The sequence below is a fragment of the Elaeis guineensis genome, chromosome 6 (assembly GCF_000442705.2).
Source record: "Elaeis guineensis isolate ETL-2024a chromosome 6, EG11, whole genome shotgun sequence".
NCBI lineage: Eukaryota > Viridiplantae > Streptophyta > Magnoliopsida > Arecales > Arecaceae > Elaeis > Elaeis guineensis.
The window spans coordinates 913,536-985,624 of NC_025998.2; the positions used below are offsets into that span (position 1 = coordinate 913,536).

The 72,089-nt window shown below is 40.1% G+C and overlaps 3 protein-coding genes and 1 long non-coding RNA gene across 4 annotated transcripts; 1 reads left to right on the plus strand and 3 right to left on the minus strand.

Annotated features, from left to right (window-relative positions):
* Window positions 1-20,495: 20,495 nt before the first annotated feature.
* Window positions 20,496-21,704, minus strand: LOC140858636 (putative pentatricopeptide repeat-containing protein At3g05240). The gene is made up of 5 exons (XM_073259943.1): window positions 21,601-21,704; window positions 21,449-21,542; window positions 21,060-21,148; window positions 20,830-20,959; window positions 20,496-20,606 (listed from the first exon to the last, which is right to left on the minus strand). The coding sequence occupies exons 1-5, from the start codon at window positions 21,702-21,704 to the stop codon at window positions 20,496-20,498; spliced, it is 528 nt and encodes a 175-aa protein (XP_073116044.1).
* Window positions 21,705-21,905: 201 nt separating this feature from the next.
* LOC105047757 (molybdate transporter 2) lies at window positions 21,906-23,505 on the minus strand. Its single transcript, XM_010926823.4, has one exon. The coding sequence runs from the start codon at window positions 23,121-23,123 to the stop codon at window positions 21,963-21,965; it is 1,161 nt and encodes a 386-aa protein (XP_010925125.2). The 5' UTR covers window positions 23,124-23,505; the 3' UTR covers window positions 21,906-21,962.
* Window positions 23,506-39,444: 15,939 nt separating this feature from the next.
* LOC105047755 (ABC transporter G family member 36-like) lies at window positions 39,445-47,645 on the plus strand. The gene is made up of 24 exons (XM_073258814.1): window positions 39,445-40,059; window positions 40,135-40,255; window positions 40,361-40,449; window positions 41,350-41,434; window positions 41,554-41,713; window positions 41,816-41,892; window positions 42,034-42,087; window positions 42,180-42,270; window positions 42,399-42,700; window positions 42,837-43,118; window positions 43,196-43,512; window positions 43,618-43,778; window positions 43,908-44,011; window positions 44,096-44,249; window positions 44,363-44,488; window positions 44,572-44,723; window positions 44,957-45,289; window positions 45,376-45,666; window positions 45,758-45,841; window positions 45,927-46,060; window positions 46,142-46,369; window positions 46,460-46,631; window positions 46,801-47,055; window positions 47,140-47,645. Exons 1-24 carry the CDS (start codon window positions 39,734-39,736, stop codon window positions 47,395-47,397), a joined length of 4,356 nt encoding a protein of 1,451 aa, XP_073114915.1. The 5' UTR covers window positions 39,445-39,733; the 3' UTR covers window positions 47,398-47,645.
* A 697-nt stretch (window positions 47,646-48,342) lies between these two features.
* On the minus strand, window positions 48,343-49,517 carry LOC105047756 (uncharacterized). The gene is made up of 2 exons (XR_832503.4): window positions 48,767-49,517; window positions 48,343-48,679 (listed from the first exon to the last, which is right to left on the minus strand). It is a non-coding gene; the product is annotated as an uncharacterized lncRNA (long non-coding RNA).
* Window positions 49,518-72,089: the final 22,572 nt, after the last annotated feature.

Genomic DNA, 72,089 nt, shown 5'->3' on the forward strand with positions numbered 1-72,089 from the left:
TAATGACGCCCCCATCAAACAACCCTATCCTAGTCGATTAATTGCGTTTGGTCGTCAAAAGCAGTAAGAAGAAGTCACCTGCTGCATTGGGGTGGAGGTGTCAATGGTAAGATAAGGGCGTGGAGCCGATTGGGATTAGCAAAGACTTAGATAGGTTTTAGGCTGGTGAAGATTAGGATTTGGCGGCGGTGGTGCCCTAGGATGGTGATGGGGTCATGGATGAAGGAATGGAGATGTTGTTGGGTTTAGACTAGGCTCGGACTTGAATGCGGATTGGACTTGGGCTTGAATACAGGTTGAGCTCAGATCTATTTTTTTTAATTTTTTCAAACTTAAGTTTGATCTAAAATCTAAAAAAAATATCTTAGATCAAATTTAGATCGGAGTATGATCCGATCCAGTTTGATCTATTTTAGTCTCACATCAAAGCAGATTTTGGAGGGTGTGAGTGTGGACGGCCTTCTGATGCCCATGAGGCGGTCGGAGGGCGTACGATTAGGAGCGCGGGGCCTATGCCCCACCGGAAAAGGGCGGCAGAGCATCGGTACCGCAACTTTCACGTGCTGCAGTTCCCGTGACAGGTGGGATGGGTCACATGCGCAAGGGGACCAGCAATCTCACGTGCAGTCCATGCAATCCTTCCTTCGTTCCCCGGATGAGTCGATCGGATGCCATTTTATTCAGATAAACAGTAAATATTAAGGCTCACTGATTAAGAAATTATACCATTAGCCAACTGTATATATTAACATTTTATTCAGATAAACGGTAAAAATATCAAATACTAGCTGCTTACTTTCATCCAAAAAATAAGGGGGTGGGGCGCAAAGAAGAAGAAAAGTTATTATAACTGTTATTTAAAACCTTGGGGGGGGGGGGGGGGGGGGGCGGGGTGGCGCATTTCTCTTTCCGTCGGAGATGGAACGAGAAACAAACAGGTGGTGAGAGGATCTGGAGAATTTACAAGGCATAGGGATGACTTGAAGAAACATCACCATGCTAATTTTATGCTAGTGATGGTGAAGTACTCCAAAAATTCAAATGAGGGGATGATGACCATGGAATGGTGGATGGAGTCATACCGATCACAATCCTGAGCCTTCCGTGGGCCTTACTTCATTAAAATCAGGAGAACCATCCTGGATCACGTGGAGACATATAATTAATGGCCTCCATCTTCCCTGTCGCCTCCCTTCGGACCCATTTCAAAGACAGTTTGACAGAGTTGCTATTGTCATGTTTTGTTTTATGGAGCATGAACGGGAACAAGTTTGCTGGTTGGAAACAATTCGACTGCATGAAATGATCTGGAATTCAAGAAAAACCTAATAATTCATCAAAACATCACAAAGATCTCAGATAAAAAAATGAAAAATAAAAAATTATAAACTTTCTAAAATATTTCTGAAGTTATTTATTTGAAAATAAATATAAGAGAGATAAAATTCACAAAATGGCAGTTAAAAAAAAAAAAAAAAAACCCATTGATAGCAACGACACATGGTATCATTAATTTGTAACTCTTAAACTAGTTTATTTTTGGAGAATAATTTGTAATTCATGAGTAAGTATAATTCAAGAATGATCGAACAGTTCTCATTTATTTTTGGAGAACAATTCTAAAAATTATTTTTTCAAGAGAAAAACTAAGAATAATTCAAGATTTTTTTTAATAATTTGAAGAATATTATAACTATTTTTAAAATAAAGCCTACAAAAGCACAGAATGGGGCCCACACGCCAGCAAAATTTGGTGGAGACAGCACGTGGCCTTAAAGAGACACAGCACAGCAGATAAGAATTTCTGTTTTACCAAACATTTGAAATGTAAGAATAAAGTGTCGTAATGGAAGAAAGAGAGGATTTTTTTTCAATATATATATATATATATAAAGTACTCGATCTGATATGAGACTTATTTTCCATGTCATACTTGGACATTGACAAATTGAAGGGCTAGGAGTAGCTTGAATGCTTTGGAGCAGTGCACAGAAAAAAAAAAAATAGAACAATTGACTGGCCGACCAGACAAGCTGGAAGCAGAAGTGACATGAACTGGACGGACGAATGTTTTGGTCCCTAGGGTCAAATAATGGAGGTTTCTGTTCCTTGGGCTCGGACTACGGGTTGGGCCGAATCCTTGCCTGAAGTAGGCCCAAAGATCAATCAAACATTCAAGCCAAGCCTGTATTGAACCTTTTCCGGCCGGACCCCAAGCCCGTTCTGAAGTTGGCCCGCTCCGACGGGCCTCAAACAAGGCGACACTTCCAGCCCTAGTTGCAAATGCATCCTCCTAATTCCAAATCCTCCACGGTCTCAAACGAAGCATCTTTTCTTTCTTAGAGAAACTTCCAAGAACTATTTCTGACACGAGGTTTAAGCTATATGAAGTCAAAACCAGCAGAAATGCAGCAACAGAATCCTAGTTTGGTGAACTTGAAGAACAAATATGTTAGATGTACTAAACTGAATAGCAATGCCTCATTTTGTGCTGCATGATCCTAATTAAGAAAACCTCCGTGGACCAAATAAAAAGCATACAACACCGTTAAGGATATCATGAACGTCAAAAGACGGGCACGATGCACAATTGAGACAAGAAAGAATAACGGTGCTTTACATTCAAAGTTGTGACAGCAGAACAATCATTTGGAATAAAAATAAATTTGCAAAAGAGCACGAGGAATAATTGTGCTAGTGTTTCCCCGAGTACGGATGCATGTCAAACAATTTGCATACTAGGTAGCATTCTGCAGACAAGAAAAGGCGGGCTAAATAACAAGTTCAAGGAGAGAACGTTCTGTAAAGTTTTAAACCTGTCGCCAATGCAATGAATGTATTACTTATGAAATTAAATGCCCATGGAGATGAACAATCATAAAAAAAAGCGTCAACATACTAAATGTTAAACGAATGTCTTAAAAGTCAATTATTGACTGATATATTATTCTTTCTGTGACACTAATTTATATTTAAATTATTAATTTAATCAATAAATAATAATTTTTTTATTCAAATATTATATATTTTTGAATCACCCTTGAAATTGATGTTACGATACATATTCTCAACTGTTGAGAATTAAAAGCATGTATGATTGATTTCTAAATTACTCCCGATCATAAAATAGTCATGGGCATGGGGATGGTGATCCATCCAAATAGATCGATACACGGTTCGCTTCTTTCAAGATAGATGAGCTCTAATCTATGGTATAGAGATACTAGCGACAAATGCGGATAGTTGTTAGAAAACAACTAGTACTGAGCGTGACTATATGAAAGATCACATGAATTTCTATCCAATCATCAGTGATCATCTCAATGCTGTAGTTATGTGACTGGTCCTTTGACCTGCAGTATCATAATTGCTCACAGTAAGACTGCGATAGTTTGACTATACATAAGCATTCACTCAATTATGAGTTTTTATAGTGAATGTTAGCTGTAGTTGGTTGAACTGTGGGAGCAAGGTATGCATCTAGATGGGATCTATCGACCTTGATAGAGAGGAATAGTCCTATAAGATTTGAAAAGCTGAGTTCACAGGTCTATGGCTATAGTAGTGTGATTAATGAAAAAATTTTCATTTGAAATCACTATTGAACTTGAGCTGATCGAATCTATCATATGACTGATGATGAGGTTTGACGATTTATCCATAATCTGCCGTCTAATCGGGACTCACAATAGAGGGACTGTATTACATATTAATTATACCTAGAGGTTCTATTTCGGTTCTGCTGGGTTGTCACTATATATTGCTAGATGTCACTGGTGGATTGTGAGAGCTCAATAGGATCATTTTAAATCAATGATCATTGTCGAATTAGAGTGAAACTATTTTGACTCACTGAAAAGAATTTCACTGATACCTATGATAGAGATCATGGTATGTCTCACTACCAGACAGAATTGAACCTATGAGATCACATATTAAAGGGAAAAGACTTGGATTGGTTAAAATTGGACTTATGAAGTATCAATTTATATGGATTTAGAGAAATCTTATTGGGTTTATGTTAATTTTGCTAGCACCTGGATAAACCCAATTCCTCTTGTGGTTGATTTGCTTATATAATAAGCTTTAGCCAATTTCTACACTTGATTTGAACCTAATTGAATTGGATTTAATAGTCTCCAATGGTTGGATGCTTAATTTATGACTTAGATTAAATCAAGAAAATTTTTTTTGATTTTATTCATCTTGATTTGATCAAAAATCCTTGAAGTGAATTTATGAAATTATGTGGGCTGATTTGAAAGTATTTAATTGAGTCCCATATGATGGGATGCCTAGCATTGGTGTAGGTATGGGTCAAGGATGGGTGGCGTCCCTTTTACTTGGTCTAAGAGATTTTAAGTTAGGACTTCTAATATAATCAGGAGGAGAGATCTTAATTTGATTAGAACACCCTTATGTTGTCTATTTAAAGGACCCTAGCCCTACCTCTCAAAAGATCACATATTTTCTCATCCTTGCAGCCACCCTTACTGTGCCCAATGCCTCCCCTCCTATTCCTCTCTCTAGCCCATGCCCTCTCTCTCTCTAAGCATCCTCTCTTGAATCTAGGAGAGAGGTGGGCGGCATCATTTTCCTTGGTGTTAAGGGTTGGCGCTAAGGTTCTTGATTTCTTTTTCTTCTTCTCAAGTTTGTTGGGAGTTTTTTACAACCACTTTTGATAACAGTTCTTCTTGATTAGTTAAGGAATCAAGAAAGATTCTTGACTTCTTCAAGAATCAAAAAAGAAAGATCAAAAAAGATTTAAGGGTTGATCTCTATCCAAGCTTGATTCAAGCCTCTTCAAACTTTGAGTTCAAGTGAATTGTATCAAGAAGAGCCTATCCAGATCGGCCCTGTAGATATCCATAGAAGCAGGACACTTGTGCTACTGATTCAAACTGATTCAAAACCTGCTCAATATCAGATCTAGGGATTGAATTGGATTCAGTCCCTATTAAGGTTTGAAGCAAATAGAAAGCGATTCAGGTATGTGAATTGATATAAGTTTTTCTTTATTCATCCTAAAATCAGTTTATATTAATTTCAATATATGAACTAGATCCATAAGTATTTTCATATGATGAATGCATGGTTAGATTAAAATATTTTTAATCTAATTTTTCACTGCCTTTTAGATTTAGAAAAAAATTTGAAATCCACATGCACTAGCACCTACAGAAATCTAACAGTGGTATCAGAGCTACATGTTCATATGAAAATAGCATAAAAATTTTGAAAATTATTTTTAAAATTTTGATTTTGGTTTATGCATACGATGTATGTATTTATGTTCAGATCTGAAAAGTATTTTAGTTCTAATTTTTATTGATGTATGCGATATATGAAAGCATGCGTAGGTTAGAAATTAAATTTCTGTGATCTGAATTTTTTATGTATGCGATATATGATGTCATGTTTGGATTTGAAATTAATTTTTAAAAAATTTAAAATTTTTTATATATATGATATATGATTGCATGCATGTTCTGAAAGTATTTTGAGAATCAAAATCTTATTTTTTATATAATGAATTTAGATCTAAAAATTATTTTATGATCTGAAATTAGTGTGTGCATGAATCATTGGGCATGAATAGTTTTACATTAAGATTGTATCTTAACTTATGATTAGATCATATTGGGTCGAATTCGATATAGCTATTGATCAAACCGATTCAAATGTTGATTTGGATTAGATCAATTGAACTAGCGATTTTACAAGTGTTTAGATTGAGTCGATCAAACCTCATATGTAGAATCGAGTCAACCTAAGGACCTAATTCGGCTTTATGGCTTGAATTCGATTCATCTAAGTTGACTAATTGAAACTAATAAGTCATTTGGTATCTAAAACAAGTCTCGATCGATGGTTTTTAATTTGGAGGCTACTAACGTAGATAATTTAGCCTACGACGAATTAATGGCACATCCTTCCACTGATCTCACTTACCTGATCAATTGAATGATTGGATTCAATAGTTGTCAAGGCATTTTGGTTTAGCCTATGCCAATTAGATCAATCATGTGATGACTGATTCGATGAGACCTGACCTAAACCTTCCTAATCAATATTAAGTCGTATGGTCTTCCACCATTGTAGAAGTATGGGTGTGATACTGGCGTTGACTGTTCTCGGTTGATCACAGTGGTTCAGTTGCATCGAAAATATGCAACTACTCTACTAGCAAAGAGTTGCTCCAGGATGAAGATGGGGTTGGGCCCAATATGTGTTATCTGAGGAACTCAATGACGGCTCACATCTACTTATGAATGGTGGGTCTGGCTTAACTAAGGAGTGGAGCAATATATGTTATCTGAGCTCACATGACTTAGAGATTAAATCACTGCAATATATTTAGAGAAGTATCTGGATAAAGAGTTACCTATGCATCGATGTGCGTATCATCAATAACTGTTAGATGGGTGTACGACATCAATGGGACCACAGCATCCACTAGAAACTTTGCATTGGTCGCAACGGATTTTCATTTTTCATCCGAAGGATATCGAAATTTGAAAAAATAGTGGGAGTCTATTTGCATCTAAAAATCTCTAGAGCAAATATAAATTTAAATATAAATATTTAACTAGAATCTCTATTCTCACAGATAAATCATGTTGGTCTCTAACCCACTAGTCCGCATCCTTGAGACTAATCATTTGACCGACATAAATTTTAAGGATTGGCACAGAAATCTTAGAATAGTCCTGACATCTGAGAAGATTGAGTATGTACTCAATCAGGATGCTCCAGCTTTACCAACCCGTCCTACGGCAGAGCAAAGAGCTGCTTTGGAAGTGGACGGATGATGACCTTAGGGTAAAGTGCTATGTACTGGCTTTCATATCAAACAAGTTGTAGAGCCAGCAAGAGCACATGCCCATTGCCCATGCTATGATCACTCATCTACAAGAGTTATACAGTGAGTAGAGTCGGACTGTGTGCTTCGAATTATCCAAATAGTTGTTCAATATGAAGATGTACGAGGGGCAATCAGTCCACGATCATTGTATGATAATAATTAAGGATGTTGAGGAGCTTGAGAAGCTTGGACTTACTATGCAGAGGGAGTTAAAGGTAGATTTGATCCTCTAATCCCTGATCAATTCATTTGGATAGTTTATTGTAAACTACATATGAATAAATCGAACTGTAATTTATCTGAGTTGGTCAATATGCTAGTCACTGCTGAGAGAACCTTGAAGGATTCAAGGCACTCCATGCTAGAGAGCCTACGAAAAAAAGGTGAAACACCTTGTGAATGTATGTTTATAATAGAATCTAACCTAATGGTTACTTCTACTTCTAGTTAGGTATTGGACTCTGATTCGAGTACATATATATGTACTTCAATACATGATCTAATAGGAAGTAGAGGTTGAGGTAAGATGACATGATCCTATGGATCGACAATGGAGTAAAAGTTACTGCAGAAGTCGTTGAAACTTACTCTTTTCGATTACCATCAGACTTTGATTAGATTTAAAAGACTTATTTTATTCCTGTAACTAGTCAAAATTTGATTTCGATCTCAGTACTAGCACGGGATGGATTTATTTTTTAATTTAATAAAGACTATTGTTCTATTTATTTATGAAATAAATTGGTTACATCTAATTTTTTGATTAGCAATCTTTATCATTCGCATGTTGATGGTAATATGAATCTAAACGAACAAGTAGTGAGTGTCGTAGGTCAAAAGAGATCCAGATATGAGTTTAACCATAAGTACTTGTGGCATCATAGGCTTGACCATATTGGAGAGGACAGGATAAACAGACTGAAAAAGGAAGGGATCTTAGACTTGGTTAAATCTGAGTCAATTTCGGTCTGTGAATTATATCTTCAAAAAAAAAGACTAGATTACCCATCGTGGGACAAGAGGAAGGGCCACTGAGTTACTAACCCTAATATACACCGATATATATGGCTCATTTGATGTGCAAGCCAGGGATGATTATAGTTACTTCATTATCTTTACTGATGATCTATCACGGTACGGATATGTATTTCTCATAAAACACAAGTCTGAAATCTTTAAAAAATTCAGAGGATTCAGGTATGAGGTAGAAAAGCAAACAGATAAATCCATCAAAATTTTTTGATCTGATCAAGGAGAAGAATACTTAAGTGCTGAATTTTGAAAATATATTAAAAAGAACAGCATATATAATCTCTCAATGGACTCCTCCCGATACATCTCAACTCAATGGGGTATCTGAAAGTAGAAATTCGATCCTATTGGATATAGTCCGATCCATGATGAGCTTCACTAATTTATCCTTCTTTGGGGACATACCTCATGTACCATGATATATTTTTTAAATAGAATTTTTTTTAAATCCGTTCCTACCACATCATATGAGATATGACATGGTAAGAAGCCGAGTCTGACTTATCTTAAGACTTGAGAATGTCCAACCTATGTCAAGAGATAGCAAACTGACAAGTTAGAGGATAGATCCGTTATAGCTTGATTTATAAGGTTTCCCAAGCAATCTATAGGGTCCTACTTTTACTTTCTATATGATCACAATATGATTGTGAGTCACAATGCTACATTTCTAGAAAAATAGTTTATCCAGAATGATGGTAGTGAGAGGTTAGTTGAGCTCGACGAGAATATCTCTGAAGAGCAACGAGCTATAGATCCTCAGAAATCCATCTGTTGCTGCTTAAATCGGTCGAGATCGGATGACGGACACCTGATCTTCGTGTAGGGATGCTGGCACTGGAGTGACCTGCAAAATAAATTCCAAATCAGAGATTGTGGCTCCGATGAGGATCCTCCGACACTCAAGTCAGAAAAGCAGAGAACAAAGAAGCAGCAATGAATTCTCTAAGAGAGATTTGATTTGACTTACTTTGGATCTCCAGGGCTCTGATTATTTATATAGAAAGATGTTCGACAGTTGGATTGTTAGCTGCGAGATCGCACGATCTCGAGATTGTCGGATCATTGAAATTGTCAACAGTGGGTGAGATAATTTAGCCCTTAATCATTTTCGCGAGATCAAGAGAGACCGTTACGCCAAATTTTATCTATTTGGGATAGATAGCTATTGTATACAATGAAGGGATAAGTCGGCTGAGCCAGCTCATGCACAGATTGGACTTCGCGGACATCTCAGCTCAGCAGGAAGACATACTTCTTGGCTTATACGACGGTTAGCGGTCGTGTTGATGATCCGAGAGCTTAAAATTTTTTATGATGTAGTGCTGATCCGAGATACTCACGCTAACCACCGTAACACTATTTCCTACTCCGAGTCTGAGAATCAGACAAAGAGAGTACTCCAAAAATGCCTCGAATCCAATGCCATGCATTCCTGACCTCACACCTATTTTCTGCATTTAATGTTCGTGACATTAGCCTGATACGACCGACACAGACAGGCGTAATTGATGGGACCACTCAAATGATGGTCTTCTCGAGATTTTAATTATTTTGCGATGGCTTTTCATTTTCTGCCTCCTTTAAATTCATGCTTTGAAGGCACGGATACCCACAGGTCTTCTTTTGTGCTAGTTTCTCATCATGATTTTTTGGGATAGGATGGATTCGCAATGCGTGAAGAGACTTGAGCAGATTCTAGCTCGTAGGAGACAGGTTGTGGTTCCAGGTAGCTTAGTTATAGCATAACTGAGGTATCATAATAATCATCTCAACACTATCCCCTATTCCTGAGTCTGCGACACTGCTTCTGGCAGAAGGAATGTTTGTTGAAATGCCTCTGGCTATATGTTGTCTGTCTTTTTGCTCTTCTTCTGAAGAGGCAGAGTGTGCTGGCAGTGATCTTATGCCTATGGCATCTATGACTCTTCAGGGGCGTTCTGAGGGTCTGATTAGTTAGTGCTCCGGAGGTTCCCTAAGGGTCTCCCTCCGCTTCTCGAACGACTCGAGCTCTGCAAAGGTCTTGTAAGTTAGCCCCGTCTCAGAGTCATCGAGCTCTTCTTCGAGGGTCTAGTAAATTAGTCCTCACGAGTAGCATTGTATGCCCGCGGTGATCTTATGCCTGCAACATTTAGCATTTCTCATCTTCTCGAATGACTCAAGCTCTGCAGAGGTCTTATAAGTTAGCCCCACCTCGGAGTCATCGAGATCTTCTTTAAGGGTCTAATAAGTTAGCCCTCACGAGTAGCATTGTGTGCCTGCGGCATCTATCACTTCTCATTTTCTCGAATGACTCGGACTCTGTAGGGGTCTTGTAAGTTAGCCCTATCTCGGAGTCGTCAAGGTCTTCTTCGAGAGTTTAGTAAGTTAGCCCTCACGAGTGGTATTGTGTGCCTGCGATGATTTTGTGCGTATAGAATCTAGCACTTCTCATCTTCTCAAACGACTCGAACTCTGCAGGGGTCTTGTAAGTTAGCCCTACCTCAGAGTCGTCGAGGTCTTCTTCAAGGATCTGGTAGTTAGCTCTCATAAGTAGTGTTGTGTGCCTGTGACGATCTTGTGCCTACGGCATCTAGCACTTCTTGTCTTCTCGAACAACTCGGGCTCTGCAGAGGTCTTGTAAGTTAGCCCCACCTCGGAGTCATCGAGATCTTCTTTGAGGGTCTGGTAAGTTAGCCCTCATGAGTGACATTGTGTGCCTGTGGCGATCTTATGCCTACGACATCTAGCACTTCTCATCTTCTTAAACGGCTGAGGCTCTGCAGGAGTCTTACAAGTTAGTTCTGCCTCGGAGTCGTCGAGGTCTTCTTCGAGAATCTGGTAAGTTAGCCCTCACAAGTGATATTGTGTGCCTGCGGTGATTTTGTGCCTGCAGTATCTAGCACTTCTCGTCTTCTTGAATGACTCAGGCTCTATAGAGATCTTATAATTAGTCCCACTTCGGAGTCGTCGAGGTCTTCTTCGAGGGTCTGACAAGTTAACCCTCACGAGTAACGTTGTGTGCCTGCAACGATCTTGTGCCTGTGGCATCTAGTACTTCTTATTTTCTCGAATGATTTGAGCTCTACAAGAGTCTTATAAGTTAGCCCCACCTCGAAATCATCAAGTTCTTCTTCGAAGATCTGATAAGTTAGCCCTCACGAGTGGTGTTGTGTGCTTGCGGTGATATTGTGCCTGCAGCATCTAGTACTTCTCATGTTCTCGAACGACTCGAGCTCTGCATGGATCTTGTAAGTTAACCTCGCCTCGGAGTCGTTGAGGTCTTCTTTGAAGGTCTGGTAAGTTAGCCCTCACAAGTGGTGTTGTGTGCTGCAGCGATCTTGTGCCCACAGCATCTAGCACTTCTTGTCTTCTCGAAAGACTCGGGCTCTGCAAGGGTCTTGTAAATTAGCCCCACCTCGGAGTCATCGAGGTCTTCTTCGAGGGTCTAGTAAGTTAGCCCTCATGAGTGACGTTATGTGCCAGTGATGATCTTGTACCTGCGGCATCTAGCACTTCTCATCTTCTCGAACGACTCGGGCTCAGTAGAGGTCTTATAAGTTAGCTCCGCCTCAGAGTCGTCGAGGTCTTCTTCGAGGATCTAGTAAGTTAGCCCTCATGAGTAGCATTATGTGCCTGCGACATCTAGCACTTCTTATCTTCTTGAATGATGCAGGCTCTGTAGGAATCTTATAAGTTAGTCCTGCTTCAGAGTCATCAAGGTCTTCTTCGAGGGTCTGATAAATTAGCCCTCACAAGTGACGTTGTGTGCCTGCGGCATCAAGCACTTCTGTCTTCTCAAATGATGCGGGCTCTGCAGAAATCTTGTAAATTAGCCCTGTCTCAGAGTCGTCGAAGTCTTCTTCAAGGGTCTGATAAGTTAACCCTCATGAGTGACGTTGTGGGCCTGTAGCGATTTTGTGCTTGCGGCATCTAGCACTTCTCATCTTCTCGAACGACTCGAGCACCGCAGGGGTCTTGTAAGTTAGCCCCGCTTCGAAATCATCGAGATCTTCTCGAGGGTCTGATAAATTAGCCTTCACGAGCGACGTTGTGTGTCTGCGGTGATCTTGTGCCTATGGCATCTAGCACTTCTCGTCTTCACGTGAGAAGCAATGTGTGCCAGCGGCGAGCTTGTACTTATGACATCTTGCACTCTCGATGGCCTTTTGAGGGTCTGATTAGTCATCCCTTCGGAGATTTTCTAAGAATCTCCTCTGTTTCTTGAACGACTCGAGCTCTGTAGGAGTCTTGTAAGTTAGTCCCACTTCAGAGTCATCGAGGTCTTCTCGATGGTTTGATAAGTTATCCCTCACGAGTGACATTGTGTGTCTGTGGTGATCTTATACCTGCGACATCTAGTACTTCTCATCTTCGCACGAGAGGCAATGTGTGCCAGTGGCGAGCTTGTGCCTGCGGCGTCTTGCACTCTCGGTGGCCTTTTAAGAGTCTGATTAGTTATCGCTCCAGAGATTTCCTAAGGGTCTCCCTCCACTTCTCGAGCGACTCGGGCTCTGCAGGGATCTTGTGAGTTAGCCCCAACTCGAAGTCGTTGAGATCTTCTCAAAGGTCTGGTAAGTTAGCCCTCATGAGTGACGTTATGTGCTTGTAGCGATCTTGTGCCTATGGCATCTAGCACTTCTCGTCTTTGCGCGAGAGGCAGTGTGTGCCAGTGGCGAGCTTGTGCTTGCGGCATCTTACGCTCTCGACGGTCTTCTGAGGATCTGATTAGTTATTCCTCCAGAGATTTTCTAAGGGTCTCCCTCTGCTTCTCGAACGACTCGGACTCTACAGGGGTCTTATAAGTTAGCCCCACCTCAGAGTTGTCGAGGTCTTCTCGAGAGTCTGGTAAGTTAGCCCTTACAAGTGGCATTGTGTACCTACGGTGATCTTGTGTCTACAGCATCTAGCATTTTCATCTTATCGTGAGAGACAGTGTGTGCTAGCAGCGAGCTTGTGCCTGCGGCATCTTATGCTCTCGACAGCCTTCTGAGGGTCTAATTAGTTATCCCTCAGAGGTTCTCTAAGGGTCTCCCTCCGCTTCTCGAATGACTCGGGCTCTACAGGGGTCTTGTAAATTAGCCCCACTTCAGAGTCGTCAAAATCTTCTCAAGGGTCTGGTAAGTTAGCCCTCACGAGTGACGTTGTATGCCTACAGCGATATTGTGCCTACGGCATCTAGCACTTCTCGTCTTTACATGAGAGACATTGTGTACCAGCAGCGAGCTTGTGCCTGCGACATCTTGTGCTCTCGACAGCCTTCTGAAGGTCTGATTAGTTATCCCTCCAAAAATTTCTTAAAGATCTTCCTCCGCTTCTCGAACGACTCGGACTCTACAGGGGTCTGGTAAGTTAGCCCCGCCTCGGAGTCATCTTGGTCTTGAGTTGTAGATCTGCACACAAAAGATGAGAAAACTTGCCAAACCAGCTCTAATTGGGCCTTTAGATTTGTTAGTCAGATCATACTTTTGGAGGTAAATAGACTGTTGTTACCCATTTGAGCTAGTTTGCTTCTCTTTGGTTTGCTCAGATTTACCTTCTGGTGATGTTAACTTTTGAGGTTAGTTTTTTGAAGATCGTCTCATAGGTCTCACCTTATTTTTATGGTTTTAGTTTGATCTTCACTTTAATTTAAATGCTTAAAGATCTGTTGTTTAAAAGGAATGACAAAGAATAATAGATAAGGTTCAAAAGCTTTTTACCATGATAATTGTGAGCACTGTTTGGAAACTTTTTGGATTTTGCTTGACTTCTATTGTTTACCTCAGTTTGGGCTTGTTTTTAACTTCGGATTAGCCTGATTTTTACCTCAGATCTGCATACTTAGATCTTGAATTTGCATATTTTACCTCGAATCTACATGCTTTTACCTCAAATTTAAAGGATTTATCTCAGATTCGAAGGATTTATCTCGGATTTGCATGCTTTTACCTCGGATTTAAAGGATTTACCTCGAATTTGAAAGATTTTACCTTGGAGTTAAAGAATTTATCTCGGATTTGAAGGATTTTACCTCAGATTTGAAGGATTTACCTCAAATTTGAAAGATTTTATCTTGGATTTGTATGCTTTTACCTCGAATTTGAAAAATTTATCTCAAATTTAAAGAATTTTATCTCAAATTTGAAGGATTTACTTCAGATTTGAAGGATTTTACCACGAATTTGAAGGATTTACCTCGAATTTGAAAGATTTTATCTCAGTTTTGAAGGATTTTATCTCGAATCTAAAGAATTTATCTCGAATTTGAAGGATTTTATCTCGGATTTGAAAGATTTTATCTCGAATTTGAAGAATTTTTTTAGCTCGGATTGGTTGGATCAGTCTTGACCTGAGCATCAAACCCATTTGATACTGATCCGACCTTGGATGGCCATGTTCCACCATCTCCATGCATTCCTATGCTTCCCTTTTGACTTAGAATGTTATGGGTTCACGTTCGGTATGTGCTCCACTACTTTTTCCTGCAGGTTGTCCACCTAGGCCATAATAAATGAACATAACGTACCTTGGAGCCCCTCATGTGTAGCCATGGCACAATCGTAGGTCAGACCTCGGTTGTGGATAATTTTCATGCCAAAGCGTGTGAGCAGAGGGCGTCACACGTAAATAACTTTGGATCTACCACCCCCTTAAGCCTCGAATCCGACCAATTTTACCTCAAAGGAACCCTTTACGGCCTTGAATGTTTAGGACGATAAAATCCTCGAAGCTCGATAGGGTCCATAAGAGGAGCAGTCAGAAAATTCGAATGGAGGTTGGGAGCTCGGACAGGAACCAAAAGCTCGGACCGAGGGAGCCGGAGCTTGGATGGAGGCCAAGAGCTCGGAGGGAGCCAGAGATCGAATGGAGGCTAGGGAGCATAGAGCCGAGCTTGCAGATGGCTGACGAGTATGAGGGGATGAATCTGTAGGAAGAGCAGAACAAGAAAGCTCACCTTGAAATTCGATTAGAGATCGGGAGCTTGGATGCTTGGAGAAAGCTCGAAGCGGTGCGAGCTCGAAGGAAGAAGCTCGAAGCGACGCAAGCTCTGAGGAAGAGCACTTGTGGCCAGCCTAGGGTGTGATGGTGGCCAAGAAGCCAGATTCGGTGAGTGTGCCACCGCAGGAGATGCTAGAGGCACTGTCAAGAGAGGTACCGGTTGTGCCGCTGAAAGGAGTGCGGGAATAGTTTGGACTGTCTGAATGGTGGCCATCAAAATCTGGACCTGCTGGAAGAGCAGGTCAAAATGATCTGCCATGACCTGTGCTAGTTGGGTTGGTGGAGGGCCTCCATCGCTGGTGGGTGCGTCCTTGGTGCATAGCTTTCTTCAGCATCGATGATGATTCGAGAGACGGTAGATCATCTCGATCGTTTGGTGGTGATTTTTATTGATTGCATGTTGCGAAAAGTAGCCCTTCCTTTATCTATTGCTGCTTAAATCGATCAAGATCGGATAACAGACACCTGATCTTCATGCAGGGATGCTGGCACTGGAGTGACCTGCAAAATAAGCCTCAAATCGGAGGTTGTGGCTCCGACGGAGACTCTCCAATACTCAAGTTAAAAAAATAAAGAACAAAGAAGCAGCAACGAATTCTCTGAGAGAAATTTGATTTGACTTACTTGGGCTTGCAGAGCTCTAATTATTTATATAGAATGATGTTGGACAGTTGGATTGTTAGCTGCGAGATCGCATGATCTCGAGATTGTCGGACTGTTGAAATTACCATAGTGGGTGAGATAATTTAGCCCTTAATTACTCTCGTGAGATAAGGAGAAACTGTTACACCAAATCTTATCTATTTAGAATGGACAGCTATTGTACACAATGAAGGAATAAGTCGGTTGAGGCAGCTCATGCACAAATTGGACTTCACGGACACCTCAGCTCAGTAGGAAGATGGACTCATCGACTCATACGGCAGTCAGCGATCATGTTGACGATCCGAGAGCCTAAAATTTTTTGTGATGTAGTGCCGATCCGAGGTGCCCACGGTAACCACTGTAACACCATCCATGATGAGCCGATAGTTAATATTTCATCTTCACCTGTAGATCAGGTAAAATCTTCCATTCTCCTGAAAGATACATGGGTATGCTGAAAGAGACTGTAGAGAAAACGTTTCTTGTGGGAGATGGAGGTCATAGTGATGATCTTAGTACTTTTGACTAGACGATGTCTGATATCGATTTCGAAAAATGGTTAGATGCAATGAAATCAGAAATTGATTCAATGCACTTGAATCAGGTATGGATCTTAATGGATCCACCTGAGAAAATTATTTTCATTGGATGTAAATGGATCTACAAAAGAAAAATAGATGCCGATGGTAAGATAGAGACCTATAAAGCAAGACTGGTGGCGAAAGGTTATAGTTAACGCGAAGGCATTGACTATTATGATACTTTTTCACCTATAGCTATGCTAAAATCCATTCATACATTGCTTGCTGTTGCAGCTTATTATGATTACGAAATCTGACAGATAGATGTGAAAACTGCTTTCCTGAATGGATATCTTAAGGAAGATATCTATATAGAACAGCTTTTGGATTTCACATCTGGTGATGTGATCATCGAGTCTGCAAGCTGTAAAAATTCATCTATGGACTAAAGCAGGCTTCTCAGAGCTGGAATATTCATTTTGATGATGCGATCAAATCGTTTGGTTTCATAAAAAATGAAGAGGAATCTTATGTTTATAAAAGGATCAGTGGGAGCGCGCTTATTTTTCTCATACTGTACATGGATGATATCCTCCTTATTGTGAATGATATTTTCATGCTGACCTCGATCAAAACTTGATTGTTTAAGAAATTCTCCATGAAAAATCTAGGAGAAACGTCCTATATCCTTGGGATAAAGAACTATAGAAATAGATCTAGAAAGATGCTTGGTCTCTCACAAAAGCTGTATATAAAGAAAATGCTGAAGCGATTCAGCATGAAAAACTTCAAAAGAGATTTACTGCCCCTTAGGTATGGTATTCGACTATTCAAGATGATATATCCTACCACTTCTGAAGAGATCGAGCGCATGAGTAGAATCTCTTATGTTTCGATAATAGGGAGCCTCATGTATGTCTACTATGTATTCGATCCGATATTGTCTTTGCTGCGAGTGTCACAAGTAGATATCAATTGAATCCAGATGAGGAGCACTGGATAGCTATGAAAAATATCCTTAAGTACTTACGAAGGACTAAGAATTTGTTCATGATTTTTAGAGGAACACCTGAATTGCAGATTGTAAATTATACAGATTCAAACTTTATATCAGATCCTGATGATAGAAAGTCTACATCGGGGTATATATTCGTTTGCAATGATGGTGCAGTCAGCTGAAAGTATTCCAAGCAGAGCATCATCGCAGATTTGACCACAGAGGCTGAGTCTGTTACCGCTTCAGATGCTGCAAAAGAAGGCTTTCGATTCAAAAAATTTATCGCGAAACTCGATATAATGACATCAGATGCCATACCACTGTATTACGACAACAATGAAACCATCACACTTGCTAAGGAGCCCCGATCTCATAAAAAATTCAAATACATTAAGAGATGATTTTATATCATACGCGACTGCCTTGAGAAGCAATATATCGAGATATAAAGATTAGACTTCACGGATAACGTAATAGATCCACTGACAAAGTAGTTGAACCAATCCAAAATGAAAGCTCACCTTGAGAAGATGGAGCTTAGATTAGTGACTACTTGGTTTTAGTCTAAATGGAAGATTGTTAGATGTATGTCCTAAAAGCTAATTGTTGGCTGACACATTGTTCTTTCTATGATATAAATTTATACTTAAACTATTGATTTAATCAATAAAAGATAAGTTTTCTTTTTTCATTCAAGTGTTATGTATCCTTGAATCGTCCTTGAAATTGATGTTACGATATATGTTTTCAACTGTTGAGAATTAGAAGCATGTATGATCGATTTCTAAATTATTTTCGATCATAGGATAATCATAGGGATGATGATCCATCCAGATAGACCGACGCATACTTCACTTTCTTCAAAGTAGATGAGTCTCTAGTCTATGGTATAGAAATACTGAGCGACAAATGTGGATAGTTGTTAGAGAACAACTAGTAAAGAGCGTGACCATACGAGAGATCACATAGATTTCTATCCAATCGTCAGTAATCATCTCAATACTGTAGGTGTGATTAGTCCTTTAACCTGTAATGTCACAGTTGTTCACAGTAAGACTGCGGTAGTTTGACTACACATAAGTATTCACTCAATTATGAGTTTTTTTTTTATGAATGTTGACTGCAGTTGGTTGAGCTGTGGGACCAAGGTGTGCATCTAAATAGGATTTATCGATCTTGATAGAGATGAGCAGTCCTATGAGATTTTAGAAGCCGAGTCCACAAGTCTATGGCCATAGCAGTGTGATTAATGAAAAAGAATTTTTATTTGAAATCACTATTGGACTTGAGCTGTTCGAATCTATCATATGACTACTGATGAGATTTAATGATTTATCTATGACTTGCTATCTAATCGAAACTCACGATAGAGAGACTGTATTACACATTAACTACACTCATAGGTTCTATTTCGATTCTACAGAGTTGCTACTAAATATTGCTACACGTCACTGGTGGATTGTGAGAGCTCAATATGTTATGCCTCACTATTAGACAGAATTGAGCCTATGGGGTCACTATTAAAGAGAAAAAAATTGAATTAATTAAAATTAAACTTATGAAGTACTAATTTATATGGATTTAGAGAAATCCTATTTGATTCATGTTAATCTTGGTAGCACATAGGTAAATCCAATTCTTCTTATGGTTGGTTTGCTTATATGATAAGCTTTAGCCAATTCATACACTTGATTTGAACCTACTTGAATTTGATTTAATGACCTCCAATAATTGGATGCTTAATTTATGGCTCGAATTAAATCAAGAAAGAATTTCTTGATTTTATTCATCTTGATTTGATCAAGAACCCTTGAAGTGAATTTATGAAACTATATGGGCTGATCTGAGAGCATTTAATCAGATCCCATATGATGGGATGCGTAGCATTGGGTGTGGGCGTGGGTCAAAGATGGCTGGCGCTCCTTTTACTTGGTCCAAGAGGTTTTAAGTTAGGACTTGTAATATAATTAGGAAAAGGGACCCTAATTTGATTAGGATACCCTTATGTTGTCTATTTAAAAGATCCTAACCCTACCTCTCAAAAGATCACATATTTTCTTATCCTTGCCACCACCCTTACTGTGCCCAACACATCCTCTCCTCTTCCTCTCTCTAGCCCATGCCCTCTCTCTCTAGGCATCCTCTCTTGGATCTAGGAGAGAGGTGGGCAGCATCCTTTTCCTTGGTCAAGGGTTGGTGCCCAATTTTTTGATTTCTTCTCCTTCCTCTCAAGTTTGTTGGGAGTTTGTTACAACTACTTCTTGATAGTAGTTCTTCTTGATTAGTTGAGAGATCAAGAAAGGATCTTGACTTTTTCAAGAATCAAGAAAGTAAGATAAAAAAGGGTTCAAAGGTTAATACCTATCCAGGCTTGATTCAAGCCTATTCAGACTTTGAGTTCTAGTGAATTGTATCAAGAAGAGCTATCCAGATCGGCTCTGTGATACCATAGAAGCAGAACACTTGTGCTGCTGATTCAGAACCTGCTCAATACCAGATCTAGGGATTGAATTGAATTCAACCTCTATTACAGGTTTAAAGCAGAGGAAAACGATTCAGATATGTGAATTGATCACAGATTTTTGTTTATTCATCCTAAAATCAGTTTATGTTAATTTTAGATATGAAATAGATCCATAGATACTTTCATACAATGAATGGATTTTAGATTAAAATTATTTTAATCTGATTTTTTACTGCGTTTTAGATTTAGAAAAAAATTTGAAATCTACATGTACTAGCATCTGCAGAAATCCAACACTAAAGACAAATTGTAACACTAGGTTGGGTTTTTATTTGCTTCATCTAATGAAGAAGTTTCCTTTGTAGTAAACTGTGTTTAATAACAAGGAAAATGCCATATATGCGAACATATACTGAACATACCTTGATCCAGACCAGGTTTACAAAGCTGATGGATGATGCTTTACAAAGCATAGCATGATTCACAAACGGTCTGCTACATCTGATGTGTAAGGCTATCAAGCACCAAATAAATCAAATCATATTGGAGTAATTTATCTCCATGACAAAGAACTCGTGGACAACACCATTCACTTCAATCAAAGTGCATCCAGGGGTCTTCTCCATTCTCATACTTCGTCTCACGTCATTCCATCTAGCTGCTTCAACATATAAATTAGAAACGAGCACATGTGCTCCCTCATCATTGGATGCTACCTTGATTATGGCTGTGTGCAATTTTTCACTCCAAGCTTTATCTCATTACGGCCCCAGCACGAAGCAAGAAGCGATCCCCAGATATCACAGAGTCAGTGAGTCACGTGCTATATTGATGTATTCTTGGCAAAATCACTTGCTTCATCCAGGTCCGCTTCATAGGTCTTTAGTACATCCATAGTGTTCCACTTCAGGCGCAATACCATATAAGCTACACATGGAATATAATTAAAATATCCTTCGTGAACCATGCCTGAATGGTTACATGCATAAAGAACACCCAGAAGATAAGGTATCAGGCTTTTGTCCCTATCTTCTGCATTTGATCAAAGGGATATATTGCTTCTCTTCCATGTCCGTGAGTTGCAAAACCACCAACTGTTGCATTCCAAGAAAAGGCATCTTTCTGAGGCATTCCATGAAAATTTGTGATGTAATTTCAATGGAACCACATTCAGGCAAACATCTTTTCTCCCATTATTTTCTTCTATATAAACATGAACCTAACTGCCTTGATTCCAAGCCCCAAGCTGGAAACAAGCAGACAATACGCTAAGCAAGGTAGCTTCATTTGGTTCAACATTTGCGATTGAGCATTGTCTCTTCAAAGAGGCTCAAGGTTTTCTTACAGCGAGTCTCTTGAACATAGCCAGATATTCTAGCTGTCCACGAGAAAGCATTCCTTTCAGGCATTTTCCTAGAGATGGCTTCTGCTTTGCAAGATCTCGACATTCAGCATCCATGTTATCGAAAGCATGTCTAACAGAAACGTTGCAAGAATCATGCAATCCTCAATCTAAGTATGGAGAAGCTTAATTCCCTTGCTAAAGATCGATCACCCAACTGAGTATATGCTGACAAAGCACTTACAATTGTTATCTCATCTGGCTTCACTTCAGAGCATGCCTTTTCTTGGAACATAGTTAAGGCGTCTTTGTAGCGTCCGTTCTGATCCAAGCCACCAACCAAGCATTCCAGGTTACAGTATTTTTCACAGGCACCCTCTTAAAAGACCTCAGCAGCATTTAGCATACTTCCGCACTCTGCATACAGGTTTATTATAGAGACCGACATCCAAATCGCTTCTCTCCCAGTTTTTCAGCAATCTGAGATTGGAGCAAAACGTCCTCGATCCATCAAGAGCGGGCAACCGCCCGTACGCTGAAAGCAGGCTCATGATCGTGACCTGATTTGGCCCAACGCGCTCACTTCATCAAAGAAGAGAAAAGACCCGTCCCACCGATTTACTTGAGCATTGCCAGACAATATCGACGTCCAAGAGACCACATCTCTTCGCGGCATTCCATCAAAAGCCTCTCCTGCAATTGTGATCTTTCCACAGCTGTCTCACGGATTTATAAGCGCAGTCATGACAAACACGCAAAATTCTACCATCAAACCATATATGAACCGTTTCACCTGTTTCCACAGCATTGAGGTGAGCCCAAGCTCTCGTTACAAGAGCAAATGCGCAAACGTCAGGAGAAAACCCCCTTCGAGGCATCAAGATGGCGCGTCTCTGGAAGCATGGTGACGGGTGTAGCCTCTGATTATGGAGCTTCCCGAAAAAGAGGTTCGGCTAATGAATTTGATCGAATATACGACCGTCCGCAATACATGCGCTAATTACAGATGTCCCACCCAGGTCCAGTGGACCAGGTGGGATAGAATAGAATAGAATGGAAATAAGATGGTATGGACATAATGATAGAAAGACCAAGCCTTTTCTTTTATTCTTCCTGACGCAATATTAAAAAACAGACTAGACCCCAGCTTGCTCCCCGATCGGAGCACCACGATTTGCGAGAAGGAGAGAGTAGCAGTCGAGCTCCCTCAGCCTGAGGAGAAGGTAGAGCACAATCCCGCAGCCGAACCCGAGCGCGGCGCTGGACCCCGTCAGGGAGACGGCCGCGCAGACGAGCATGACGAAGGACTCCTCCTTGGTGCCCATGTCCCTCGACGCCATGGCCAGCTCGATCCCGGAGAAGAGCAGCAGCACCCCGAGGATCCCGATGGGGAACTGGCCCAGGATCCTGACGAAGGAGCTCCCGAATGCCAGCCCCAGCGCCAGCTTCCCCACCGCCAGGAACAGGACCGACGCCCCGCTCCGCCCGCCGAACCGGTACTGCCCGGCCAGCCCGCCGGCGCCGTGGCAGACGGGCATCGCCCCGAACCAGCAACCCACCAGATTCATCAGCCCCACGCTCACCGACACCGCCGCCGCCGACACCTGCCGGTCCGGGAAGAGGTCGGCGGAGAGCTTGCACACGGCGATCACCGAGTTGAGCACCGAGAGGGGGATCTGCGGGATCGCCGCCCGCAAGAATCCCACCTTCCAGTCGTCCCACGTCATCCTCACGATCTGGAGCTTCGAAGGCCCGAATCTGAGGTCTCCGATGATGGATGGGTCTCGAACGAAGCAGAGGACCAGCCCTAACAAGAATAGCAATAGCGCGGCGGGGATCCTCGAGGAAGGGATGCATGACCTCCTCCGGCAGCGGCCATGAGGGCGATGGGAGGAGCCGTGAGGAGGGGATTCGAATTGCCCTTGTCGATGCCGGTCCTCGTCGTTCTCGCCGGAGCCGGTGACGAGGATGACGAAGAGGAGGGTGGAGAGGGCAAGGACGAGGCCGTCGAGTCCGAGCCAGGGGCGGGGGCCGCCGGACTTGGCGGCGGCGAAGTCCTGGTCGTAGCGGATGTATTTGATGGCGGAGAAGGCGAAGGAGAGGCCCTGGGAGAGCTGGACCCCGCGGACGACGGGGACGGGGATGAAGCGGTAGAGAAAGGACATGAGGCCAGTGGCGCCGAGGAGGAAGAGGACGGCGGCGGTGGAGAGACCGGCGGCCATGATCTCCGGGATGGAGAGGGGTGTGGATTCGGAGATGGCGACGGCGGCGATGGACTTCATTGGCTGGACGGGCATGGGGATGCCGAAGAGGAGGCCGGTGGTGGCGTTGTAGAGGGCGGTGAAGACGAGCGTGGTGCCGAGGTCGAGGCCGTTGACGAGGCAGAGGGCGAGCACGATGGGTATGTAGGTGCCGAGGTCCCCCACGGAGCCGCCGAGCTCCGCCCACACCGTCGTTTTCAGCCGGAAGCTGGAGGCAAGGGCGGAGGGGAAGGAGAGGGATCGATCGCCGCCGCTGTGTCTGAGGAGTAGAGGAGTACCTGCTGCGTTGCTCTTGCTCTTCCGCTGTGCAGGCCATCGATGGACGGGGTGGGGGCAGATGAGCCGATAGGTGTACCGATTGGAGAGAGAGAGAGAATGAACTCATTGGTATCCTGATTGGGGAGAGAGAGTGAGAAGTCGGGTTCGGATCCTCGCCGTTCATCATCTATTTTTTTAATCGGACGGTTTCTAAAGCCGCATAAGCTGAAGGTGAAGAAAAAAATTTTTTTTCTTTTAAATTTCCTGCCTCCTCATCTATATTCCCTCTTCATATCCGCGTCTGGGTCCTAATAGCTTGGAGAGGAATGTGTTAGATACTCGCGATGAGTGTTGCTGCAAGCCTTCGGATTGAAACTTCGATGATCAGCTCCCGATCGTGAAGTGCGGTGGACTGCTAGAGTTTTTCCTTTTTAAAGGATCTGTAAATATAATTCATTCTCATCAAAGATTTTTCAACAGAAATCTTTTGATATCTAAATCAATCAAAATTTAGAACAGTAGAAGAGAGGAGAGTGAGAGAGAGATTTTGCTTCCTTTTTTTTTCCTTACCCGAGAGCTCTTTTCTTCTCCCTTTTATAGAGGGGTAGTAGTGTGACGTCATTTGCAAATTCAGTAATAGGGCTGGAAAGTCAGATCTCACTGGTGGAAAGATTGTAGGTGTCTATTTTGCTAATAATTACAGGCACATGATTTATAGTATCAGTTGCATACGTTATATGCATGCATTAGGTGCGATAAATCAGCCAACATATGTGATGTCACGCCTCCGATCCGAAATTGTGAATCAAGGATCATGGCTACCGCGCATACTCATAGAAAACTCTTTCCATAAGCATGTAAGGCATCTTATCATGCTATCTTAAAACAACAGCAGAATAATTAGTCAATAATTCAAATCTAAAATATAACGACCTAAATTTCTTCTTTAATATCTCAATAAATTCAACAATGATTCATAGACCTTACATCAAATTTAATAAGACTTTCAACCTAAATTAAAAATATGAAGATTCTGCTTCTGATCACTCTTCCATTCATATCTTGTATCATCTTAATTCCTCAACATCTGTAAAAACAGTAAAATAGGAGGTAATGAGCTAGACAGCCCAGTAATCAATGATCACTTTTCAACAGATTTCATCAGGTATTTAAGTAAATAATCATTTATAGAAAATAAGCATATAGAGTTCATCAATTCGAAATCAATTTCAATTATGCAACATAATTCATGCTAAATTTATTTTTTTTTCAAAAATTCAAGTTTCTTTTCAATTTCAATTTCTTTCGTTCTTAAATTCTTTTCGTCAACCATGAGCTATGACCATATTTTTCCTGTGGTAGGGTCATAACACCGCGTATCTTCTTGCGGTGAGCTGCGAATCATCTGGCAGCAAAGTCCTTCGAACCGTTGGCCTCTCTGACAGTTTGTCGCTGGTCTCTCTGGCGATATGAACCTCAGGACAAATCAATTGCCAACGTATATGCCCCTATTGGCAGGTCCTTTACATAGTCAGGTTGTCAATTCATATTGTTTTATATCAGAATTCTTCATAAATCATATTTTATATTCTAATTTCAATAATAAAATATATAATCATGTAGTATCGAAATCAATCAATATAATGCATCATGAAATCAATATGTTCAATCATGCTTCATCATAACATTTCAAATAAGATATTTTCATAACAAAATACCATTCATCCAATTCATGCGTCATTTCACAAATCATGTCAGAAAAATATATATAATTTGCCGATAAATCTAAAAAAAGTGAAACATTACTTACCTGAACGCATTCCAATAAATCCATATAATTCTATAATTTTTTTCCAAAAATTCTGTTCGTAGATCATATCGTGATATCCCATGATCAAACATCCACAATCCTATACAGAATCAATTTTAATAATTAGAAAGAATACGAATACATATTTCAACGGTTTAGATTGGGTCCGATCATCTAATTTCATCTAATCAAAATCTAATTAGGACCTAAACGATCCAAAGTTTGACTATCAGATCAAATCGGATTCGAAGTGATAGGATCGAGGTTTCTTCATCGATTTCATAAAATCAAGTAGAGAGAGACAATTAGAGGAGAGAGAATTCATTAGGTACAATTCGAATTGATCAGGTGACACAATCCAACATTACGATTGGTCCAATATCTCGATTGGTGAAATCAACATGATCAAATCAAGTCATGGCTAGATCGAAATCATGGATGATCAAATCTAAAGATTCATGGTCTGATTAAGATGGGTGCCAGTACGTTGTCTGACAATCATGGATCAGGTTCTTCATTAGAATCAAATCAGACTATTAAAAAAAATTTCTTCATTCACTAACCTTTTTAGAGAGAGAATCAATCAAGAGAGAGAATATTTTAGAGAAAAAAATTTTAGAGAGAGAAAATACTAGTTCAGGCTGAAAAAAGCGAGGGAAGAGAGAGAAACTCTCTTTCTCATATTTTATTATTTATATCATTATTTATTAATTAATTCATTTTATTTTTCTTTCTTCTTTTCTTTTTTTTTTTTCTTTTTCTTCATGGAAGAGAGAGGCGACAAAATCCTATTTATTATTATTATATTATTATTATATTATTTTTTTTTTTTTTTTTTTTCTTTTTCCTTTTTCTTTTCTTTTTCTTTTTCTTTTCTTTTCCTTCTTTTTCTTTTCTTTTTCTTTTCTTTTCCTTCTTCTTTTCTTTTTCTTTTCCTTCCTTCTTCCCATGGGTTCCTTTGGGCCGAAACAGGGGATCTCATAATCTCCTGTTGGCTGGCCGGCCGGCGGTGCAACCGGCGTGGGACGGCTGTCGGCAGGAGGGGGGACGACTCGACGATAAGAGGAGGGCCAAACCGGTGGTCGGCGATGACCACCGGCATCGGAAATCAAAGAAAAATGGGCAAAAATAAAGGTTCTTCCGCAAAAAATCCGGTGACTCCGATCGTCGGCGAGCGTGCACACCGGCACGGAAAGGAAAAGAGAGAAGAGAGGAAGGGGAGGAGGCTTACCTCCGACACCGGCAGGCTTTTTCGACGAGCAATTGGACGGGCACAGGGACGGATCTCCGTGAGAATTTTTCGGCGATCTCTGTCGTTTTGCCCCAGATTTCTCGATGAGAGGGAGAGAGGAGGGTTCTCCTCCTTAAATAAAGCCGGAGGGAGTTCTTTTCCGACTCCGATTGGGAGCCGGCGAGAGGAGGAAGAAGACTCCCTTCGGGAGTCTTCTCCTCTATTTTTCTTCTTTTTTTTTTTTAATTTGGGCTTTGGTGGGCTGAGTTTGTTACATGGACTGGGCCATCACATTCTTCCCCTCTAAAAGAAATTTCATCCTCAAATTTTTCTTGCTTGAGTCTTCATAGTTTCTTACTTGAATCTCATCCATGAATATTTTAATATTCTAATTCTTGATATAAAATTTATTCTTAAATTATTTCATAAGGAAAAAGTCAATACATCAAATATTGATCTGAAACAGAACCATCCATTTTCTTATTTATCAAGATCAACATCTCAAAGATTTTTAATATTTCAAGATTTTGAAATTATGATCTCATTTTCTGTAAAAATTAATGTTCAATATCTCATGACTCAAATTAAAATCAAATCTATCTCCTGTGAATAGAAGAAGTCAATGTCTCTATTCTTGCATAAGAACTTCATTCATCATCATCATTCATTTTTTTTTTAAATATTATCCACTCTTAATTTAACCCATCATAAGATAAGAAAAACATACTTATGTGAATCATATGATGACATCTCAAATCAATCAAAATTTAAAAATATTTTTTTTATTCGTACTTTCAAAGATTGAAGATTTATCATTTCAATCTCATTCTCAAATTTTTGATATTTTAATTCTCGATACAACTTCATCATTAAGTCATTTCATAAAGATCAATATCACCATTGTTGATTGAATCAATATCACTATTTCTAGTCATCGAAATTTTCTTACTCAAATCCTTAAACTCTTAAATATTCTAATTCTTGAAGCAATTTTTATCATTAAGTCATTCCATAATAAAAATCAATAACTCAAAAATTGATCTAAATCAAAACATATTTTTCTTATAATCAAAATCAATATCTCTATTCTAAGTAAGTATATCAATTTTCTTTATCTAAAAATTAACAACTCTTAATTAATCGATTCATTATCAAATTAATTTATAAATAACTTCAATCCATCTTTTGTAGAATAATCGTCAATATCAATAGATAATCTCAATCTTTTTCATTCAGTCAGAAAAATAATAATGATAAAAAAATTCAAACTTCAAATTTTATTATATCCTGGAGATAATATTTGAGTATAAATAATCTAAGATCGAAATCATTATTCGATAAATAATCTCAAATTCTTCCTAATAAATAGAGAATTATAAATTTAATTCTAGGATAGAAAAAATTTATTTCTAAATATTCTAATCAAAAATCAAAGGTCCACTCATCCTAGAATTAGGATGCTAATTATTTTTGTAGCATAGTAGGTGGAAGCACTACTTTTAAAAAAAAAATCACATTAGGATATCTAAAATAATTAAAATTTTAAAATATTATTCTTTCTAATATCAATAAATTTTTTGTATCAAACTATATCATCTATCATAATTTTTTTAACTCAAAAGGTCAACATTCCTGACTTACTCAAAGTAATCCAGATTACCATGCTTCCACTGCGCACTCTGATCTAACAATCAAAATTTCTTAGCTTCACCAAAAAAATTTTGATCAAATTATTTCTTTACCTTATCAATAGAAAAGATCTAAAATTTTAAATTTCAATTGAAGTCAAAGATTAACTTTCGATTCTCATTCATACTTTTACTGGTGTACAATAATCTTGATTAACCCTTGAGTCCAACATCATATTTAAATCATCACATAGATTTACTATAATCAATATAAATCAAATCTTAATTCTCATATCAATTCAATTCGATAATTTTCAAACCAAAAATCTTTATAAGTCAAATTAATGAAAAAAATCCTTTGATGCTCCATCAAATTTGGTCATAATCAGAATATATAAGAATTTCAAATCATTATTTTTTTTTCTAAAATTTCTATCATCAGGATCTTCAATATCTATCAAATATCCTTTCATAACAATCATACAAGCTTCAAAAAATTAAATCTCCATTTAATAGTAGATTCAATTAGGGACCTCGTTACCAAAAGCAAAAGAACTCCATATCAATTTCTAAATCTAAAATTTCTAAATTGTAAATTCATATGGGTCCCTTAATCTGAAATAAATATAAATCAGATCTTTTATCTTAATATGAAGATATCAATTTTTATTAAGAACCTCAACAATAATATCAGAAAATCTCTTGATCAACTTAGATACGAAATCTTTAAATTGAAATTTCATACACATCATGTAGTCTCCAAGAGACATAATAAGATCTATTATCTAGATCTAAGGATGATGATTAAAGATTCCAGTACGATGAATATTCTACAACCTCATAATCGATTTCATCAATAAGAAATAGGTTTCTTTGCAATATCCTCAAATATGCATTCATCCTAATATGCCACTTTATATATAATCCACATACCAAATTTAATTTCGATAAATATTCCAATCAAGCATCATAAAAGATTTTTCTTAATCCATCCTGGAACAACATTTTATCATCAAATATTTATCTTGTCAATAATAGTCAACTTCTCAACTAAAAGTAATATCATAGTGTTATTCTCACATCGAATTTGAACTTACGATTCACTTGAATAACCAATGATCAAATTAATAACCATAATGCATAATAAAATTTTATGTCAATCCTTTTGTGATTACTTTCTGTTGGTATAAAATACCCTCCAGCCGAAGTTCGTGATGGGAGTGACTTTCCAGGGATCCAACTGACTTTCGACCTCCGACAACATTTCTTCAAACCTCCCGGCGGTCGAGCCTCCGCCGCACTCCCAAGTTTTGCCGACGGATCGGACCCCGCCAGCGTCGACCGGATTCTTCACGACGTCCGGACTCCTACGGGAGCTGGACCTCGCCCACGACTTCACCTGCAGACTCCATCCGGACTCCTACGGGAGCTGGACCTCACTCACGACTTCACCTGCAGACTTCGTCCGGACTCCTACGGGAGCCGGACCTCGCCCACGACTTCACCTGCAGACTCCGTCCGGACTCCTACGGGAGCCAGACCTCTCCCACGACTTCATCTGCAGGCTCCGCCCGGACTCCTACGGGAGCCGGACTCCACCGACGACTCCTGCTGCAGGTAAACTTAGTCCGTACTCCTACGGGAGCCGGACTTCGTCCCTAACTCTAATTGAAGGTAAACTTCGTCCGGACTCCTACGGGAGCCGGACTTCACCCCTAACTGTGGCTGCAGGTAGACTTCGCCCGGGCTCCTACCTAAATATGGAGATTCTGCTTCTGATCACTCTTCCATTCATATCTTGTATCATCTTAATTCCTCAACATCTGTAAAAATAGTAAAATAGGAGGTAATGAGCTAGACAGCCCAGTGAGCAATGATCACTTTTCAACAGATTTCATCAGGCATTTAAGTAAATAATCATTTATAGAAAATAAGCATATAGAGTTCATCAATTCGAAATCAATTTCAATTATGCAACATAATTCATGCCAAATTTTTTTTTTCAAAAATTAAATTTCTTTTCAAATTTTAATTTCTTTCGTTCTTAAATTCTTTTCGTCAACCATGAGCTATGACCATATTTTTTCTGTGGCAGGGTTATAACACCGCGTATCTTCTTGTGGTGAGCTGCGAATCATCTGGCAGCAAAGTCTTTCGGAACCACTGGTCTCTCTAACAGTTTGTCGCTGGTCTCTCTGGCGATATGAATCCTCAGGACAAATCAATTGCCAACGTATATGCCCCATTGGCAGGGTCCTTTACATAATCAGGTTGTCAATTCATATTGTTTTTATATCAGAATTCTTCATAAATCATATTTCATATTCTAATTTCAATAATAAAATATATATTCATGTAGTATCGAAATCAATCAATATAATGCATCATGAAATCAATATGTTCAATCATGCTTCATCATAACATTTCAAATAAGATATTTTCATAACAAAATACCATTCATCCAATTCATGCATCGTTTCATAAATCATGTCAGAAAAATATATTATAATTTTTCGATAAATCTAGAAAAATGAAACATTACTTACCTCGAACGCATTCCAATAAATCTACATAATTCTATAAATTTTCTTCCAAAAATTCTGTTCGTAGATCATATCGCGATATCTCATAATCAAACATCCACAATCCTATACAGAATCAATTTCAATAATTAGAAAGAATACGAATACCATATTTCAACGGTTTAGATTGGGTCCGGTCATCTAATTTCATCTAATCAAAATCTAATTAGAACCTAAACGATCCAAAGTTTGACTATCAGATCAAATCGATTCGAAGTGATAGGACCGAGGTTTCTTCATCGATTTCATAAAATCAAGTAGAGAGAGACAATTAGAGGAGAGAGAATTCATGAGGTACAATTTGAATTGATCAGGTGATACAATCTAACATTACGATTGGTCCAATATCTCGATTGGTAAAATCAACATGATCAAATCAAGTCATGGCCAGATCGAAATCATGGATGATCAAATTTAAAGATTCATTGTCTGATTAAGGTGGGTGCCAGTACGCTGTCTGACAATCATAGATCAGGATCTTCATTAGAATTAGATCAGGACTATTAAAAGAAATTTCTTCATTTACTAACCTTTTTAGAGAGAGAATCAATCAAGAGAGAGAATTTTTAGAGAGAGAAAATTCTAGAGAGAAAATACTAGTTCAGGCTGAAAAAAGAGAGGAAGAGAGAGAAACTCTCTTTCTCATATTTTATTATTTATATTATTATTTATTAATTAATTTATTTTATTTTTCTTTCTTCTTTTCTTTCTTTTTTTTTTCTTTTTCTTCACAGAAGAGAGAGGAGAGAAAATCCTATTTATTATTATTATATTATTTTTTCTTCTTTTTTTTTCTTTTTTCTTTTTCTTTTTTTTTCTTTTTCTTTTCTTTTTCTTTTCTTTTCCTTCTTCTTCTTTTCTTTTTCTTTTCCTTCCTTCTTCCCGTGGCTTCCTTTGGGCCGAAACAGGGGATCTCACAATCCCCTGTTGGCTGGCCGACCGACGGTGCAACCGGGTGAGGCGACCGTCGGCAGGAGGGGGCAACTCGACGACAAGAGGAGGGCCAAACCGGTGGTCGGCGGTGACCACCGGCATCGAAAATCAAAGAAAAATGGGCAAAAATAAAGGTTCTTCCGCAACAAAATCCGGCGACTTCGGTCGCCGACGAGCGTGCACACCAGCACGGGAAGGAAAAGGAAGAAGAGAGAAGGGGAGGAGGCTTACTTCCGACGCCGGCGAGGCTTTTCCGGCGAGCAATTGGATGGGCACAGGGACGGGTCTCTGTGAGGATTTTTCGACGATCTCTGCCGTTTTGCCTCGGGATTTCTTGATGAGAGGGAGAGAGGAGGTTCTCCTTCTTAAATAGAGCCGGAGGGAGCTCTTTTCCGACTCTGATTGGGAGCTGGCGAGAGGAGGAACTCCTGTTTTTTTTTTTTTTTTTTTTTTTTTAATTTGGATTTTGATGGGCTGAGTTTGTTACATGGGCTGGGTCATCACATGTGAAGTTGGAGAAAACCATCTCTATATTTTAGGAGATCTCGTCGGCCTAAACCATCAATTGGATAGATCAGTGGTCGATGATATCACGAGGTGTACTTTGGTAACAATCCAAAGCTAGTCTAACATATGTTTGGGCACCATCCCCAAGATCAGGTTACATTAGATCTTATGGTTGATGTGATTCCAATGTTAGATCTTGGTTGAGGTACAATCTAGTTGTTTAGACCTTCACAAACGTCAGGGCGGGTGCTCCAAAACCAATGGAAGATCTTCGAGGACAACATGATCCCAAAATTGAGCTCTCTGGCTTCTTGTGTGATTGGTATGCATGCAGAGGTAGCGAGACACTTCCTCGTTGAGACATAAAATTGTTTTTGATGCTTGAGTCGTTAGCGATGAGCCCAGGCAGGCACTTGACTGTCTTTCGAGGTCAGACACAAACCTCCCTAACATAAAGCTCGATAGTGGGCCAGATGACCGAAAAGAGGTGGAGGACATCTAGACTAGAAGCATCCTGGCATGGGAAAGAAAGCAACAACAAAGAGAAGCCAACTGAGAAAGAGAAAGAGGGCAAGGCAGCCTTCTTAATTCTTCGATTAAAAAAAATACAGATTGTTCCATTTTGCTTGGCTGAATATCCAACTTGGCCTATTTAGATTTAATCTAAACCCGATTTAAAAAAGTATGATCGGATTCTAAATTTAGATATGTTCCACATTTTAGTTTGGATTTGAATTTATTGAGTTCTAACAAGATTCAATCCGATTTAATCCAACTTTTATCTGATCTAATTTGGACATTTTGATCTAGCTATTATCTGACCTCCATTATCTTTTTGATTTCATTACTTTCTCTTCTCCAACAAGAGCAACTTTGTGTACACGTAAGATTTTGTTTTGATGGAAAAGTTGAGATCAAATCCCCTCCCCTTGAGAGGCAAATTTCTGTTTTCGTGAATTCTTTTTGCTTTCGGTCCCTTTCTCAAATGTTTTAGTGTTTCCTTTCCTGATTAAACTATTCAATTATTTTTTTATTTTTTTAAAAAAATATTACTTTATCTCTTTTAGTGCAATCTTAAAATATTTTATTCAAATATTTACTTGCTATCCATAGACCCGATTCTGATTCTTGGTTCAATAATATATGTTAAATTTTTTCTGATTTTATAATTAATAAATTCATAATGATCTGATTGTATTAAATAAAAATTTAAAATTTAATTTATTTTTTTTTAAATTTATATAATTAATTTTTTTTAATAAAATTAGAGCCACTGTTTTTTTTTTTTTTTTGATAAAATAGCTCGAGCCACTACTTTGAAGGGATTGATGGTTACTTTCAGAGACAGTAGCATCAGCATCTCCTTTCTTCCACTTCATTCTCACTCACATGTCCCACTAGGTGGAAATGCTTCCAGGAATTGGATGTCATGATGACATCCATATTAAGAATGGTTGCTGGTGCGTCATTCAAGGGGTAATTGGTCCGGACATCTGTCCGCTTTTACCCCCTCCATGGCCCATAAAAATCTGTACCGCTTGAGAATCGCTCAAGATTTGACATGAAATTGCACTCCTTGACCTTCTTTGACCGCTTTCATCTTGGCCTCTGACTAGTTGGATTGCGCTGGGCCAATTAGATGAACCTCTGTTACCCTCTAGACCTCCACCTTAACGTTCCCGTACATCTCAAACACACTCATCAATTATACAGGCGACCTGAGAATTTCAGACTATCCTGTATACACCAAAAAGAACAATCCATCTTTTCCAAAAGACTAAATGTTGATCCCTCCGGTGCTAATTTTCCATATCTTTTGACTTTATTAGAATTGCTTGTTCGTCTTCTACTTAGATAAGTAATTGAATAGTTTCATAATACGCTTTTAAGGTTTCTGTCCATATAGTATTAATAGCATCATTGTATCTTTCGGGTATGATTTAAGGGCTGGTTGTGGTAACCATAGTGCTCTTTTAATTAATGTTGATTAGTTGTGTCTAGCTTAAGACCAAAATCACATAGCTTTTTTTTCTGATCATTTTGTGTTCCAATTAAACTATTTGTTTTAAGATATCATCAAGTATAGACAGTAGACTATCAACTTTTGCTTCTTGTTTAAGTTTATACAAAGGCTCATATTGTATTAAAGATTTTATTCTATGTTAATCAATTTAAAATATATTATATATCATAATTTATTATATTATTATATGGTATTAGCAACAAAAATATTAATGACTAGAATTTTTCAATAAAGATTTGATTTTTGTGGAGTCCTCCATTCTCCACGTAGATGCTAGTATTAATGATTTTTATATTAATTATTTAATATATAATAAAAAATTAATCAAAAAAATTTATATATTATAATTTATTATATATTTATATTATATTTTAAAATAATTAAGAAAACTGTATGTCATGCAACCAACTGGCTATACACGGGTAATTAGCAATTCATGAGAACACACGCGGAACGTGCGCGCCGAGACCGTCAGACTCGACCGCTTCGTAAGCGTATGTTTACATGGTATCTGCTACTTCGTCATTCTAGAAGGCGGTCTCCACGGCACACCGTCAACGTGCAAATCAAGGAAGCTATCAAATCGTTTTTTAAAGATGGCAGAGGCAGACACTGTTAAATAATTTCGGTAGATCTTTGTATGAAAAAAAAAAAAAAAAACTAACCAGAAATATCACAAATTATCTATAACGTCCCAGTTCTAGGTTATTCAGGAACCTTCGTCATTCAATGTGCCGGAGCTCCTTTAAAAAAAATTTCTTCTTGGACAAGTTACAGTCCTGATCCATGAGGCAAGGCATCCTTGGGGTTTTTTTGAAGATCCGGGTTGGCGACCAGAGTCGGGGGCAATAGAATAAATTAATAAGGCGCATACAATCGTCCAGGTGTTTGTTCAAATACGCATGCTATTCTTTTCGAAACAAAGTGCCCAAAGAAACTGTTGTTTATCCATGACCAGTTTTCTTTTTTTTTTTTGGTAAAGATCCATGACCAGTTAATTGATTCCAAGGATTAGGCTCTGTAATCGAGCAGAGAGACTTAAGTCTCTAATTTTAATCGGCAAATAAAATTCCTTTTCTCTCTAATTTTTTTCCATCCTTCTTATTTTATATTATTTTTTGGTGCCGTTCTTGATGTTCGGCCTAGATATCTTGCCTACACGTAATGTTCTACACAATAGACAAACCTGTTGGGATATACCGACCGACCGACCGGCCGACCGACCGATCGACTGACCGACCGACCGACCGACCACCGACCGACCGATCGACCGACCGACCGACGACCGACCGACCGATCGACCGACCGACGATCGACCGATCGACCGAACCGACCGACCGACCGATCACCGACCGAAGGTACGTCGGTCGGGCAGACCCTTTCTGCCCTGCCGACCGACTGCACCAGGGGATCCGGTGCCCGACTCCCCCGACGTATCCAACTGACCACAGGAGGAGTCCGAAGCTCTACCCGACGCCCCTCGGCTGGCCACCGACCCAAGGTCGGACGGCTCCTCCAGGCGCCGTACTACCGCCAGAGGCTGTCAGTCCTGACAGCGGCGCTACCGCCTAGCGGCATTATCCCGCCTATGGCATGGTCAACCCTGCTATTTGACGGCCCACGGTGAGTTGACATCTTTACGGCGACTCTGACATCCTACAGTGAATTGACAATTCCTCAATTGTCCGCGTCATTAATGATGGCGCCATACCACGCTCCACTATATATATCGGGGAAGGCAACAATGCTGGGGGGTCCCGAAAATTTCAGGCTTGCCCCTTCTCTTTCTCTCTCTCGATTGAGCTCTCTGTCTTCATTTCACTGTTGCCCAGTCTCCTCTCTGACTTGACCGTCGGAGGGTCCCCACCGGAGCCGCCTCCGGTCAGTGTGGACTTTCTTTTTGCAGGCGCTCGTTCCCGGCGACCAGGCGACAAGGGATTGGCCGCAACAGATTGGCGCGCCAGGAAGGGAGTACAGGACGTTGCGGTACGTTGTCCCCACGAAATTCAAGATGACAAAGATGAGAGCTCAGCGATCGAGGGTCACCGGGTCGGCGAGGCGCTCTTCCCGCCGGGAAGAAACCTCTTCCCCACCCTCCGCGGCGAAACCCAGCTCACCGCACCCCACGGTAACCACGGAGGCGCAGATCGCGGCGATCGTGCGGCAGATGACCATGCTGACGGACGCGGTCAAGAGCCTTCAGCAACAACCGGCCCAGCTGCCGCCATCGCCGGCCGGGCAACCGGCGGCACGTCCGATGCCCTCCAGGAGCAGCCGCCGACGTCCGCATCGATCTCCGTCGCCTCCGCGGGAGCGCCGCAGCCCCGCGGAGAGGAGGAGGGGCAGCCGCGGCGTGACACCCATCGGCCCCGACGGCTTTCTCCCTCCCAACTAGAATGAGCGAGGAAGGAGAAGCGCCCACGAACGCCGTCCGCCTCTCTCTCGGACTCTTCCGGGGATTCTACTCCTGGGGTCTCCCAACACCGATGGATCGGGCGATACCTAGACGGGGGACCAAGCTCAGGCCAGCGTCATAGAGGGCTTGTTCGGTAACAAGCTCCCTCTGCTTCAGGACCGACATGTCCTTGAGTCGGTGGAAGTCCTCCCGGTCGTCCGCCTCCACCCGGCTGTTCTCGTTCGCCTCGGTTCGGGGCACGCCCCAGTGAGAAGGGAAGCCCCAGGGAGAAGAAGATGAAACAAAGAAAAACTGGTTCTTCCACCCGTGGATGGACGATGGAAGGCCAGTGATGAAGGAAAGACCCTTCCGGGGGTGAAGAGCCACCACCCTCGAGCCTTAGGGTGGGGTCGGAGGACAAAAAATGCCCGAAAGAGAGAGATACGAGGGTTGGTCGGCAGAAGCTGACACAACAAGGCGAAGCTGATTATTAGCCGGACAGAGTTCGGCGCCAGTTGCGCCGGACAAAGTCCGTAATAATCCAGCAGGTTCCGGACGAACTCCGGAATCGGAAGCCGAAGACCCGCACGGAGATCCTCGACGTACAGTGCCACCTGGCCCGGCGGAGGGTTGTTGACCCGACCGCCGACCTCGGGGGGGAAAAGTTGAAACTGCTCCGGGATACGATACTGATCCCGAAGCCGATCAACGTTCGGCCCCGAAAGCGAGAAAACCTCAACTTTCGGAGTCGACCGAGGGTCATCGGTCGGGTTTCCCGACCGAGCCCCCTGAGATGAGTTTCCGGCCATCGCACCAGAACCAAGAGAAAGGCAAGACCAAAGAAGAAGGAGAAGAAGAAAGGAGATTTAAAGAAAACTACGGCAAAACGGGAAGGATCACGAACCCCAGGTGGACCCTTGCGAGAGTGGGAGAAGGGGCAGCCGCTGGCGACGACGGAAGAACCACTTGGACAGAGTCTCCGTAGCAAATCGTCAAGAATGGAGCTTCAAGCACAAGTGGCCCTATATATATAGGGCCGTTCGATGGCCGAGATGATGCCGCGCCGATCGAGATCCCTCGGATGGGCGACGCGTGGCGACATCCGGCCCTCCTTTTTCGACCCGGTGGTTCGGCGTGCCCATTCCAGGAAGGCCGCACCGCCTTCATTTAATGCGAAAGACGCCGGCCCAACAACCTTCGAAACGTGGCGAAAGGGCCGCGGTTCAGAATTAAACCGCTCGCACCGATTCGCGTTCCCGATGGGACGCCTGACAGTGCCCCGCGCTCTCAGAACCGGCGCTGGGCGGCGGTTTTCGTTCCCCAAAAGGCACCGGACACCCGATCGCCTGACACCGAATCGTCCGACACCCGATCGCCTGACACCGAATCATCCGACACCCGATCGCCTGACACCGGATTGTTTGACGTCCCATCATCAAACAACGGGACGTCTGACGTCGATCTGACCGGACCATCTGTCAGTGAGATCGGCAAACTCGGTCCAGGACGTGGCAAGGAATCCACTCCTTTCGCCTGCGTGGTGACACGGGGTAATGCGACGTCAGGCTCAGGAGTGAGGGGGGCAACTGTTGGGATATACCGACCGACCGACCGACCGAAGGTACGTCAGTCGGGCAGACCCTTTCTGCCCTGCCGACCGACTGCACCAGGGGATCCGATGCCCGACTCCCCCGACGTATCCGACTGACCACAAGAGGAGTCTGAAGCTCTACCCAGCGCCCCTCGGCTGGCCACCGACCCAAGGTCGGACGGCTCCTCCAGGCGTCGTACTACCGCAGAGGCTGTCAGTCCTGACAGCGGCGCTACCGCCTAGCGGCATTATCCCGCCTATGGCATGGTCAATCCTAGCGATTTGACGGCCCCACGGCGAGTTGACATCTTTACGACGACTCTAACATCCTACAGTGAATTGACAATTCCTCAATTGTCCGCGCCATTAATGACGGCACCATACCACGCTCCACTATATATATCGGGGAAGACAACAGTGCTGGGGGGTCCCGAAAACTTTCAGGCTTGCTCCTTCTTTTCTCTCTCTCGATTGAGCTCTCTGTCTTCATTTCACTGTTGTCCAGTCTCCTCTCTGACTTGACCGTCGGAGGATTCCCGCCGGAGCCGCCTCCGGTCAGTGTGGATTTTTTTTTGCAGGTGCTCGTTCCCGACGACCAGACGACGAGGGGATTGACCGCAACAAAATCTTTAAATGAATTATGCTTACATAAAATAGTTGTAAGATCTGTATACCTGCGTAGTATAGTAATACGTGTAAAGTTGGGGGGCTTAGGCCCAATTTTGTTTTGGACCTCTTACCTTGTTTTTGTTTTTCAGGAGCTTTGCCTCCTCTTATTTGTATTATCAAAAAATAAAAAAAAAAATTGGTCTTAAAATTATTGTGGCAATGAATTCACGCGTAATGGATAGGGTGACGGGAGCCCCAATTTTGTTTTGAACCTTTTACCTGGTTTCTGTTTTTCAGGAGCTTTGCCTCCTCCTGTTTGTATTATTAGAAAAAAAAAAAAAAAGACTTCGGTCCTAAAATTATTGTGGCAATGAATTCAAACGTCACGGATTGGGTCATGGGCTACCAAAATATCCTTCTTCTAGAAGGTCAAGATGGCCTGCTCCATTTTATTTTTTTTTTTTAAAAAAAAAAACGATGGCATGCTCCATTGTCTAACATAATGTCCAAAATAACCCCACAATTATTGAAATCATGTTACACGCGGCTTCTTCGGAAAAAAAAAAGATTTGTGACGAAACTTCTTTCCCGGCGGACCCTCAACGGTCACACAAGAAATACTGCCATGTGCAAGGGGTGTCCAAAAAATGGCAGAAGGGCATTATGGTCAAATAGGAGAGGTAGGTGGGAAATGGTGGTTCACGAAATTCTGGGAACCTACTTGTCAGAGGCAAATGAAATAGCTTGGAGACCGAGAACTCCAATCTCTGACCCAACTCTTAAACAGTTATTCACCGTTCAAATTTCCAACATCTTGAAGTCTCCTCTCTCGCCCGCCGCGTTTGCCAAAATCTATATAAACCATCCCCCTCTCGTCCACTTACAAGCTCAAATCTTTGTTCTCCCTTTAGGTCCTTATAGACCTCATAATCCCTGTCGGCCATAGCTTTCCCAAGTTCTCTTCGAGTTTTCGGGGATTGCTGCCTTGAAAGAAAAGCACAAGGAAGCCATTAAGTTCCCTTGGTTCTGCTCTTCTTCCGGCTGCTGGAAGGAATCGGTCGGTGCTGGTTAATTTTTCGATGGCTTCCATGGAGGCCGGTGATGTATATAGAGTCGGGAGCATGCGGCGGAGCAGTTCGATATGGAGGCGTGGAGATGACATCTTTTCCCGGTCTTCGCGGGATGAGGATGATGAGGAGGCTCTGAAGTGGGCTGCTCTGGAGAAATTGCCGACCTACGATCGAGTGAGGAGGGGCATATTGACTCTAGCTGAGGGAGAGAGTAAAGAAGTCGACATCCAGAAACTCGGGTTGCAAGAGAGGAACGCATTGCTGGAGAGACTGGTCAGAGTTGCAGAGGAGGACAATGAAAGGTTCTTGTTGAAGCTCAGAGATCGCATTGATCGGTGAGAATTTGATCGCCTTACTGTTTTACATCGAATTCATTGACAACGGGTTTCTAATACGCTTTTCGTTTCCAGTGTTGGATTAGATCTCCCCACAATTGAAGTGCGTTACGAGCACCTCAACATCCAAGCAGAAACTTATGTGGGCAACAGAGGACTGCCGACGATCCTGAATTCCATCGTTAATGTACTTGAGGTACTTCACGAATTTCAAATATACCGTCAAAAGAGCGGTTCGGTTTCTCAATTAATACCTCCATGCCCATAACATCCTTCTGATTCTCGTATCCTCCTGAACCAGTCTGCTGCCAATTACTTCCATATATTACCGAGTAGGAAGAGATCTTTGCCAATCCTACATGATGTCAGTGGAATCATCAAGCCTCAAAGGTAAGAGAGTTTTTTTTTTCCATATGAAAGTGAGATGGTTGAAGATTCACTTGGTGATGAGAAGGGGCTGGCATGCACCAACTACTAAGAGCTCTCAGTCTTTGGGACAACTCATAAATATATAGGAAAATCTTTAGATTGCCAGAGGTTGCACTCACCTTTAAACTTGCAGTTCCATCACCTGATTTTATATTGTTATCTTGACAAGTAAACTTCAAAATAAACAAATAAATAAATAAATAATGTAATCTTGACAAGCATCGTTTGGTTTCCTACGACCACAAATATTAATCTCTGTGGCAATGAAAATGCTGCTGACTCTTTCCGGCCTTCTTGTTAATTTTCTGCAAGGGCTATGATTGATTCTCTTCGTGACTGAACATCTACAGAGTTTCTTTTGTTCTGCTAGCATCACTCCTATTTGTTCGGAACTAGCTTCCTCTATCTCTGTTTGTAACTCTTTTTACCTCCACTTGCCCTGCTGAGAGTAGATTATCCCTGCCTCACTACTTATATCCTCTGTTTCTTCATAAAAGTTGGGTGGTCTAATCCTCCGCTTCAGCAAACAAGAAAATAAAGGATAGCCATAGGTTGCTCTCAGCTCTATTGTCCCCATTGGTGTAAATTGCTACAGTCTCGGACTTCTATTGTAACCCACCACCACCGCCCCCTCCTTTCTCTTTCTCATGTAATTCGTTACCGGTAAATAATTTCCTTTCAATAATAAAGTTGGGGGAAGCGTTTCACTTCATCCATAACCCCTCAGGAAAAAAAAAAAAAAAAAAAAAGAAAAAAAAAAAAGTGAGTTGAATTACTCTAGTTTTTTTCCCCCTCCTCTCTAATGATCAATTGCAGCATTTCTATCTGATGCATTATCATTCCTATTCTTCTTAATTTCAGGATGACTTTGCTGTTAGGGCCCCCAGGCTCAGGAAAGACCACATTGTTGTTGGCCTTGGCTGGAAAGCTGGACTCGGATCTGAAGGTCAAGATTATCCATTTTGAATCTATCTTACTTTCAAAATAAGACCCCCACCCTCCTCTTTAATAGGCCAAACTAATATAAAGGAGTAATTTTGCTTTTACATGTACAAAAATAAACAGGTTTCAGGGAGGGTGACTTACAACGGTCATGGAATGGAGGAGTTTGTTCCTCAAAGAACAGCTGCCTACATCAGTCAACATGATCTTCACATAGGGGAGATGACAGTTCGTGAAACCTTAGCTTTCTCTGCAAGGTGCCAAGGAGTAGGATCTCGTTATGGTAAGTTCAGAGGAAAGATCAAAACTATAATACGGTATTAGTTGTACATCTTTGCAAATTTTCAATGAATGCAAATGAATCATCTTTGTCGAAACTATACAGAAATGTTAACTGAGTTATCGAGAAGGGAGAAGGCAGCAAATATCAAGCCCGATCCTGATATTGATGTCTTCATGAAGGTGAGATTCATATTTTCAATTAGAATCCTCTTTTGAAATCTCAATCATGGCAAGCACCAATATAATCTTCTATCTGAATTGGAAGTAAATGGAACAAAGTGGAGGTCGGTAATGAAATTTCCCTGAATTTCACTCATGCAGGCAGCTGCAATGGATGGACAAAAAAGCAGTGTGGTCACAGACTATATATTAAAGGTACATGCTGCAAATTGCATTATAGGATGAACTGAATATTTCAGATGCTCAAGACTCATTATTTCTTCATTTGCTTCTTTAAATTATGGTAGGTCTTAGGATTGGAAATCTGTGCCGACACTATGGTAGGAGATGAAATGCTGAGAGGTATCTCTGGTGGCCAAAGGAAGCGTGTCACAACAGGTAGAGCAACCGATAAGATGAACATCTAAGATTAAAATTCTTCTGAGCAAGGCTTTATACTTGTTCCTATCTTGTATCCACATATTTACCGGGCCTGGCTTCTGGGTGTTTGATTTTGCATGCTATAGGTGAGATGCTTGTCGGACCTGCAAAAGCTCTGTTCATGGATGAGATATCAACCGGTCTAGACAGCTCCACAACATTCCAGATAGTTAATTCACTTAGGCAGTCCATTCATATTCTTGGCGGAACAGCTGTTATTTCCTTGCTCCAGCCTGCTCCGGAGACATATGACCTCTTCGATGACATCATTCTTCTCTCCGATGGACAAGTTGTGTATCAAGGTCCTCGTGAACATGTGCTCGAGTTCTTCGAGTCAATGGGCTTCAAATGCCCAGAAAGGAAGGGTGTTGCAGACTTCTTACAGGAGGTAAGTTAACTACAAAAATGATTTCAGTCAACCACTTGTTCAGCCACAAACTTCTTTATTTCATACCGTTGGACTCTTATTTCATCATCACGAAGATAGTATGCCGAATCTCTTTTTTCTGGTTTAAATCTCAAAGGTGACCTCGAGGAAAGATCAGCAGCAGTATTGGGCACGCCACCATGAAAATTACCGGTATGTGCCTGTCAAGGAATTTGCAGAGGCCTTTCAGTCTTTCCATGTTGGGCAGGATATAGGAAATGAACTTTCCATCCCCTATGACAAGAGCAAGAACCACCCAGCTGCCCTGACAACCTCAAATTATGGTGTCAGCAAGGAGGAGCTTTTGAAAGCTAACCTTGCAAGAGAACTATTACTGATGAAGCGAAATTCATTTGTGTATATCTTCAAGGCAACTCAGGTGAGTCATATCCACAAAAATAATGAAGTGATACGCTCAAACTCAGCAATTAAAATCTTGTAATTTTCAAATTTCAGCTCATAATCATGGCTCTCATCACAATGACAATCTTCCTACGCACCAACATGCACCGTGACTCTGTAACTGATGGGGGAATTTATATGGGGGCACTTTTCTTCGGAATAGTCACAATCATGTTTAATGGGTTCTCAGAGCTTGCGATGACCATTCTGAAGCTTCCTGTCTTCTTCAAACAAAGAGATTTGCTCTTTTATCCGGCATGGTCATATACAATTCCAACATGGATTTTAAAGATTCCAATTTCATTTGCAGAAGTTGGAGTTTGGGTGTTCACAACTTACTATGTTATTGGATTTGATCCAAACGTAGGAAGGTAAGATGGTTGACTTTGATGCTGTCTCAGGTTGCTGGGTCATTGTAGCTGAATCTTTCTGTTCTATGATCTTCAAAATAATGTTGTACTTTTTCTCCTTAACAGGCTATTTAAGCAGTATCTGCTACTCTTAGCAATCAATCAGATGGCATCAGCACTCTTCCGGTTCATTGCTGCACTGGGTAGGAACATGATCGTTGCAAATACCTTTGGATCCTTTGCGCTGCTTATTCTTTTGGTTCTGGGTGGGTTCATCCTGTCGAGAGGTATGCACCTATGCCTTGCTTTCTTCTATATATTAGATGCCATACTACAAGCTGTTAGAGATATCATTCCTGTCTCAGCTGCCTGCAATGATAGTTTGTTGACTATATCTATCTCTATTCTCTCGACAGAGGATGTGAAGAAATGGTGGATATGGGGTTACTGGATCTCACCCTTGATGTACGCACAGAATGCAATCTCAACAAATGAATTTCTAGGAAAAAGTTGGAGCCATGTAAGGGCATCGCCTTCATATTACAAGAAATTGCATTATTTGAGGAAGGAATAGCTGATATCTGTGCTCGATATTGTTTTGCAGTCTCTTGGATCGAATGAGACACTAGGAGTGCTTGTCTTAAAGTCTCGTGGTGTCTTTCCCGAGGCAAAATGGTACTGGATTGGTTTTGGCGCCTTGATTGGATACGTATTGCTATTCAATGCTCTTTTCACCGTGGCTCTCACCTATCTCAAGCGTGAGTCCAGATCTTATGATAACATCTCGTGGGAAAAATGCAAAATCTAACAAATTATGGCTTAAAAATCTAAGATTGAGAACTCTACTCTGAACATTGCCTAATGTTTGCAGCATTTGGGAAAGCTCAGCCAGCTATATCGGAAGAGACATTAAAGGAAAAACATGCAAATTTAACTGGGGAAGCATTAGAATCATCATCCAGAGGGAGGAACTCTGTAGATCATTTCGCATCCGGAAGTAAGTCTAGTCAATATGTTTAACGTAAGCTAATTAACTTCCTCTCAACAGATTTCATCTCATTGTCATTTTCATGTATGCAGATGGTGCTGATGAGATGAGAAGGAGCAATACCTCATCAAATTCCACAAATGAAGTGGTTAATTCAAATCAGAACAAGAAGGGAATGGTCCTTCCATTTGTACCACTTTCCATTACCTTTGATGATATAAGATACTCCGTGGACATGCCACAGGTAATATCACGACAATATATCCTCTCTTTTTTTAAAAAAAGAAAAATTATTTTGGAGCAAACCACCTCCATTTCTTATTTCATTAGCTTAGTGAAATTTGTAGTGGATTTCCACTGTTCACTCAAAAAAAAAAAAAAAAAAAATGATAAGCAGTACTAGACCTTTGTAAAACTAATCAAAGTGACATACCTAAATCCTTGCAAAAAGATTGAAAATTTTTGGTGAACTTTTAGGAAATGAAAGCACAAGGTGTAACAGAAGATCGATTGGAACTCCTTAAGGGGGTGAGTGGGTCTTTCAGGCCAGGAGTGCTAACAGCTCTAATGGGCGTTAGTGGAGCGGGTAAGACGACATTGATGGACGTATTGGCTGGGAGAAAAACAGGTGGATATATAGAGGGAAACATCACCATATCTGGCTACCCAAAGAAGCAAGAAACTTTTGCTCGAGTATCAGGATATTGTGAACAAAATGATATCCACTCTCCGCACGTGACAGTCTACGAGTCTCTTGTATACTCTGCATGGCTTCGATTGCCTTCTGAGGTTGACTCTGCAACAAGAAAGGTTGGTTAATTAAATGACAGCCTAATCCTTGCATTCCTTTTGAGTTCATTAATGCATAGAGTGACTGGTGAAACTATTGATCACAGATGTTCATTGAAGAGGTCATGGAGCTTGTAGAGCTGACATCATTGAGGGATGCACTGGTTGGATTACCTGGAGTGAATGGGCTATCGACCGAGCAGAGAAAGAGGCTGACGATTGCTGTGGAGCTTGTTGCAAACCCCTCGATAATATTCATGGATGAACCAACCTCCGGACTCGATGCACGGGCTGCTGCAATTGTTATGAGGACTGTAAGGAACACTGTGGACACTGGGAGGACAGTCGTGTGCACCATTCACCAGCCTAGCATCGACATATTTGAAGCTTTTGATGAGGTGAGGGAATGCTAGAATTAATTGGTCTGTATGTATTAAGAACTGAAGTACAAGGAGGCACAACTGTGATATATTTTATATTTGATTGCAGCTCTTCCTGATGAAGCGAGGAGGAGAAGAGATATATGTAGGTCCACTGGGGCGCCATTCTTGCCATCTTATTAGTTATTTTGAGGTGAGACATAAAAAAACGTTTTAGTTCCTTGCAAGATTCAGCACAACAGATCAACTAACAATATCTTTTGGTTTATTTTCTCAAGGGAATTGAAGGTGTCAGTAAGATAAAAGATGGTTATAATCCTGCCACATGGATGCTGGAAGTGACGACGTTGGCCCAAGAAGAGATACTAGGGGTTAACTTCAGCGAAGCATACAAAAATTCTGAACTGTATCGGTGAGTAACTTTTACTTCAATCCTTTTTCCTAATCCATATAGCTAGCATGTCTTTGCTTATATCTGCATAATCCATTTCAGGAGGAACAAGAATTTGATAAAGGAATTAAGTACACCACCTCCTGGTTCAAGTGATCTTTACTTCCCAAGTCAGTATTCGCAAAACTTCTTCACACAATGTATGGCTAACCTATGGAAACAGAACCTATCATATTGGAGGAATCCTCCATACACTGCAGTGAGGTTCTTCTTCACAACAATCATAGCCTTGTTGTTTGGGACTATTTTCTGGGACCTTGGCACTAAAAGGTAGATGTCGAGTGCGCCCCCATCAGGCTTTTCTGACTCTATTTTGGATCCGGAATGATCTCAGCGTGCCTATACTATTTTGTATTGCAGGAATAGTCAGCAGGATTTGTTTAATGCAATGGGTTCCATGTATGCTGCCGTTCTCTTCCTTGGGGTGCAGAATGCTTCGTCCGTTCAGCCAGTCGTGGCTATCGAACGAACTGTATTTTATAGAGAAAGAGCAGCTGGAATGTATTCAGCCTTGCCATATGCATTTGGACAGGTACTTACTTTTTTTATTTCACCTTGCCTATCCTCTTTCTGAGCTTTCGGAATTGAAGTTAAAAAAAAAAAAAAAGGAACTTTTTTCGGATGTGTCGTAAAAGCTGGCTCATATATACCTGGTGCCGCTTACCTTCTCCTTGACTCTAACCACCGTTTGCGACGTGCAGGTTGCAATCGAAATTCCATACATCTTGATCCAGTCTTTGATTTATGGTGTAATAGTATATGCAATGATTGCGTTTGAATGGACGGCAGCTAAATTCTTCTGGTACATGTTCTTCATGTACTTCACATTGCTTTACTTCACATTTTATGGAATGATGGCGGTAGGCTTGACCCCCAACCACAACATTGCTTCAATAGTTTCCTCTGCCTTCTATGCGATATGGAATCTTTTCTCTGGATTTATCATTCCACGACCTGTAAGTTCCGACTCTGAGATGTCGATTCTTGTTAGGTGTTTTATAAAAGTATATATCCACTAAAGTCGCTGCTTCATCTTGCAGAGAATTCCTGTTTGGTGGAGATGGTATTATTGGGCATGCCCTGTTTCGTGGACCCTTTATGGTTTGGTCGCTTCCCAGTTTGGAGATGTACATCATCAACTTGACACCGGCGTGGAAGTGGCTGATTTCGTCAGGAGTTACTTTGGGTTCCGGCACGACTTTTTGGGAGTGGTAGCAGCGGTCGTTGTCGCATTCCCTGTGCTATTTGCTTTCCTATTCGGTTTCTCAATAAAAATGCTCAACTTCCAAAGGAGATGATCGAAGTTCCCTACGATGGACCATGATGTTTTGGAGTCAGTGATTTTGAAATTATTGTGAAATAATTATTGTGATTTTTGGGAGTCGGTGATTTTTTTTTTTTTTTTTTAGTTGTGCCACATGTTTTTTTCAACAATTATTGTGAAATTTAAAAGACGTCGAGACTTTCTCTAAATGTGTTTGCAGCTGTTTGTACATGCTAAAAATGAGAATGGAAGATGATCTTTTGGAATTCCAAAAACTACTTACTTCGGATGTGTTTCTATAGCAAAAGATGAGACAACTTCTGAATAAATGCAAAAAGTGGACACCTCAGCAATACTCTGATCAGAATGTAAAATTAAAGAAAATCTAATGGCAACCACCCAATTCTATTTGAACGTGATGATTATGCTGACTGTGCAAAAAGGAAATGTCGATAGGAGAGGACCCCAAACACAAGCTCCAAAGATGGGGATGGAGATCGTTAAATCTTGAGGACAAATATCTTGAAATGATAAAAGGATGTGGGGAAAAGGAATCATCACGTTAGCGCCCATGTCCCAAAGGCGGTGGGTCTCAAAAGCCACAAAGATGAATTAATGTCTTCTGCTATGCGATGGATATTTTGGTGAAGCTAGCTCATTGAAGTCGTGAAGAACCATCATGTATGAATACTGGGTCATAGAACATGAAGAGAAGACGAAGAGCGAACCGAAAGGAATATAGTGTAAGAAATTTAAACGAAAAGGTAACATAAAAATTGTAGGATTAATATGATCCAAATATGTAGCGTAGAATGATTTTTTGTGAGCAAAAAAAATAATAAGCACTGGGGACCTAGAATGACTAGTGATCAACATAAATGAATCTCAGACGAAATACACCATCAACAAGAAGCAACCAAAGAAAGGAAGGAAGAAATCATTCGAACATGCAAGATAACATTCTACCATAACACCTATGTAAACATTCAACGGTTGATAACCATTAAAATTCTTAATTTTCATGTGCATGAGCCAACAATATCTTATCACAAGCCGGTTGCTTTTGACCATGACTCTCAAGAATCCTAGCTCTAGGATACAGCAGAGCACATGTATACCACAAACCAATAAAAGCACTTTCTTCACATATATACATGTGTACTTTATAAAGAATCAAGCATTCTACCTGTCTTGTCGAGCAAACTGCAACATTTAAACCAATAGCCAATTTCAAAATAATGGCCTACTCTTCTTGAAACAGCAAGGAATAAAACTCCAGATTTTTCGTATTACTTTCTATATCCCCACCATTTTACCTATTTATAAACGATGAAAGTTGCATGAGTATCTATTGGAGTTATAGTAAATTTTCTTGTGAGAGAAAAAAAAAAAAAAAAAAATACCTGCATCACAAACCAATGAGTGGAAACTTGCCCAAAATGGTGTATTCTCTGTTAACTCCATTTACAGGTTCCTCAGCTGTGGGGGGTTAAGGTGCCCATATCATCGTGCCATATGGACGACTTCATGCCCGGAAAAGGTCAAAGTGTTTTTATGGTTGACATCCAAGAGCAGACTGCAACCCGCTGAACTGTTGAATAGGAAAGGTTGGAATGTTGGAGCTGGATGTAAGCTTTGTGCAGCTACTGTTGGATCTACCAATCATCTCTTCTTTAGATGCACATTTGCCAAGAGTTTCTGGAGCACCATTAAAACGCAACTGGTCTTAAAAGGGAGGCCTACATCATTTCACTATCTCTGGACAGTTTGGAGGAGCGGAAATGAAGGAAAGATAGCAAAGGTGAGTCAATAGCTGTTTGCAGCGGTGTGTTGGGAAGTTCGGAGAGAAAGAAACGCCCAAACCTTTATAAGCAAAAAACAGCAGTTTTGCAGAAGATACAACACTCTTTCAGTTGCTGGGGACAATTAGGTTCTCAAAAGTTTCAGAACCAACATCAAGACAGTGTGGAAGAGGTTGAAATCTATTGTCCCCAAGTGCACCGATCCTAGTGCACATGAGTTGATTCTTCTTTGTTTTAAAAGATACTTCTCTTGTAATCTGTCTTTTCCCTAGATCCTGGGTGATTATTGTTTTCTGGTTCGGTTGTACAAGTGGGCCTTCTGGTCCCCAGTTCTCTTGCCCTGTTTCTTCCTTCTGAGCATGTAAATTCTGTTATCATCTAATAAATTGGGGCTAGTGACCTGCTACCTCCTATTCACATTTAAAAAAAGTAAAAAAAAAAAAAAAAGGGTGGCTAAAGGATGCATGCCTGAAGGCATTTGGATTTTGTTAAAATAAACATCTGCGTGATTGCAAACTAGTCATTCATATGAATCTTCTCTAGGCTCTCTGCAATTAGATATATAAACTTTTCAGCGTGCGCAGAACTTGTTTTCAGAAGTAGAAAACTTGCATATATTTCAGCACAGTATTCATTATGCTATGCTCCATCAATCGTTCCTGTCACCCGAATAATAATGAGTGCTTCCATCCAAGCCAGCTAATTACATGCTATGGTCAGCGATTGATAAACGATCACCTGGGAAAATATGCAAGTCCCATTGAAGACAAGATCCATCAAGCCGCAAGGTTTTTAATAGGGCAGCAAATTAATCTGGTCAGAGATCTCTAATCCTGTGTGAGCGATACTGGTAGGGTGCTTGCTTTTTCCATGCATCGTTGGATTCTGAATGCAGTACCAGTCATATTGGCGCAATCCATCATACAATGCCATATGGTTATTCCTTAGAACAGTCATAGATTCTGGAGACTTGACTCTAAAGCGTATTGATGATGGATCTTTACTGGAACCACTTTGATGTAACTCTAGTCTTCAGGTCAAACTTACGATGTTAATTTGGTAATGAGAAAAGCACCACTACATGACGGTAAAATTTGCAGGAGCACGAAGCAGGATCTCCTCAACTCGATGGGATGAATATATTCTGCAGTCATGCATGTTTACTGGAGCACAGAATTAATTCTCAAGCTGTGCAACCTAAGCTATTTTGGATGTTGAACGGACATTACTCCATGGCGAGGAAGCTGCCGGGATGTATTCTGCTTCACCATACGCATTTGCGCAGGTAAACGTATCACATTTTAAAAGACTTTATCTCGGAGGGCTGTCGTGTTTCGACGGGCGAAAGATTTTTCTGGTTATTGTGTACTGGATCCTCAATAACAGTTGAAGACCAGCACTACTATATTTAACGAATTCTTCTCTTTTCCTGCACAAATCATTCCTCGCCTTTTTTTTTTTTTTTTGAAGTAACTGAGGGAGAAAGGTTCTCCCCCACGTGGATTTACATTCCTCAACTTTACCTGTGGGTAGCATGGGTTGTTTTTTTTTTTTCTTTGATTAAAACTTGTGTACAGCATGATAATTTTGATTCAACAGCCGCCACGTTGGTGCGGCACATATCCTTCATGTTCTTTACCTTTCTTTATTCACATACTGTGGGATGATGGCAGTGGCAATGACGCCCAATTCAGACATCGCTGCAATAGTTTTTGTTGATGGAAAATTTCCAACAATTACATTGATCTCTAAAGGGTTCAATCGTACACAACGATCGGGGTCATGCGACAATATTTGGGTCTTCAAATGGATTGTTTATGGTAAAAGTTTCCTATTTGGAGGAGACTTTGACCAAGTATAAATCACAATGAAGTAATAATCAAGTTGAGTGGCTAAAGACAAAGCTGATATAAAGATTGAAATCCAGTGCTAAGAAGATTTTAGCTTTTTCATGATTATTATTGCTAGTTATGACAACAGTGGAAAAGTTGCCCCTCTTTCCTCAGATTTTATTAGGGCAGACCTCATTGGTTTTCTTTTAGTGTGGCCCATTAGTACTAAGCTACATGATGCAGGCAGCTGGTCCCTCTCTATCTCACTTTGGGATACCAGTGCATGAGGTTGGGTACAGATCCAACTTGACCAAATTTGCCGTGAGACGTTGGCTTTGCATCTAGGATTGAGCACCCAGTTTGAGTGTCGGCTAATTATTGTTGAGCTGAATCTCGTCCATTTCATTCAATCACCGATTGGTTTAATTATGCAAGATCGATATCTGACCATGAGCGTCAAGTTCGTGTGAAGTTCAAAGTTAGGTCTTATCGATCAAGTTTTAAATAAAATATTATTTCACTCCACTAAATTTTTTCTTCCGGTGCCATTTCCATATTACTAGTTTTTCTTTGATATTTGTTTTGGATTTTGAACCGGCACAATCGATCTATCACGGATTGCTTGTGGTTCTACAATTTCATCGTTCTATATTTGGAGCTCCTTGAAAATGATTTATTCTCGGACAAAATACAATCCTCATCCATGATGCATGACCACTCGATCTTACCGAAAGATCCGCATATTTTGATGGTTGGCGACCAGCTAGAGTCTGAAACAATATATAGAACAAACTAATAAGGTGCATAGAATCGTCAATGTGTATGCTATTCTTTGCGAAACGAAGTGCGCAAAGAAACTGTTGTTTATTGATGACTAGTTAATTGAGTCCAAGGATTAGGCTGCATGATAGCATTAATCCAACGCCACAGCCATGGGAAAGTAGCCCACTCTTTGCTTGGCAGTGTTAGTCGTCAAAGCATGGGGAAGATTTATCATCAGAAAAATGAGAAGATTCAGGACACGATGTTAGTTGTAAAACCAGTGATGTTCGAAAGGGTGGTTCAACAATTGCCGGCCACTTGCCGCCCACGTTAAGCTGTCCGTATAGCATATCCAATGTTCCATTTGTTGCTCAATTGAAAACGAAAGAGGGGACAGAAATCCAGACATACAACATCAATATATCTTCGACCAATATCTCTCGGCAATTGTTGCTATTGTTTTGTGGCGTTCAATACACTACGATATCAATATATTCATTGGCAATATTTATATATTTGTTGCTCAATTGAAAACGAAAGAGGGGACAGAAATCCAGACATACAATATCAATATATTTCCTACTAATATCTCTCGACTATTGTTGATATTGTTTTGTGGTGCTCAATACACTACGATATCAATATATCTATTGGCTATATATATATATATATATATATTATATATATATATTATATATATATATATATATATATATATATATTTTTTTTTTTTTTTTTTTTTTTTTTTTTTTTTTTTTTTTTTTTGATCTCATCTATCTATATTTTCATCATAGATCACTCTATCATCATATCCCATTTGCATATTTCTTTTCATTATTTATTAGTAAAAAAAAATCTGCACATTCTTTTAGTTTGATTGTTTTTGAGACTAAGAACTTGTAGAGCCCAGTCCAAAATTGTTGTGGAGAGAGAAAAATGAGTACGCAAGGCACCTTCTGTCAGGCATCCTTTGTAGCATCGAGTCGAGACTATCTCTAAAATTTTAATTCACAATTAAAAATTTTTTCTCTCGAATTTTTTCTTCTTTTTGTATTATTATTTGGTGCTTGTACTTGATGTTCGGCGTGGATACCTTGCCTACACGTGTTCTACATAAACGGCTAGACAAAGCCTACGTAGTAACAATTGTAAGATTTGTTTCTTACCAAAAAAAAAAAAAAACAATTGTAAGATTTGTCAGAAACTCAGCAATACTTGTAAACTTGGACTTGGTGGGCTTGGGCCTAATTTTGTTTTGATCCTCTTTACCTTGTTTGTCTCCTTCTGTTTGTATTATCTAAAAAAAATCACGTGTCACATGGTGGGTCATGGTAATCTGAAAGTATGATTTAAATCTCACTGGTTTCTATTTTTTGATTCTCCATCCTATATAAAAAGAGATACATATCTTCTATTTATAATAGTGAGATCTGCTCTTATATAATTCAAATCGAATTTTCTTTCTAACTTTTATATAAACTTCCGCCCTTAAACAATACGGATTAGGTTAAACTTCCCAATTCTAATGAGACTTTTTTTACCAAAAATAGATTGTTCAATAGAAATGATCTAAAAAAAAACTAAAACTCTTTCGGAGGTAGCTTTTGACTTCGACATCAATTCTACTTTCTGTTGTTCCATCAGATTCTTCTAAGATTGGAAGTTACACTTAATCAAAATCTTATTTGAAAAAAAAAATTCAATTTGACTAACCTATTTCGAGCCTCAACCGAAGGAATTTGGAATCCATTGCTAGAGGCATCACTCTTATTATAAGATAGCATCGTATTGTAGATTTCTAAAAATTATCAAACTTTTTTTGGATAAACAAAAAAAAGATTATTAAAATTAAATATCATACGATCAAGTTATGATCTTTGAAAATTTGGTTTGTGACTCGACTTTTCAATTTGATGGATCTCGCTCTTAGATTTCATCTAGCATTATTTGTAGTCGCTAAAATAGTCTATATCAAGTTTGATAATCCTCTTGGATCAGGATTTCCCCTATTTAAGAGATTTAATTTTTGCTAAATCAGAATTGAAAGTGAAAAAATATCTGCTTTTCTATCTTATGGAACCACCTGACTTTGCTCAAAAATGATTTCTAGCCTTGCTCTTCTTTACTCTCGAGTCTTAGCAAACCACTTGATTTGCTCCTGCATCTGGACTTCATGGTATGATGTTCCTTGCCATCCTTCCTCATTGATGATGACTACAGGGACTCTTGCTTGGTCTCGATTTTGATTTCTATCGATCGATCGATGGAACTAAAGAATAAGAACTTGGTTACTCATGAATAGTATCGGCTTCTCGTACCCTCAGTACGAACTTGCTATATGTATTAACAAATCGTTTTGCCTAGGCAATAATCATAAGATCTATGAATCCTTATATTTTGAAGAGATTGTTTAGGAACTCTTTCCTGTCTTTTATGAGAAAATACTTTCTCTATCACCTATGAAAGACTACGTCTCGATCTCACAAGTATGAGCTCCCAAGGATAACCTAGTGAATATCTAAAGGATCCATTTTATAAGTTACCTCGTCAACATACCTGTCAGTGATGGTGAACTTGAAGATACATTGCATAGTAATCTTCAACTCGACATTCTTCTAAATCCAACCAAAAAGGTAAGAATATGGATGAGGCTTTGTCTGCAACCCTAACTTTTGAACCAAATTTTCAAAGAAGAGGTTCTTCTAGTTTTCAAGTTCTATAATAACCTCATTGATGCTCTGGTGACTTGGATCTTCAAGAGGAAGAGTTTCTCTCGCGTCTCTAAATCTGTCTCAATTACTGTCTTAGATTTCCTCACCTTCAAGCTCAATTTGGAGTCTATTGTCTGAGTTCGGACAGCTCCTCAACCACTATAGCATTAAAAACCACCTTTCCTTTCTTCTCGAAATCATCATTCTTCGACTTCTTCCACTTCAGTTTCAATTTAGGATGAAGCTTCCAACACTTCTCTACAGTATGTCCTCAAAGGTTGTAGTGATCATAATAATTTTTTAAGTCATATTGAAGTACTTTTTATCCTTTTTATCTTCTTAGGGCCGATTCTTCTCCTCAAGCTTTATGCTTTCACGCTAGCTTCGCTAATATCTTCATTTGTAAAGAGCTTTAGCTCCTTTCGGATGTTCTCATAAAGAACTTTGATATAGTTCATGAGAATTGTATAATCATCAATGGAGATCCTAAGAGAGATTGCTTGTTTGTGGAATTTGGTGGTATAGTTCTGAATATATTGATAATACTCCTATCGTAGGTACTGCCACTTGATCCATTGATCCTCTTTATGACTGATTAAAAAAAATTACTTTTTGATTATATCCTTGAATTTACTTCACGTCTAATTAGAAATGCCAATATTTCTGATGTACAAATTTCACCATATAATAGCATGGCTAAAAGGCTTAAGACAAGCAAAAGCTACCTTCTAAATACTAGAATATAAATAGATAGTAAGATAGATCTCTAATTGGTCTAGTCAATTATTTAGCTTTTCTATATCAATTGTCCCTTCGTATACAGGGATCTCGATTCAAACTTCAACTTTAAACGATTGAAGAGAAGATTTTATATACCTCTAGGTAATTCATCCTCACTAGATGGAGGATCTTCATCTCCAAATGTAGGAGACAACTTTGCAATAGGAGTTGTTGATGCTTGTATTGAAGGTGTTGTAAATTGAGGCACAACTTCAGTGAGTTAGATAATCTTCTCTTCTAATTGTGTGAGATATAGTTTCATCTCATCATCTATCGAGATAGAACTAGCAGTCATATTTGCCTTTGTCCTTCAATATGCTTCAAGAATGAATACTTTTCTCCTGATTACTTATATTACCCCATGTTTGAACCATAAATTAAAGCCCCTCAAAGATGTAGAGGACCGACGCTCTGATATAGAATTAATCCAATCAGGAAGGAGAAAAATTTTTTCATCCACTCAACTTGAATCTCTCAAAAAAAATTTAAAAAGATGAAACATAATAAAAGTAAAAGTTCTCTCTTTTTTTCTTTTTTATTTTTTTTGGTTCTTGTTACGGCCAACTTCTTGTCGCCTATCACCGATGAAGAGCACCTACAAGACAAAGTCCTCACAGACCAGAGTTGTGTCTGACGGAGGCCCTCCGATACTTAAGTTAGAGAGAAAGTTGGTGAACAGCTAATAAGAATATTGAGAGTGGCAGAGTCTTGGCCCAGAATTATTTTATCTATGCTGCTCGTTTATCTCCTCTTTTATACATGACTCTGATATAACGTCGAGCACGTGGTCTCATTTTTTATGATGCTAAATTATTGGACCATAATCATGAAGTTAATGGGTTATTTATTTTCATTAATAGCCATAACATATAGTCAATAATCATTCATAATGGTTAGGATACGTTGAGCAGACAGACCGACTGTACGTCGATAATACTGATAAGTCAATAGAAGATCCAAATGTGCATCGACTGGTAACTCTGATATGTCGATAGTCTTCTGTCAGGAGTTAACCAAGTTGTTAGCAGATGGTTGATAATAGCGACTATAGGTCGATCAGTCGATTGTGAGTCGATGAGTCGGTATAACATATTTATGCAGTCGATGTAAAGTCGAAGTCAGGGATTGGTTGATTTATCCCAACAGTTGCCCCCACTTCCACGTCCAAAGTGGTCTGACGTGTATATTATCACGTGGTCTATCATATTGGATGAAAAGAGTCGTTATGTGCTGCCTCGAGCCCCGACTTGACTGCTAGTCGAGAGTTCTTCGACTGTTTTATCGTTTCAGTGACTGTAAAATCATTATTGAACTGTCATATCGATATGACAATTTAGTATTGAATTTAGTATCGAACATCATTTAAGAAGATAATTCGATACCGAATGATACGATTCTGACTAGTAATTTTGGTCATATGTCCGAATGTCATTGGATCGAAGCTGTTCATGCGAATGACGGTGAGGTGGCAAGATCAGGAGCAGGTGCGTCGAACCGTCCGACCAATGATCAGTCCGGATGTTGTCACATGCCGTCATCTGATGAGACTCTGATTTGATCGCTTCCATTCTGACCATTGAGGATCCTATATATATAAAGTCACTTTCAGCCAAACTTTTACTTTACATTTTATCTTCATCCTCTGCTACAGAAACTCTGCCGGAAGGTCGCCCCAGCACCAGAAGATTTCGGGTTCTTTCTCCATCTTTTTATTTTTAGCTTTCAGGTTAAGTATTTTTGTCCTTCCTTCTAAGGTCCATCTCCTTTTTTAGTTCTCTCTAGTCTTCTTTTCCCATGGCTAGGGCTTCTTCTTCTCCGGATAGTCGGTCAGAGAATCCGATCGATGACTCTCCATCGGGTTCGAAAGTGAAGATTTTTTCACTATCTGAACCCAATGTTGAATGGCTCCGGGAGCAGTATCGTATCCCAGAGCAGTATCAACTCTTTGCACCTGACGTCGATGATCGGGTAAACTCTCTTCCTCTAGGCCAGGTGACCTTTTATGTCGAAGACCTTCGGACGGATCTTCGATTTTTGATTCCAGAGTTCATCCAAAATTTGCTCGACTATTATGATCTTTGCCCCCCCAGTTGGCACCGAACTCAGTCCAGCTTATAGTTAGCTTTACTTTGTTGTGTCGATTAATATCGATCGAGCCTCATCTTTTTTTTTTTCGTACCTTCTTTATTCTTCATCCCCATCCTAAAGCCAAGGGTTGGTGGCTCTTCAACCCAAAAAAAGATCTTTCCTTCATTATCGGTCTTCCTTCGTCTATTCACGAATGGAAGAATCAATTCTTTTTTGTTGCTTCTCTTCTTCCCTAGGGCTTTCCTTCACGCTGGGGTAATCCAAGGACCGACCCCAATGAGAACAGTCAGGTGGAGGTCGATGATCGAAAAGACTTTCACTGATTGAAGGACATGACGATCCCACCGCAGAGAGAGCTGATGACCGAACAAGCTCTCTACGATGCTGGCCTTAGTTCAGTCACCACCTTAGGTATAGCCTAGTCGATCACTTTTATTTTTTCTATATTTATTTTTGAATTGTACTAACTTTCTTATTTTGATTGTAGCTATGCAACTGAGGGTGCGAGTATCGACTGTCGATTCTCGTAAGCATGCTGTCAAGAAGAGGACAGCATCCGAAGCTGGACCCCCCCCGACCATCGAAGAAGGGTCGGACTCCTATTTCATCAACAAAAAAATCTGACGTACCGTCGGCATCGATTTCTGAGCCAATTTTGGCACTGTCGGCCCCGACAGCGCTCCCTGAAGTGCCATCCATTGAGGGTGGGGTGGCAGAAGAAGATGGAGCTATTGTAGCACCATCGATAGTTCCACCAACTGAGGTTCGGGCCGAGGTGGAAGTCACAGCTGAGTCAGACCAATCAACGGCTGCACTGGTGGTTCCTCTAGTGGAACCTTCTCGGGCGCAGTCGAGCTCTAATTTTCCATATTTTCAAGTGCAAGGCTGCCGACAGGAGATCGAAAAAAGGCACCGACAACTTTGACAGATGACGGATCATCGATGGGTTACACTGTTCATTTGGACATCAGAGTTTCTGAAGATGAGTCAGCCTTGGCCAATCCAATATTGGCCAAGCGACTCATCGAAGCTGCTCTTCTCCCGGCTGATCGGGAGAAAAGAAAGAATAGAACTGTCGTCGAGATGTTCTCCTCTTTCTATCCATTGATGCTCGGGGTAAGTTTTTCTTTGCACCTTCTTTTTTTTCTTTTTTGATTTGATCTGACTTATCTTCTGCTTGCAGTTGGCACACGACATGTTCGACTTGGAGGTCGGCTATCGGAAGGTTGCCGACTTCCATCGAACATGGATGGACAAAGTGGCGGCCGCCAATGCTAAGAAGGTGGCTGTCCTTGAACAACTTCGAGCGGTGATCGAATGGGAGGTGAAGCTTCAGGAGGAAGTCTCTCGTCTAACCGCCGACCTTCAATCTTCTGGAGCCAAACTTGAGTCAGCTCGCCAAGATATCTTGTCTCTTGAGATGAGGATCAAAAGCAAGAAGCATTCTATTCATCGACTTCAAAGAGAGAGGGATGGGTCATCATCAAACTCGAAGTCGAACGTGGAAGACATCGGGCCACCTTGAAAAGATTGGCACTGGCCGATGATGAATCAGCTTCCACAGAAGCTGATGCAGAGCTGGCAAGAGCGGAAGCAGAGTCAGCAAGGGAGGCTCTGAACCATGCCATCGAGAACTTCAAAAATTTTGAAAAGTTCAAGTAAGAGATCCTCGAAGGTGGGTTCGCCTCCTACTACGTCAGGTACGAAGACGATCGAGATGCGGTCAAAAAATTATACCCAAATCTTGACTTGAGCAGCATCATCCCTCCCGTCCTAAAAGATGAAGCTGCTGAAGAAGCCGCACTGACCGAAGATGGAGCACTGATAGCACCAGAAGTTATTCAAGTCTCAGATGCTATATCGAAGCAAAGAGATGGAGATCGCGACTAATGATCGATGTAATTTTTGTTTTCTTTTTTGTACTCAAAATTTTATAATCGGACTTCAATCTAATTTTGTAACTTTCTTTTCAATGAATGAAAGAAAAAATTTTTCAAGTATAGACTCTTTCTTTGTATATCTGCAATGTCGTAGTATTATTTTTCAATTACCGAATATCAATCGGCAAGTCGAACATCTGATAGTGATTATAGGATTTTTTTGTTAGTCGAACATCCATTGACATATTTAAGTATTAGGATAAGCGATAATAAATCGAATATCCTTCGACCGACCTTAGTCGGGGTTAGTACATCAGGTTATTTGATAATTAGTGGCAAGCCGAATATCCTTCGACCGATTATAGTCGAGTCAATATAATTTCAATTCAACATGGGTCATATTGGTATAGCATTCCACTTAGTTAAGACTAAGTCGGTATAATAGTCATTCGACTAAGGTCAACTTTTACAGTGAAAAGTCGAGATATTTTCGATACCGAGATACAATTGGTATTTTGACTTTTACAGTGAAAGTCAAAATATAATCGATACGTCAGTTTTTACAGTGAAAAATTAAAATATAGTCGATCGAAATTGACAGTCCATCTGTCGGTCTATTACCACTGTAGTTTATTGAAACTTGTGATTCTGACATTCAATGTTTCATTCCGAATAATATACATACAGACAACTTTATTGATAATACATTTTTAAGTTGTCAGCATTTTATATTCGGAGAATAGTTGATCCCTCAAGGATTTCTAACCAATATGCGTCCGGTCTAAGTATTTCAGTTATCCTGTAAGGTCCTTCCTAGTTCGGAGATAATTTTTTCTAGTCAAGAGGTCATGAGGCTTCTGCTTTTCATAGGATCAGATCTCCATGACGGAATACCTTTGATTTAACTTTTGAATTATAATATCGGGCTACCCTTCGTCGGTAGGCCGCCATCCAAACTTAAGCTTGCTGTCGGATTTTTGAAAGTAGATCTAAATTGGCTCTCCGATATTTTGAGTTGCTCGATTCACAATATTATTCTATTTTTGCTGATGGTAATCCGATCTCAAGTGAGATCATCGCTTCTGTTCCATAAGATAGATTAAATGGCGATTCTCTCGTTGGTATTAAAGGAGTCATTCGGTATGCCCATAAGATCAGATATAGTTCTTCTATCCAGAGGCCTTTAGCTTTATTCAGTCTAGTTTTGAGTCCATGCAGAATCATTCAGTTGGTTACCTCCATCTCTCCGTTGGATTGTAGATGGTCGATTAATGTAAGTTTGTGCGTAATATGAAATTTCACACAAAACTCTTTGAAATTTTGATTGTCGAATTATCGATTATTGTCTGTGATGATGGTGTGTGGTAAACTGAATCTGCATATAATTTATTTCTGAATGAAGTATTCCATCCTACTCTCAGTAATTTGTGCCAGAGATTCAGCTTCCACTCATTTGGTGAAGTAATCGATAGTGACTACTATAAACTTTCCCTGATCAAATACCGGAGAGAAAGGATCAAGTATGTCAATCTCCTATTGTGCGAAGGGTCATGGCGCAATAATCGATGTCAATTGACTTACCGGTTGGTATTGTATATTTACATATTTTCGATATGGTTCACACCTCCGAACAAGTTCAGCTGCATCTTTTTTCGTGGTGGGCCAATAATATTTTTATCGTAGAATCTTGTAAGCTAGAGATTTACCCCTCAAGTAATTTTCACAAATCCCTTCATGGACCTATCTGAGTGCATAGTCGACATTTGTTGGCTCCAAACACTTTAGTAAGAAAAGAGAGAATAATCTTTTGTATAGATGATCATTCATTAAAATATATTGAGGGGCCATCCATCTGAGTCGTTTGGCTTCTGAGGGATCCAGAGGAAGAGCACCATCAGTCAAGTATCGAACGATCGGATCCATCCAGTTTGGTTCATCAATAATTTGTAACACTTCCTCGACTTTATCGATACGCGGCTGTTCAAGATATTCGATGAATGTCCGATCCAGTGAGTTGAAAGAAGAGGTTGCGAGTCACGAAAGTATATCGGCTCGAATATTCTCTGTCCTTGGGATGTGAAAGATTTCAAAATATTTTAATATTGAAGTTAGATCTTTCATCTTCTGAAGATACTTCATCATAATTGAGTTTCGGACTTCAAACTCGTCCTTAATCTGTCCAGCAATTAATTGTGAATCGGTGAAGACCTTCAGACCGTCGATATCAAGTTTCTTGATAATTTTTAAGCTGGCTAAGAGTGCTTCATATTCGGCTTGGTTATTCGAAACATTGAAATTAAATCGAAGGGCATATTCTGTTATAACCCCTTCAAAATTTGTGAGGATGAGACCAGCTCCACTGCCTTGTGCATTAGATGCTCCATCAATATGTAGCACCCATACCAATGTCAAGTCAGGTTCAAGAGTCGTGGCCTGCTTTATTTTGTCATCAGCTTCATCTTCAGATTTATTATCAGGTATTGTACATTCAACGATAAAGTCGACTAAAACTTGTGCCTTCATTGATGGACTGAGCGATATTGTATATCAAATTCATCGAGTTTTATCATCCACTTTGCCATTCGACCCGATGTATCAGGTTGATGCAAGATTACCTTCAACGGCTGATCTGTCAGGACAACAATAGAATGTGCTTGAAAGTATAGACGAAGTCGCTGTGATGATATGATCAGAGCGTAGATCATCTTCTCCGCTCGTGAATATCTCACTTTAACATTGTGAAGCACCTTGCTAGTATAGTAGATTGATCGTTGAATTTGATTTTCATCCTCTTGGACAAGCATCGAACTAACTGCTTCCATCGATGTCACCAAGTGGAGATACAAAGTTTTTTCGACCTTTGGTTTTGTGTAAAAATTAGGAAGCAACGTCGGACTAGTTGTTGATCACCACACATCTCTCTAACTCCATTTCTTATCGAGAATCAGACTAGTAGATGATAAGTCGAGATTATTGTTCTCAGAACATTCAGTCTAGTTCGTCTGAGTATAGCATTATAAGTCGAGAAAACTCAAATAATCGTGAATATCATGAGAACAGTACTCTATTGTGGTTAGTTCCTGTGGTTAATGGGAGAATGATTTCTCCCTCCACAGTGACTGCATCTCCTGTGAAACCGATCAATGGCATCGAGACACTTCTAAGTCGATCAGTCGGTAGTCGTATTCGAGAAAAAATCGAGTAAAACAAAACATCCATAGAGCTTTCATTATCCACTAATTTTTTTTACATCATAATTAGCTATCGTTGCTGAGACAACGATAGCATCATCATGGAGAGTTTGAATTCTCTAAACATCTTCTTCCGAAAAAATTATTATATTATCGAGTCATCATTTTTTCGTCGACTCTTCTTCGAAAGTTGCCTCCCAGTTTGGTCATCCGGAGATCATGTTGATTACTCCTACAGTCGGTCGATTGTTGATAGTCTCCTCAATTTGTGGCTGAGATTGTCGGTCAGCAGGAGATTGAGTCGGTTGATCCCTTCAAAACTTTTCGAGGTAGTCTCGTCGGATCAGGACTTCCATCTCATCCCTGAACTGGATGCACTGTTCGATATCGTGACCATGATCACGATGGAATCAATAGTACTTCTTTCTATCTCACCTCTTCGATGGTACTTTCATTGGTGGATGGTGTCGTAAGTACTTCTCTCTTTCGATCTCCATCAGGATCTGCGCACGGGGAGTAGAGAGAGGAGTGAAGTCATACCTGCCGTGGTTGTTCGACTTTGGACTCTGTCGTCGAGGTGAAGCTCTTTTGTTGATAGTCGGCCTACTTGATTCGGTCGAAGCTTCACTTTTCTTTTCTTTCTTCTTCTGACCTTTTTCATCTGTTTGGCGTCGGTCAGAAGCAGCTTCATCTATGCGAATATACTTATACACATGCTCCAGAAGTTCAGCATAGGTCCGGGGGAGAGTTTTATCGAGAGAGTAAGTAAATCTGGATCCTCTCAGACCTCTTTTCATGGCCGATATAGCCATGTCTTCATTGAAGTCTCTAACCTCAAGTGTGGCTGTATTGAAACGAGCCACAAAGTCTCTCAATGTCTCTGTCTCACCTTGCTTGATTGAGAAGAGACTGTCGGATGTCCGTGACGGTCTTCAGCTTGTGCTGAAGTGGGCCACAAAAAAATGTTCGAGCTGCTCGAAAGAGTTAATGCTCCCCAACTGAAGCCCGAAATATCAGGCTCGAGCAGTCTTCCGAAGAGTTGTCGGAAAGCCAATGCATAAGAGGGCATCAGTTGCCCCTGGATCATCATGAGAGCTTTATAGCTCTCCAAGTGGTCAATCAGATCGGTGGAGCCATCGCATGACTCCATTTGTGGTATCTTGAACCGAGAGAGAATCGATTCATCCAAGATGCACTGAGAGAGAGGCTGGACAGTGTGAAAATCGTAGTCATTGGAAGACTTCCGACCTTCCACTTGAAGTCGGGCGAGCTGACGATCAATTTCTCGAAACTTGCATTCATAGTCGTCAAACCACCATTGCTAAAAAACTCTGGGGGTGGAACCCCCTGAAGAGTTCGAAGAAAGAGAAGCAGAAGGCGTCCGTAGTTGTTTCTCCTTCTTGATACTGTGTGCATGAGAAGGAGAGGAAGAACACCGCAAATGGTGGATGGCATGGTGAGAGTACCGAGAATGTGGTTGTCCATTTCGGTGGGAGTGTTGAGATAGTCATTCCGGAGATGAGGAGGGTGAGCACCGCAGAGGACGGTGGCTATGCCTAGATGGCATCGACTGAGCCATCGGTTGCTCCACTGATGGCTGCTACTGCTGTTGGAAGCTTTAAACCACCTCTATCAAAATTTTTATTTGCTGTATTAGTGCAGCAATCTGTACGTCCATGGTAACCACAGGACGCGAGGAACTGGGCTCTGCCACTGGAGGTGGGGGAGGAATATCTTTCCGATGGGAAGACTGCCTCGTCGATCCAGTCGAATGCTGAGCTCTAGTTCTCGACATGGTTAACTATAGTCTCTCCCTTTTTGATGCGCCAATCTATTGCGGCCAACTCCCTGTCATCTGTCGCCGGTGAATAGTACCTGCAAGATAAAGTCCTCACAAATCGGAGTTGTGTCCGACGGAGATCCTCCGATACTTAAGTCAGAGGAGGGTTGGTGAACAGCTAATAAGAATATTGAGAGTGGCAGAGTCTTGGCCCAGAATTGTCTTACCGGTGCTGCTTGTTTACCTCCCTTTTTATAGATGATTCTGATGTAACCGTCGAGCACGTGGTCTCGCTTTTTGTGACGCTAAATTATTGAATCATAATCATGGAGTTAGTGGATTATTTATTTCATTAATAGCTATAACACGTAGTCGATAATCGTTCATAATGGTTAGGGTATATTGAGCAGACAGGCTAACTGTATGTCGGTAATACTAATAGTTAATAGAAGATCCGAATGTGCATCGACTGATAACTCTTATATGCCGATGATCTTCAGTCGAAAGTTAACCAAGTTGTTAGCTAATGGTTGATAATAGCCGATTATAGGTCGGTCAGTTGATTGTGAGTCGATGAGTCGGCGTAATATATTTATGCGGCCGATATAGAGTCGAAGTCAGGGGTTGATTGACTTGTCCCAACAGTTCTTCACCCCATATAAATGGAGGTACATATATTCTATTTATAATAGTGAGATCTATACTTATAAATCTGAGAACAGATTCCTCTTTATAACTTCTAGATAAACTTCTACCTCTAAACAATTCAACTCGGATTGAACTTCTACTCCTAGTGGGACTATATATTTTATCTAAAATAAAAGTGTGTAATAAAAGTATTTTTTTAAAAAAGAAACTAAAGTTCTTTAGGAGATAGATCTTTAACTTCTGCATCAATTCGATCTTCTGTCATTGTATCGGATTTTTTTGAATTAAAAACTATATGTGGTCAAAATCTTATCTGAAAAAAAAAAAAATGGTTTGATCGGTTTGTTTCGGACCTTGGTCAAAATCTTATCTGAATCTCGTCCATTTCATTCAATCACCGATTGGTTTAATTATGCAAGATCGATATCTCACCATGAGCGTCAAGTTCGTGTGAAGTTCAAAGTTAGGTCTTATCGATCAAGTTTTAAATAAAATATTATTTCACTCCACTAAATTTTTTCTTTCCGGTGCCATTTCCATATTACTGGTTTTTCCTTGATATTTGTTTTGGATTTTGAACCGGCACGATCGATCTATCACGGATTGCTTGTGGTTCTACAATTTCATCGTTCTATATTTGGAGCTCCTTGAAAATGATTTATTCTCGGACAAAATACAATCCTCATCCATGATGCATGACCACTCGATCTTACCGAAAGATCCGCATATTTTGATGGTTGGCGACCAGCTAGAGTCTGAAACAATATATAGAACAAACTAATAAGGTGCATAGAATCGTCAATGTGTATGCTATTCTTTGCGAAACGAAGTGCGCAAAGAAACTGTTGTTTATTGATGACTAGTTAATTGAGTCCAAGGATTAGGCTGCATGATAGCATTAATCCAACGCCACAGCCATGGGAAAGTAGCCCACTCTTTGCTTGGCAGTGTTAGTCGTCAAAGCATGGGGAAGATTTATCATCAGAAAAAAGTGAGAAGATTCAGGACACGATGTTAGTTGTAAAACCAGTGATGTTTGAAAGGGTGGTTCAACAATTGCCGGCCACTTGCCGCCCACGTTAAGCTGTCCGTATAGCATATCCAATGTTCCATTTGTTGCTCAATTGAAAACGAAAGAGGGGACAGAAATCCAGACATACAACATCAATATATCTTCGACCAATATCTCTCGGCTATTGTTGCTATTGTTTTGTGGCGTTCAATACACTACGATATCAATATATTCATTGGCAATATTTATATATTTGTTGCTCAATTGAAAACGAAAGAGGGGACAGAAATCCAGACATACAATATCAATATATCTTCTACCAATATCTCTCGACTATTGTCGCTATTGTTTTGTGGTGCTCAATACACTACGATATCAATATATCTATTGGCAATATATATATATATATATATAATTTTTTTTTTTTTTTTTTGATCTCATCTATCTATATTTTCGATCATAGATCACTCTTTCATCATATCCCCATTTGCATATTTCTTTTCATTATTTATTAGTAAAAAAAAATCTGCACATTCTTTTAGTTTGATTGTTTTTGAGATTAAGAACTTGTAGAGCACAGTCCAAAATTGTTGTGGAGAGAGAAAAATGAGTACGCAAGGCACCTTCTGTTAGGCATCCTTTGTAGCATCCGAGTCGAGAGACTGAGTCTCTAAAATTTTAATTCACAATTAAAATTTTTTTCTATCGAATTTTTTCCTTCCTTTTTGTATTATTATTTGGTGCTTGTCCTTGATGTTCGGCGTGGATACCTTGCCTACACGTGTTCTACATAAACGGCTAGACAAAGCCTACGTAGTAACAATTGTAAGATTTGTTTCTTACCAAAAAAAAAAAAAAACAATTGTAAGATTTGTCAGAAACTCAGCAATACTTGTAAACTTGGACTTGGTGGGGCTTGGGCCTAATTTTGTTTTGATCCTCTTTACCTTGTTTCTGTTTTCAGGAACTTTGTCTCCTTCTGTTTGTATTATCTCAAAAAAAAAAAAAAGCTTCGGTCTTAAAATTATTGCAGCAATGAATTCACATGTCACGTGTCAATTAGAATTTCTCAAAAAAATAAAAAAATTATGAAAGAATATTTAAATCTCACTTGTTTTTAATTTTTGATTCTCCACCCTATATAAAAAGAGGTACATATCTTCTATTTATAATAGTGAGATCTGCTCTTATATAATTCAGATCGGATTTTCTTTCTAACTTTTATATAAACTTCCGCCCTTAAACAATACGGATTAGGTTAAACTTCCCAATTCTAATGAGACTTTTTTTACTAAAAATAGATTGTTCAATAGAAATATCTAAAAAAAAACTAAAACTCTTTCGGAGGTAGCTTTTGACTTCGACATTAAAGAATATCCCTTCTTCTTTATTTTGCTTGATTTTTTTTTTTTTTTTTTTTTTTTTTTTTTTTTTTTTTTTTTTTTTTTTTTTTTTTTTTTTTCCTTCTTCTTGTAATTGCTGAATATGTGTTGACTTGCAGGGTAGATTATTGGTCTTCACCATGGAGCGAAGCAAGCGATAATGGGATGGCCCAAACAGTTGTGCCAGCCATCAAGAGTGGTGCTCTCGGCTACGTGAACAGATGCAGACAACGGAGAAGGACTGGAATGGAGAGTGTATAATCCTCCTTTACTCGGATCGGATAACACTATGGTCTTGGTAGTTCGATCCTTCACAAGAAAATAAGAGGGGTGAAATTCAAAAAAGACATTGTTGTCTTTTGCAAACTGTTGTATGGAAAGTAAATTTTTAGAAATAAAAGGAACGTGTAAGATGTTAGATAATGAAAAGAAAGAGAAGAGTAGGGAGAGGAAAAAGAACCATGACCAATATGTGATATATGTAATCCCTTACCATTGCCTACATGCACCTGATCAGGACCAGTGTACTCATCATAGGAGGACATAGAATGAATGTCAGGAGTGATATGGTGAGATGCTCCTGTATCTGGGTACCAAGTGAGGGCAGTGGAGGGGTGAGGGGTAGGGAGAAGTGGTGGATTAGGGTGACGTTGAGATGGATTTGGATTTGGACATGGTGAATATGAGAAATTGGCATTGGGTTGTGGAGAGGAAAAGTATGGATATGGTTGCTGAGGGCGATAGAAGCAGGTGGCATTAGAGTGGTTGTTACGATTGCAAAACGAACACCATTGAGAACCACGGCCACCAGGTGGACCAGAACGACCACGACCTCGACAAACTTGCCACGTCCTCCACGACCTCGAGTAAAGCCACGGCCAATAGAGGGCCTAGGGTCATTAGAAGAAAGGACGAACCGTTGAGCAGTATTGACGGTAGGATTGGTAGGAGTGGCATCAGCAACAGTTAATTTTCTAAATGCCCGCATGCTTTCATGGCTAAGTAACAGCCCATGAAGTTCAGTGTATGTCAGAGGGGTGTGTCGGTTGAGAATGCAGGGACCGCATCTTGTAGATCATCACATAGAGCACGCAATACATGAAGATTAAATTCGGTTGGCTTGAGGGCATTACCAGAGGCAGCATGTTCATCAGCTACAGCTTTGGCACGTCGGAGCAGAGAGGTGACGGTCTCATCTGATTTTTGATGTAGATTCTGCAACTCTAGATGCAGAGACATGAGCCTGGTAGGAGATGCTGAACCAAAGGCTTCATGAAGAGTGGTCCAGCACTCAAAATTAGTTTCTTTGTCAAGAAGAAGAGGAACCAAATCTTCAGATAGTGAAGCAACAAGAAGGCTTACGAGTTGGGCATCTTGTTGTTGCCAAGCAGTAGCGCAATCGGATCGGTGGGCTGTGGGTGAGAGCCATCAAGGAACCCAAACAGGCCTTGACCCTTTAAGAAGGGAGTAATTTGCTTTCTCCAGATCAAAAAATTAGATGCATTTAATTTGATAGAAAGAAAATGCTGTGCCGATGGAAAGGTAAGAGGGGTCGTTGTGTTGGGTGGAGGAGGAGAAGAGGGTTTGGAGGAGGTGGAGATAGATGAACTGGTGGCCATGAGAGAGCACAGAAGGAGGAAGAAGAAGAGATGCTCGTTGGAGCTTCAAGGCTCTGATATCATAAAGAAGGTAATATCTTTATTGAGGATAATTTTTGATTCTTGCATTTCATTGTTCTCCAATAGGAGTATATATAGATTACAAGGTCTAGCTATTGTAGCAATTACAAGAAGAAGGAATATCTCGATTACATACTAAGTAAAGAGAAACCAAATGTAGAATAGCTAAATAAGGAGAAAGACCAAATAGGAGTGCCAGCCAAATATGAATATGTGTTGACTTGCTAAACATAGAAAAGAGCCAAATAAGAGTGCAAGCCAAAATAGAACGTTGGGTTGGAATGAGTGTGTGCTGATAGACATCAATTCTACTTTCTGTTGTTCCATCAGATTCTTCTAAGATTGGAAGTTACGCTTAATCAAAATCTTATTTAAAAAAAAAATTCAATTTGACTAACCTATTTCGAGCCTCAACCGAAGGAATTTGGAATCCATTGCTAGAGGCATCACTCTTATTATAGGATAGCATCGCATTGTAGATTTCTAAAAATTATCAAACTTTTTTTTGGATAAACAAAAAAAGATTATTAAAATTAAATATCGTACGATCAAGTTATGACCTTTAAAATTTTGGTTTGTGACTCGACTTTTCAATTTGATGGATCTCGCTCTTAGATTCTATCTAGCATTATTTGTAGTCGCTAAAATAGTCTATATCAAATTTGATAATCCTTTTGGATCAGGGTTTCCCCTATTTAAGGGATTTAATTTTTGCTAAATCAGAATTGAAAGTGAAAAAATATCTGCTTTTCTATCTTATGGAACCACCTGACTTTGCTCAAAAATTGTTTCTAGCCTTGCTCTTCTTTACTCTCGAGTCTTAGCAAACCACTTGGTTTGCTCGACTTCATGGTATGATGTTCCTTGCCATCCTTCCTCATTGATGATGACTACAGGACTCTTGCTTGGTCTCGATTTTGATTTCTATTGATCGATCGATGGAACTAAAGAACAAGAACTTGGTTACTCATGATTAGTATCGGCTTCTCATACCGTCAGTACGAACTTGCTATATGTATTAACAAATCATTTTGCCTAGGCAATAATCATAAGATCTATGAATCCTTATATTTTGAAGAGATTGTTTAGGAACTCTTTCCTGTCTTTTATGAGAAAATACTTTCTCTATCATCTATGAAAGACTACGTCTCGATCTCACAAGTATGAGTTCCCAAGGATAACCTAGTGAATATCTAAAGGATCCATTTTATAAGTTACCTCGTCAACATACCTGTCAGTGATGGTGAACTTGAAGATACATTGCATAGTAATCTTCAACTCGACATCCTTCTAAATCCAACCAAAAAGGTAAGAACATGGATGAGGCTTTGTCTGCAACCCTAACTTTTGAACCAAATTTTCAAAGAAGAGGTTCTTCTAGTTTTCAAGTTCTATAATAACCTCATTGATGCTCTGTGTGACTTGGATCTTCAAGAGGAAGAGTTTCTTTCGCGTCTCTAACTCTGTCTCAATTACTGTCTTAGATTTCCTCACCTTCAAGCTCAATTTGGAGTCTACTTGTCAGAGTTCGGACAGCTCCTCAACCACTATAGCATTAAAAACTGCCTTTCCTTTCTTCTCGAAATCATCATTCTTTGGCTTCTTCCACTTCAGCTTCAATTTAGGATGAAGCTTCCAACACTTCTCTACAGTATATCCTCAAAGGTTGTAGTGATCATAATAATTTTTTAAGTCATGTTGAAGTACTTTTTATCCTTTTTATCTTCTTAGGGCTGATTCTTCTCCTCAAGCTTTATGCTTTCACGCTAGCTTCGCTAATATCTTCATTTGTAAAGAGCTTTAGCTCCTTTCGAATGTTCTCATAGAGAACTTTGATATAGTTCATGAGAATTGTATAATCATCAATGGAGATCCTAAGAGAGATTGCTTGTTTGTGGAATTTGGTGGTATAGTTCTGAATATATTGATAATACTCCTATCGTAGGTACTGCCACTTGATCTATTCATCCTCTTTATGACTGATTAAAAAAAATTACTTTTTGATTATATCCTTGAATTTACTTCACGTCTAATTAGAAATGCCAATATTTCTGATGTACAAATTTCACCATATAATAGCATGGCTAAAAGGCTTGAGACAAGCAAAAACTACCTTCTAAATACTAGAATATAAATAGATAGTAAAATAGATCTCTAATTGGTCTAGTCAATTATTTAGCTTTTCTATATCAATTGTCCCTTCGTATACAGGGATCTCGATTCAAACTTCAACTTTAAATGATTGAAGAGAAAGATTTTATATACCTCTAGGTAATTCATCCTCACTAGATGGAGGATCTTCATCTTCAAATGTAGGAGACAACTTTGCAATAGGAGTTGTTGATGCTTGTATTGAAGGTGTTGTAAATTGAGGCACAACTTCAGTGAGTTAGATAATCTTCTCTTCTAATTGTGTGAGATATAGTTTCATCTCATCATCTATCGAGATAGAACTAGCAGTCATATTTGCCTTTGTCCTTCAATATGCTTCAAGTATGAATACTTTTCTCCTGATTACTTATATTACCCCATGTTTGAACCATAAATTAAAGCCCCCCAAAGATGTAGAGGACCGACGCTCTGATATAGAATTAATCCAATCAGGAAGGAGAAAAATTTTCTTCATCCACTCAACTTGGATCTCTCAAAAAAAATTTAAAAAGATGGAAAAATAATAAAAGTAAAAGTTCTCTCTTTTTTTTTTTTTATTTTTTTGGTTCTTGTTGCGGCCAACTTCCTGTCGTCTGTCACCGATGAAGAGCACCTGCAAGACAAAGTCCTCACAGACCAGAATTGTGTCTGGCGGAGGCCCCCGATACTTAAGTTAGAGAGAAAGTTGGTGAACAGCTAATAAGAATATTGAGAGTGGCAGAGTCTTGGCCCAGAATTGCCTTATCTGTACTGCTCGTTTATCTCCTCTTTTATACATGATTCTGATGTAACCGTCGAGCACGTGGTCTCATTTTTTATGATGCTAAATTATTGGACCATAATCGTGAAGTTAATGGGTTATTTATTTTCATTAATAGCCAAACACGTAGTCGATAATCATTCATAATAGTTAGGATACGTTGAGCAGACAGACCAACTGTATGTCGATAATACTGATAAATCAGTAGAAGATCCGAATGTGCATCGACTGATAACTCTGATATGCCGATAGTCTTCAGTCAGGAGTT

Coding starts and splice junctions, on each gene's coding strand:
- LOC140858636 (XM_073259943.1), bottom strand. CDS start 21,704: ATGCCTCGAAGGGGGTTTTCTCCTGACGTTTGCGCATTTGCTCTTGTA. Junction 21,543..21,600: donor GGTGAAACGGTTCATATATG/GTTTGATGGTAG, acceptor TCCGTGAGACAG/CTGTGGAAAGATCACAATTG. Junction 20,960..21,059: donor ATAACAATTGTAAGTGCTTT/GTCAGCATATAC, acceptor CGTTTCTGTTAG/ACATGCTTTCGATAACATGG.
- LOC105047757 (XM_010926823.4), bottom strand. CDS start 23,123: ATGCCCGTCCAGCCAATGAAGTCCATCGCCGCCGTCGCCATCTCCGAA.
- LOC105047755 (XM_073258814.1), top strand. CDS start 39,734: ATGGCTTCCATGGAGGCCGGTGATGTATATAGAGTCGGGAGCATGCGG. Junction 45,667..45,757: donor TATTTGAAGCTTTTGATGAG/GTGAGGGAATGC, acceptor ATTTGATTGCAG/CTCTTCCTGATGAAGCGAGG. Junction 46,632..46,800: donor TGCCATATGCATTTGGACAG/GTACTTACTTTT, acceptor TGCGACGTGCAG/GTTGCAATCGAAATTCCATA.